At 35.8% G+C, this 72089-nt stretch overlaps 5 protein-coding genes across 6 annotated transcripts; 2 read left to right on the top strand and 3 right to left on the bottom strand.

The window, feature by feature from the left end:
- Positions 1 to 10596: 10596 nt before the first annotated feature.
- On the bottom strand, positions 10597 to 11205 carry LOC115951801 (protein FAR-RED IMPAIRED RESPONSE 1-like). Its single transcript, XM_031068944.1, has one exon. The coding sequence runs from the start codon at positions 11203 to 11205 to the stop codon at positions 10597 to 10599; it is 609 nt and encodes a 202-aa protein (XP_030924804.1).
- Positions 11206 to 12878: 1673 nt separating this feature from the next.
- Positions 12879 to 15999, bottom strand: LOC115954080 (probable E3 ubiquitin-protein ligase BAH1-like). Its single transcript, XM_031071940.1, has 6 exons — positions 15819 to 15999; positions 15019 to 15263; positions 14666 to 14914; positions 14437 to 14574; positions 13384 to 13442; positions 12879 to 13311 (listed from the first exon to the last, which is right to left on the bottom strand). The coding sequence occupies exons 1-6, from the start codon at positions 15997 to 15999 to the stop codon at positions 13215 to 13217; spliced, it is 969 nt and encodes a 322-aa protein (XP_030927800.1). The 3' UTR covers positions 12879 to 13214.
- A 5793-nt stretch (positions 16000 to 21792) lies between these two features.
- Positions 21793 to 24651, bottom strand: LOC115952308 (probable E3 ubiquitin-protein ligase BAH1-like). 2 transcript variants are annotated; one of them, XM_031069413.1, is made up of 6 exons: positions 24471 to 24651; positions 23628 to 23872; positions 23276 to 23524; positions 23048 to 23185; positions 21972 to 22030; positions 21793 to 21899 (listed from the first exon to the last, which is right to left on the bottom strand). In XM_031069413.1, exons 1-6 carry the CDS (start codon positions 24649 to 24651, stop codon positions 21794 to 21796), a joined length of 978 nt encoding a protein of 325 aa, XP_030925273.1. In that variant the 3' UTR covers position 21793. The 2 variants fall into 2 exon arrangements, with proteins under 2 accessions (XP_030925273.1, XP_030925272.1); XM_031069412.1 differs by having other exon boundaries at positions 23048 to 23524.
- A 7315-nt stretch (positions 24652 to 31966) lies between these two features.
- Positions 31967 to 40078, top strand: LOC115953918. The gene is made up of 2 exons (XM_031071747.1): positions 31967 to 32071; positions 38999 to 40078. Exon 2 carries the CDS (start codon positions 39010 to 39012, stop codon positions 39793 to 39795), a length of 786 nt encoding a protein of 261 aa, XP_030927607.1. The 5' UTR covers positions 31967 to 32071; positions 38999 to 39009; the 3' UTR covers positions 39796 to 40078.
- A 1027-nt stretch (positions 40079 to 41105) lies between these two features.
- Positions 41106 to 45112, top strand: LOC115954156 (amino acid transporter ANT1). Its single transcript, XM_031072060.1, has 3 exons — positions 41106 to 41650; positions 42183 to 42830; positions 44281 to 45112. The coding sequence occupies exons 1-3, from the start codon at positions 41387 to 41389 to the stop codon at positions 44683 to 44685; spliced, it is 1317 nt and encodes a 438-aa protein (XP_030927920.1). The 5' UTR covers positions 41106 to 41386; the 3' UTR covers positions 44686 to 45112.
- Positions 45113 to 72089: the final 26977 nt, after the last annotated feature.

Here is a 72089-nt window from a genome sequence, read left to right as displayed (position 1 = left end):
TGTTTGGAAACAAGATTCTGAACATCTTTCTGTAAAACTTCTTTAGCACTTTTACAATCAACTCTAATTAAAAACTTTTGATTAAAAAGATCATTTTGGAATTTTGAAATACATAGTATGATAGATAAAATTTCTTTCTTAATAGTGCTGTAATTCTGCTGGGTAGCTGACCAAGAGCCAGAATGAAATCTAACAATTTGTTCTTTAGCATCATTTGTTGCTACCTGTTTTAGGATTCCACCATAACCTATGTCAGAAGCATCTGTCTCAACAATTTTAAAAGTATTAGGAGAGGGAATAACAATACAAGGAAGTTGCTTAACATATTTTTTAATCTGTCTGACTATCATAGTATGTCTGTCTGTCCAAGGTGGAGGATTCTTTTCTAATCTTTTATACAAGGGTCTGCATATTTTTCTTAATCCTTGAAAATAATCTGAAACATAATTTAAACTGCCAAGAAATCTCTGTAATTGATTTTTATCTTTTATCTCATCTGGGAATTTATCTGCAAATTGAATAGCTCTGTCAATAGGGCTTAAAGTTCCCTTATAAATATTATGGCCTAAAAATCGAATTTTATCTTGAAAAAGACTTATTTTAGAGGCTGAAACAACTAAACCATTTTGTTTGATTACTCTAACAAATATATTCAAATGTTTCCAATGGTCATCTATTGTTTTAGAAAAGATTAGCACATCATCTATATAAACAATGGAAAAGTCTGTGAAAGGTGTAAATATGTCATTCATTATATTTTGAAATTCACTGGGTGCATTCTTCAAACCAAAAGGCATAACATTCCATTCATAATGACCAAAAGGAACTGTAAAAGCAGTTTTATATCTATCTATCTCATCTATCTGTATCTGCCAAAATCCACTTTTCATGTCAAATTTAGAAAATATGGTTGCTTCATGAAGTCTGTCAAGAAGATCTTTCTTATTGGGAATAGGATATCTTATCCATTGTAATGCTTTATTTAAAGGTTTATAGTTTATGACTAATCTTGGAACTCCTCGCTCCAATTCTGCCTGTTTATTAACATAAAAAGCAGCACAACTCCAAGGAGACTTGCTCTTTCTGATTAATCCTTTAGTTAAGAGATCTTCAATTTCTTTCTTACAATGTTCTAATAATTCATTATTCATTTGTATTGGCCTAGCTTTAGTAGGTATCTGTCTTTCATTAAAATCTTTCTCATAAGGTAACTGTACTATATGTCGATGCCTGTGCCAAAAGGCAGTGGGTAGACTAGAACAAATCTCTGTCTCAATCTGTTGTCTAAATAAATTTATTTTATTATTTAGTATAGGGTCAGTTAATTGATCAGTTATTCTTTTATATTTTATTTCTGTCTTTAAAGATTCCAAATGTCTATTCTTTCTGTCAATTCTTTCTCTATCAATTTCCTTTACTATGTTATTAAGTGAATAAATATCTTTTGGAATTGGTGGCAAGATAAATTTAAAAAGTATATCTTTCCCTAGCACATTAGTTTTAATACCTTCTTCTGTCGTTAAAAAGGGGTAAAGTAAAGTCATAAAGGGGTTTCCTAGAATGATTTTAGAAGAAAGGTCTTTAATTAAAACAAAAACTGTTTCAAAGCAAACTCCATCATTACATATGTGAACACTAGGTATTTTATAATTAATTATTAATTTTTCTCCATTAGCTTGAGCTAGTCTTTCAGATGATTTTTCATAATACTTTAAAGGTATTAATCCTTCTTGTATACAGTTCATGTCAGCACCTGAATCTATTAAAGCAATTTCTGTCAAAGAAAACTCTTTATTAATTACCAAGGTAATTTCTGTATGCCATTTTTGGAAAATTACTCTGTCAATTAAACTTAAGAAATTCTGTCTATTGTTATTATCATCAAATTTTCTGTCTGAGGGATTAGAAAATTCTTTTAAGTTAATTAATTCTGCAATATTTCGCTCATTTATGTCTGTGGAATTTTCTTCCTTAATTTCTTTAATTTCCTCTTTTACCATTTTTGCTTCTGTCATTAAGTCTTGTAGATTTACTTGTTTTATTTTCATTTTCATCTTTTCTTTCTTGTCTTTTTCTTTCTTTCTATAATCCGTAACTTGGTGTCCATATTTTTTAGATTTATGACAAATAGTATTATTACTAACATGTCTGTCAATTTTTTCATTATCTGATGACATAGTTGTATTTAGAACTGTTATATTTCTATTTCTGTCTGTCTGTAAGGGTGTATTTAAAATTTTCATTTTTTTACTTAATTCTGTCAAACTATCATTTTGGGTTCCTATTATAGATCTTTCAATTAATTTTAGTCTTTCATCTACCATTTCTTTTAAACCATTACACTTTTTGTCTACTTTCACTTTTACTATACTATCATTATTTTCTTGTAAATTACCATAACTATTTTTCCCACCATTGTTGACTTTTTCTTTTTGTCTTTCATGTTTCATCTTTTCCTCTATTTCTATCTTCCTACGTAGTGATTCCTTACCACTATTTTCTTTTGGCATGTCTTTCTTTACATCTTTACTGTTTTGTCTTTCTATGTTTTCTATCATTTCCTTTACTATACCTTTCCTTATCTTACTTCTTTCTTTATCTTCGTTTATTATTTCTCTGACATACTTTCTATCTTTTATACGTGTCACCATTTCCTTAATAGGGCTAATTATACTACACACAACACACTCTCTTAAGCAATGTGGGACAATTACCCTTTTTTTTTCTTTTTTTTTTGAGAAACAAACATACACACACACACCAGAGAAAGGGAAAGGGGTTTTAACACAAAGGCACATCACAACTCCACTCAAAAGTCATGATAACTTTTAAGGGTTAAAAGTTAGTTTATATAATATACCATGACTATGTACAGTCCATTACTAACTAGATAGTATATATTTGTTTTTCTAAACCAAAGTTTAGAGAAAATTCAATTAGAATCAAAATTGGATTTTGCTTTTATTAGATTTCTATATAAATTAAAGTGTTTAAATTTTTGCTGTTATTTTTTCTCTGAACTAATGAGCATTTTTTTTTTTTTTATATTGTTTTTATTCAGATATTTTGTATGCGAAGATATTGAACGTAACAAACTGTAATTGAGCTAAACGATCCCATGCACCTATCCTTATTCAATTTAGAAGATACCATTTGACAAACTTATTATTTTATTTTATGTTGTATTTAGTATAATTTTACAGACAATAATTGTGAATTGATATTATATATGTAATATCCAATAGTGATTTTCAAAATAATATACGTAATAGCAATGTAATGAGAAACTTGGTGTAACCAATATCACGAAAATTATAAGGAAAAATTATATTAGTACCTCCCAATGTCATAGTCAAATTATGTCCTATATGTTTAATAACCTAAATTAACATCAATAGCACTACTACAATTTAAGCACCGGTTACATACTAGTACTCTAATAATACAATACAATAGTGTGATCTATTATTATGTAAGAGAATAGAGTAAATCATTATTGTACTTTTTAGAGTATTGTATAATTACCGACATTCCCTCATCCCTAAAATATTGAAGTCCAAATATCCTATTTCTTTCTTCTCAAAAAAAGAAAAAAGAAAAAAAGAAAGAAATCTCATATTTGTAACCTAAATATATTGATGTCACTTAAGTTAAGCTCTGTTGGAGCATTTTAATATTAATTAATTAAAATGAATAAATATTACAACATAATTGCAAAGATGTGAGAGTAAATATGAAAAATAAAGAATTAGTGAAAATGTTTAATCTCGCATTGAAAAGGAGAGAGCCTATTTTATTCCTTTTAATTGTGGTGATTAATAGGTTAATATGAATTGACTTAGATATTAGGCTAGATATGTGCACAAGGAGGAGGTGAAGGGTGGAGGTGCGCCTCAGTCTAAATAATGTTATGTAATTTTTCTCTTTAAATTAATAATATTCAAAAGTATTATTCAGTTTTTCTTTGTGTTATTTCCATTATTATTGTGTTTGCACCAACAAGCTCAAAGTCAATGCTTTTACTTGTTTGTTATATCTCCTCTCGTGTGCATCCCCTTGATTGTCAAATGTTGAAATTCAAATTCCTTTCTAATGAGGAGAACTTGAATCCAAATCTTCCTTCCCACACTAGTTATAAGAAAAATAAAACACATTTTCATCCTCAAAATTTTCTCTAACTAGTTGCTCTTTCCAATTATTAACGTTTTCATCTTTTTAGCTTCTTGAACCATGCTAGATGTGATGTACATTTGGGTGTGCTAATGGATTTGGAAGTATGTAGTTGTGGCGGCCAAGTATCTTTCCAAAGTCCAAATTCTAAATTGAACTTTTGTTTCCAACTCTACCACAAATGCCTTTCTCAAGAATTTTCCTACCTACTAGCAAAGCTTCTTCAATGACCATGAAGAACTATACCCGAACTTCACTTCCTTAGTTAAGCTAAACAGTCATGTGTTTAGTCTTCAATCCTTCCTTGTTTATCATGACAAGGCTAAAGCCAATATTATATTTGCCTTTTCTTCTGTGAGTAAATAGAGTATCCCCCTTTTCAACTAATGCAGCTTTACTTGTTTCACTTTTGGTCCCCATAAAATGATATTTATGTTTTATTATAAGAGTATAGTTCTGGAGTTGATTATAAAATTCAAAATTGCTCCCATTGCCTTTAAATAAGGACAAAACTTAGGTACAGTATCTTAGGTGCTGTTTGTTAGGTTTCCCTCTTAAAATTTAGTCATGTGGCTATTTAATTAAAAAATACACTTCCATCTTGAAAGCTTGGATTTGTGCTAAAACACAAGAGCTTATTCAGACCCTCAAATAAGGGTGTTCTTTCTGGTGGAGCTTTGGGCTTGAACACTTTGTGCAGAGGTTGTTCTAGCCATACGACATTTATTGGGATGTTGTATCCTAAGAGAGACAAGTCAGAGAAGGTTTACACCGGTTACAAAATTTAGCCAACCAAGGGCTTGAATCTCCTTAAAGAGAGAGAGTGTCGTACCTCAGTCCAAATAGCGTTGTGTAATTTTTCTCTTTAAATTAATAATATTCAGAAGTATTATTCAGTTTCTCTTTGTGTTATTTCCAGTATTAACGTTTTCATCTTTTAGCTTCTTGAACTATGCTAGATGTGATGTACATTTGGGTGTGCTAATGGGTTTGGAAGTATGTAGTTGTGGTGGCCAAGTATCTTTCCAAAATCCAAATTCTAAATTGAACTTTCGTTTCCAACTCTACCACAAATGCCTTTCTCAAGAATTTTCCTACCTACTAGCAAAGCTTCTTCAAAGATCATGAAGAACTATACCCGAACTTCACTTCCTTGGTTAAGCTGAACGGTCATGTGTTTAGTCTTCAATCCTTCCTTGTTTATCATGACAACGCTAAAGCCAATATTATATTTGCCTTTTCTTCTGTGAGTAAATAGAGTATCCCCTTTTTCAATTAATGCAACTTTACTTTTTCACTTTTGGTCCCATCATAAAACTGATATTTTTGTTTTAATATAAGAGTATAGTTTTGGAGTTGATTATAAAATTCAGAATTACTCCCACTGTCTTTAAATAAGGACAAAATTTAGGCACAGTATTTTAAGTGCTGTTTCTTAGGTTTCTCTCTTAAAATTCAGTTATGTGGCTACTTAATTAAAAAATACACTTTCATCCTGAAAGCTTGGATTTGTGCTAAAATACAAGAGCTTGTTCAGACCCTCAAATAAAAATTACGGCTAGATTGTTTTTATTCTAAATTAGACTAAGTGCAGAACAAGAGTAAATAAGCGCAATGAACCGATAACACTACTCTAAGCCATATTCATCCATCATCAGCAATAAAATGAAAGCTTAAAGAGTAAGGAAGAGAGATGCAAACACAAGATAACACCGAGACGTATTATTGAAGAGGAGACCGAAGAACTCGGCGAAAAACCTCTCCGCGACCCTTCAAGTCGAAATCAATCCACTAGAGAATAAAGTTGAAGTACACAAATAACAAAAGACCCTTTAAGCCTGCTTTACCCCATGTACTTAAGCCCTCCAAGCTCCTACTACCAACAAACTTCTTGAAATCTTATCTTCTCTAGTTTTTCGAATCCCACAATTCAGCCCGATTGCATCCACCAATGAATGGCTTCTTACAATGCTTCCCGGCAGCACCAAAATCTCACTTTACACTCAGAATGGATGTGGTAAGTGTTTGGGCTAGCAACCTGTGTAGATGATTGTGGGTATAATAATCTCTAACTCTCAAGTATTTTTTCTAGGGTTTTTTCTTTGAAAAGCACTCCTTACACTTTGTGGATAAATAGGGTATATATAGTGTGGGTAAAGACTTAGAAAAGCAAAACACAACTTTTTGCCAAACAGAGACTTTCACGGGTCCTTCACTTGTAGGCTCTTCCCACGAGACAGTCTTGAAATTGACAGCTTGGCACGATTCTTCATCTTCCAATCATGTGCTCTACATGTGGCTTTTTCGCAGGTTGCTTCTCGTGAAATACTCGTGAGCCAATCGTGAAATCTTTTAACTTTTGAAGCTTGATTCTTCACCAATCTCTCACACTCATACCTTACAATTAAACCCACATACATACAGGGAAAATTATTGAAGAAATTATAATCAAATTTGGCATGGAATTAAGCCAACACAATATAGTTGGAAATCACAACTTTACACATCCCATGAGAAAAAATCCACATGGCAAAATCTTAAGAGAGGAACCTAAGCTAAGTGTTGTACTTAAGTCTTGCCTTTTAAATAAAAGGGTCTAGCTTACCTCCAATAAAAATTTAACAGGATATCTTTTTTTGTTTTAAACAGAAGGTGTTACATCACTCACTAATAAACCAACGATGGAGATTAAAACTCAATGCCACCTCATTAAATTTTAAGCAAAAACTAACAGAGCCCACCAAGACTAATGCTGCTGCTTTTGCTCACGCTAACAATGTTGCTTCTGCTCACATTAACAGAGCTCGCCCAAGTTCTCCCTCTCTTTTTATTTATTTTTCTTTTTTCCAGCCTACCAAATCAAATTTTAGAACTGGGCTAAAGCATATGTGAAGATGTCATTTTCTGCAGGAATTACTACAACTCAATTGAGTGAGAGTATAAACTCTAATTTGAAGGATTATTTACATAAATTTTGAACTTTTCACCTATATAAAAAAAAGGATTATTTACAGTAATTTTGAATGGATAGTCTTGTAATTTTTTAGTTTTTCATGATGACTACCTTAATTGTTTGTAATGAGGAGGCATGCTCTTTGAATGGATAGTTTTTATTTTGGGTTTAAAAAAATACATGCCAAGTGCTTGAGAAAAGTTTCCAAAGAATTTCAAATAGGGCCAGGGCCAACTAGCATATACTATGAAGGAAGCATTGTATTTGAAGGAATAATGCTAGGGCCAACTAGCAAACTGAAGCAACTACAACATTGCATCAGTTATGCAATAGCTATAGCATTGCACCAAGCACCTATTAGCATGGTTGTCAAAATCGCGATCCGGATCGTAAAATCATGCGATTTTACGATCCCACCTCACCAAAAAGTTTAAAATCGTAGCAGGATCGCAAAAATGGTAGGATCGTGTAGGATCACATAGGATCGTAGGATCGTATGGGATCCTACCGATCTTAACGATCCTACCATTTGGATTGAATTTTTTTTTTTTTTTTTTAAGTGAGATTCATTTGGGTAAGATAATCCACCTAAACCCATAAGCCCAACGGGTTATCAAAAGCCCAATAATGAATTGAAGTTCCAAATTTACCATTATGTCAACATAAAATCTCAAAAAAACCTATAGTACTTAAGTTTAACATTTTCAAAAACAAAACCTAAAATATTTAGATGATGAAATGAGATATGATAATGACAGTGATTAGATTAAAAGAACCTTAGAATGAGAATTCTCTTTTGGATTTCATATTTGTAATTTAGCTAGTTTACTTTAGATTGAGAATTCTCTTTTGGATTACATACTGTAAATTTGTAGTTAACTAGTTTTTATATGCTAACTAGCCTAACTTATTTTGGATTTGGAACTTAGAGTTTGGAAAACATTTTCCATATGTGTAGATAATATTTTGATACTTAGTTTCTACTTAAACATGTACTGAATTTTTTAGATATATTATGTCAAAAGTTAAATATATTTTGTTTTGTTAGAATGACATAAGAATGATGTAATGCGTGCAAATTGCATTTTATGATGCAATTTTTTTTTTTAATGGATGGATTCATATTTTAAGTGATTATATAACATACAAAGTCACTATCAATAGGTTTTTTGCTTAAAATCTGAAAATAGGTAGGATCTTACGATCCACGATCCGATCCTACGATCCACAATCCTACCTACCTCCCACGATCCTACGTAGGATCCCGATTTTGACAACCTTGCCTATTAGAGATTTTATAACAGCAACAACATAGATTAATATATATATATATATATATATATATGTATATATATACTCTTCCTCCAAGCCAATAGCATAGCAACATACTATTCTTCTAATTTGCATAAATTGTTTGCTAAAAGAGTACAAAGTAGCATTAAAGATAAAAAGAACTTAGACCATTACAAACTTTGAGCTGCAAAAAAATAGCATAAACTGTGAGTTCCACAATTATAATCTTCAAGCTCCAAAAAAAAGAAAAAAAAAAAGTAGCATAAGTTGTTAGCTCCAACAATTAAAAACAGTGGTTATTTACAATCATTCAAAACTAAGAATTTGTTGCATCCATTCAGAGATAGGTAAAAAAAAGCTTCAATTTTACCAGTTGTAAACTTTGTAAGAAATGAACTAATATCATCCCCTTCAAGATCACTAGGATTCTTAGAACATGGAAGAGGAACATGAGGATTTGTCATTCCTGCTTGACACATTACAACTATTAGCCAAATATTTACTATTAGAAAATCCACATAAGTCTCTTAAAAATTCTTCATATCTTTTCTTACCATAAAAATTTACTAAATTCTCAAAAGTTCCAAATGAACTTTGTTCTTGATCATTTCTAATACTCTTTCCCTGTATATAGTAGAAACATAATAGTTAAAAATTATGATTAATCTTATGGTATAAAACTAGTCGTTATCAAATAAAATTCAAGTAATTCTTAATTTATGCACTCAAAGTAAACTCTAATACAATGGTACCTGAGATAATGACGAAGGATTACAAGGTTCACCAACACTTGAAAAAAGAGGAATGTACAAATCCTATATAAATTAGTGATCAATAATAGTGTACAATTTATGAAAACAAAATCACCTAAAATGAAGGGGGAAAAAACATTAAACAACATAGATGAAGTTACCTGAACTGAATGATCTGTGTATGGCAGGGGATTATAACTACTGGCCCTATTAACTTGCATAGATGAAGATAAATGCTTATCCTATGTAATGTGTAATGTTTAGTAAATTAACATGTCATTAAATAAAGAACCTAGAATATTTGTGAAGCAGTATAAATGTTAAAAATTATAATGGCGAGACTAGTACCTATAAACACTGATTTGTTTGTATGGGTTGATGAATGCTTCCTTTTTCTCTTCTTTTTGGGCTTTTTAAGACAACTTTTAATCCAGCATCTTCCTTTACGACCTTGCTTCTTCTTCTTGAGCCCTTAGTAAAAATGGTCGTCATCTCGTCTGATGAATTTTCTTGGTTAATATCAACTTGACAGGGATTAGATTTTTTTCTAAGGATATCATCAATTTTTTTGCTCAACTCATTATAGCTTCCCAATGCTAGCTCGTATGCTTCCTCACATTCACTTGCTCGAGTGATAAACTTGACATACATTGGACCCCAAAACTTATATTAAGTTGTAACTTCCAAATTGATGTCAGCTTTGATATCACGTCCATTAAAGTTTTGCACAATCTCATTTTTTTCATATTTTGTCCATCTCTTAAGGATGTATTTCTCTGGAAGAACCTTAATATCCATAACATCAAGAATTATTAAAGCATGACTACACAAAATTCCACCTCTTTCAAACTTTCTACAACTACATGAAACAATCTTTTCAAAAGGATTCCAAATTACTCAACGATCTTTTGGTTTACCATATATTGAAACTATATACTCATGAGTTGCATTTCTTTCAACATGCTCCTTCACAAAAGCTAATTGGAACTCTTCATATTGCTCTTGAAACTTCAAAAATAATTTAGGTGTATAAATATGTGCTGCTTGAATCAACATTGGTGATGCAATCTTAACTTTTGGCAACTTTTGCCTTAAATTGTACTCAACCTTCAACTCCTTGTAACGTTTAGCATTAAGAAGTCTCTCAAAATGTATGAAGAATTTTATGATATCATAGTCTGACTGTAAATAATCCTTCAAATCAAAGTTTATACTCCCACTTAATTGAGTTGTAATCATTCTTGCAAAAAATGACATCTTGACATATGCTTTAGCCCATTCCTCTTTCACTTCAAACGTACTTTGAAGCCAAGAATTGTCAAAAGCATTGTACTTATGAAATATAGCATCCCAAACACTAAAAAAATCTTCCTCCTCTTCCCAAATTTTTAAACATGCATCGAGATCACTTCTAAATTCTTTCTCACCTCATAATAAATGGTTGACACGCTTCAGAGCATTTTGCATTAAATGCCATTTACATAATCGATGATAAGTATTTGGCATCACCAATGAGACGGCTTTTGCCTTTGCCGGATCTTGATCGGTAAAAATTGTATTTGGTTTCTTCCCAGACATTGCTTCAAACAGCCACTGAAATGTATCAATAGTTTCATCATATAAAAGGGCAGCCCCAAATATCGCAGACTCTCTATGATGATTAAACCCAACAAACATTGCAAGGGTTCGATACGCCTTATTAATTCTGTACGTTGTATCAAAAGAAACTACATCTCCAAATAACTTATAATCAACAATCATTTGTGCATCTGCCCAAAAAATATTTGTTATTAGTTTTGAAGCATCTAACTGTACTGCATAATAATAGGAAGGATTCTCTTTCCTTTGTTTCTGAAAGTATTTAAATAAACTCCCTGCCTTACCACATTTCTGTTCTTTTTTCCATTTACTATAATGGTAATTCTTTTGATCTTGCTTGGTGTAACCAAGAGCATCTCTACCACCAACTTGCCTGGCCATGAACTCATATGAATCCTTCAATTTTATACCACTATCATAAGCCAAATCAATTTCCATTGCTTGTGCTTTTGAGGCCTTTCATTGGGATGGCATCATGTGAGCACTTTGTGGAATATGGAGAATATGATTCTGGTTGAGCTCAAGCCTATGTATAAAATATTTCCCCTTCTTTTTATCAAGCCGAATTATCATATGAGCATTGCAACCTGTCCTTGTTTCAGCTCGTTCATACTTATTTTCACCATCTCTCTCCCATGGGGCTTTATTTCCCTCTTTACAACAAGTAAACTTTCTTGAAGTCACCACACCATCTTTTTTTCTTTTCTTGCACCATTCTTTACGAATACTAAATCCAATCATTCTTCCACACTCATTATAGAAGCCCTATGCCTCTTGTTCAGAACCAAATTTAATGCCAAGTTTTGGAATATAATCAGTATCCAACTTTTGACTATCATCATTGTTTTCTTCTTCCATGTAACTATTAAATATAAATCAAAATGTACAAGAAATGTGAATTACCACTGAAAAATGAAAATAAATGAATGAATGGTGGCAAAACTTTTGTAATCTTATACATTATTTGCCTAAATTTATTAATAATGACAGAAAAACCCACAAATTTAATAACATTTAGCCTAAACTTAATCTTTTAATTATTTTGACATCTCATAAACATAGGATTGAATAAGAAATCAAAAGTAAAGATGGAAATACCTTTTCTGATACTCTGACACTCTGACAATTTGCAAAGAAATTTCTTCTTCTTCTTCACTCTTTTTTCTAAATATTATACCAAATAGTTCTAAAATCTGATTTGGCCGACAGGCTGGAAAAAGGAAAAATAAATAAAAATAGAGGGAGAACTTGGGCAAAAAAACATATTTTTCTTATTGCTATTTATGTATTTTGGCGCTGAGTTTTGCTACTAAAGAGTCAATGATGTTAAAAAAAAAAAAAAAAAGGTTATCGCGAGTGTGAGCAGAAGCAGCAACGTTAGTCTTGGGTGGGCTCTGTTAGTTTTTGCTTAAAATTTTAATGAGGTGGCATTGAGTTTTAATCTCCACCGTTGGTTTATTAGTGAGTGATGTGACAGCTTCTATTTAAAACAAAAGGAGATATCTTGTTAAATTTTTATTGGAAGTAAGCCAAACCCTAAATAAAAAGCAAAAAGGACCCCCACCCAGATTCAAACTTTATGAGTTATGATCCATGTCGCGAAGAAAAGAAAGAATTCCAACAAGAAATTAATGATAAGATTATAAGGTTACACTCCTCTTGATCAAACATACCTCAAATCTCGTACCATGAAAAAAATGCACAATTTTTGCTTCAACTCTTCCATGTGATTGATTATGATTGGTGAATAAAAAGTAATGGGTATCGTCTTAGTTTGTCAAGTTGTAGCAAAAATTGTGAATTTGTTTACGGTGGTAGAAGAATTCTACATACCTACTCATGTCAAGCACCAAAATCTGCAATGGCATGTTGATCACAGCACATTGCACTCTTTTTTTTAAGAAACAAACACATACACACCTTAAGGAGAGGGAATGAGGTTCTAACAGCGTATTGGACTATGATAGCATATTAAATAAGCATAATTCTTTGAAAGGACCGATGGGAAACAAACCAAGAAAACCATGCTCACACCAAATCTTTTTATTTATTTCTTTTTAATTTTTTTATGAATAACTGAAATATTTGTATTAAGAACTTAAGGAACAGAGTAAGATGAAGAAGCCCCTTCTCCTCCAGTAGGATTCAAAACAAAATCTGGGATGGTGGAGATGGAGTGTCTTCCTCAGATTACACCAAATCATTATTACATGTCAGATGCACTCAAAATCATATATCAAGCAACCATCCATTGCAGTGTTTTCATACCATATCAATTTGGTAACCAGGAAAAAATAGATGTCTTCCTCAAATGTTAAAGTAAAGCATTTTCACAAGCTGCTCACAAGTAAACCTGACTGAAGATGCTGCTAGGCTCCAAGCTACAGCCATATCCACAATTGTTTAGTACTACATGAATTTTCTTGTTTTATCAGATAAACACACAGTCAATACCCATATGCATACTTGGCCCAATGCAACTTAGATTGAGCCAACATCTCAGCACGTTCCGCAGTTAGTCTCTCCTTCCAATAGTCTTTGCACCTGTAAGAACTTTCGAGGGTCAATAATGATAACGTTTTCTTATACAAAGAGAGGAGGCTTACATCTCTTTACCTTCTTTTTAAGAGGATATCCAGTTCTAACATGTGCACTGCTTTTGCATATACTCCAACCTGCACCAGAGCATTTTAAGAAAGAGATCAAGTAAATGACTCAAACGTTAAATCTTCGTTTTGTTTAGATCTAACAATTTGCATATCAAAATAAACATTAGAGGTTAACAGTGACATAAATTTTATATTTTTTCAAGAGAGAGAGAGAGACATTCAAAAGCAAATTTAGCATCAGAACTTTCAACTAGTTTTCTAAAGAAGATAAACTCAAGAAAGATTGTAAGGATGATATTTTATCAAATCCATGGAAGTTAAACTTCAGCATGTTTTAAGTACAGAATATAAACATGCACCACAAAGAAAAATCCACCACATAATTCAAAATTCACAACTCACTTTTGGAGATCTTTAATAAATTTTCACATGTAGGCTATTCAACACCCGCTCTAGAACTCTGCTCCTTTACTAGAAATATACTTTTTTTTAAAAAGAGAGGAAATCATGAATTATAGGTAGGAAAGCATCCAATGATTAAAAAAGCGGCAGAAAGATAGGAGAAAGTTAAAGGACAAGGCTCTATCAATTTGTATAACAAAGTGATTATGTTTATTAACATGTTTTTCAAAACACAAACTTGCACCAGCCAGCTGGAATGTCTGAGCATACCGGAATTACCTAACTACAATTTCGTATTTCAATTTGTTATTAGCTAGAAAAAAACTAGAAACCAATTGTTTAAATTTAAACATGTGCTATGGAACTTTGCTCATTTACTACAAATGTACTTTTTAAGAAAGTAAATCGCGAACTTTAACTGAGAAAGCATCTGTTATTAAAATGGAGAAAGCAAGTGAGAAGGCCCTACCAATTGTATAATAAGATCAAGTTTATATGTTTGCATAAAGTGGAATGCCAAATTGTAATTTAAAATATCAATTTTTTTCATATCTTAGATAAAATAAATAAATACAAGACAAGACATAAATGACATAGAAAGGGGTGTTTTTTTATATCAATTAGTGCTGCCCAATTTCCTCATATACTAAATACAAACCTCTCTGCATATTGGACACTTCGACTTTGGACTTGCTGCTCTAAGGCCTTCCAAGAGAAACACAGAAGCAGATGAACAAGCACAGGACTTACAGAAAAGATGACCACAACTCAAAGCATACGGATTAAAAACAATATCCTGTAACAGTGTAATTAAATAGACATAAGAGAACACATACAAAATCCAAAATTTTGTTTTCTTTGCAGTATGACTGAAAGTAAGATCTCACCAAGCAAATAGCACAAGTCAGATCAAATTCTAGCTTTATCAGATGTGGAAGCATCAATGTCATTACAGGTGGGTTCACATTGAAATCACAGGAAAATTTACTAGCAAACTCCTTTAAGTCTCCATCATCTGATCCATTAGAATTCAAGTAAAAGGCACCCAATTCTATAAGCCAAGGTGATTGCAAAAGCTCAACATGTTCAGCCCGCAACTTGGATTTGAAATTCCTTCCGTTTACAGATCCATGAATCTAAAATAGAACATTAAAATCACCGAAATCATTGTTTGATACAGAAAAAATATCAACAAAATCAGTAAGTCTAATTAGTAGATAAAGACGAATTGGGGGCATACTTTGTCATACTTCTTAAGAATCTTTCTGATTGCAATCGCATTCATGAGAGCATATTCAATCAGCATCCATCCTTCTAGTACCATGGCTTGCTGATCATTCCTGAAACAACGACGCAAGTTCAATACATATCTTTGCATTCCAGTAGCAACATGAAGATGAAGGAGATGCCTGACTCTCGAGCTAAAGCATCCAGCTATTTGTGAAGCTTCCTTCATCAACTCAGAAAAGAACTTCTGATCACACACTACAAATTCCACAAAGCTTCATAACTTTTAGAGTATGTCAAAGAAGCAAAAAAATCAATCATGGCACAAACAAAAATTATATAAATATATATATATATATATATTTATATATTATAGGTCTCGATTAAGCCTTATGCAGAATTCTCACAAATTGGAATGTAATAATCCTACAAAAAATTCCTCTTCCTTCATCCTTTAGATACTCTTAACCAGAAATTATTTCACATTTAGTACAATTAAAAAAAATTAATTAAATAAGACAATAATATAAACTTTTCAAATACTTAAGAAATGTCCTATGACAGTTTGACTCCATTTAAAACTAACATTTCTTAGTCCTTTTCTCAAAAACTAAAAACTCAACTTGGATTGGAGTGAACCCATGATTCTTATAATTATTTAGAAATTAGAATACAGAATTGACCTTTCACTGTTATTTGCTTCATCAAAAACAACTTTTCATCACCATTTCCCTATCGCTTAGATTGGAGAGCTAACCCATTATTGAACAAGGATTTTTCTATAAGGAAAAAAAAAAAAAAAAAAAACCTTACCTGGGCAAGATTGGCATTGGCAGCCAGAAGAATCAGAAGTGCAAGAGTGACGTAAAGCGTTGCAGCTCCGACAGGTGTTGAGTACTTTCTTGAGAGTGTTATATTCGACATGCCCACATTTTTCCAAGAACCTGTCCTGTTCTCCATGCAGGTACTCCGTGAACGCCTCTCCAAATTCCATTTTTTTTTTTCCCAACTTTTTCTCTTTTTTTCAATAATTAGATTTTGTACAGCTTGAATGATTTTAATACTTTTCACCAGTATTTGGTTTTCTTTTTTCTTTTTCTTTTTTAAAACCAGTTGGTTGATGAAGAAGGGCGAAATTTTTTTGAAAACTTCTTTTTTACCTTCCTCAGTTCTTTCTTTTTTTTTCAATGAACCTTCCTCAGTTCTCTCAACAATCGAAAACGCGGTTCGAATGTGAATTAATATATATATATATATATAAAATCAACTCAACCACGCGTTTACATATATATATATATAGTGCCCGTTTGGGTAGAGCTGAAACTTGCGTTTCAGCTCTACGTTTTCCTACCTTTTTTTTTTTTTTTTTTTTTTTCCTCTGCACGTGAACAGTAAAAGCACTGTGCAGGGGACAAAAAATACTATTCATGCACTGTTTACGCACTGTTCATGCACTATTCATGGGTCTCACGACACTATTTACACATTTAAAAATTATTTTGCTACAGTATTTTCAGTTTTCGGTTTTCAGTTTTCAGTTTCAGCAACAATAAGCTCAATCCAAACGGACCCATAGTCAACTCAAGTGGCGATTTTTTTAATTTTTAGGACCTTTTGGATATCGCTTATTGTTGAAAATTGAAAACATTATAGCAAAATAAATTTTAAATAGGTGAATAATACTGTAAGACCCAATTTTAACTTAACATTTGCGTTTTTCTGTACTTACGGGTCTCGTAAATAGTGCACAAAACTCACAAATAAACGCTAAATGCTCTCTCTTTCAGTTTTCGGTGCAATCCAAACTCATCCTTAGAGTATTCGCTTGCTCTTCTTTCTTCCAAAAAAAAAAAGTATTCGCTTGCTTGTGCAATTTTTTTTTTCCTTTTTTTAGAATGGACAAAGATTAGTTCCAAACATACTTAGAAATATCTTTTCCAACTCATTACATGATACTTTATAAAACTATTCATGTATATATATTATTTAAACTATCTTCATCATACACGCTTTACCCTTACAATGAGGCTTTTTTAGTGTCTGTTGGGCATGATTAATTTTGTCAACTTATTTTACCATTCAGCTTATTTTTGCTACTATTCATGGGTTTCACTACACTTTTTGGTATTATTTATAGGTCTCACTGTATTATTTCAGCTAACTTTTACATTTACTTATAGTACTTTCAGCAAAAAGTTTTCAGTTCCAGCAAAATAAGCGAATCTCAAACAGACCCTTAATGTTGTTTTCATTGGGCAAATTACAACTTAGCTGTTGGATATTTTTATTCAAATATCATATTTTATTTTAATTCTTGTTTAAGTAAATTGAAGAAATCTATTTTTCACATAATGACAACTTAGCCGTTGGATAGATGGAAGGTTTCAACAACTCAAGTGTATAGCTCTTTTCTAAATTATTTATATGCTATAATAAGTTACCATATATATAAACATTTACTATTTGGTTTAATGAAAAGTCAACGGCCTAAGTAACTCAATCCAAGTCTCTATGGTCAATATTTTGAAATAGTGAGCTCTCGTGAGAGGTTTTGTTTAGGGAGAGTGTTTGATTCGTTTTATGTTTTGTTTTTGGTTTAAAAGGTGTTAGTCTTATGACAAATGTGGAGCTAGGTTACGGACCCCTAACGAAAACGACATTAGGTAAGTAAAGTGTCAAAATTCAAAAAACAGGTAAGTAAGTTGAATTTCGGGCAAACCACAGGTGGATAAATTGTAATTTTTCCCTTTCCATTTATCCAAATTTGAAGTTTACATAGTTGCTCACTTAGGAGTGTCATGAGGCTACCTTAAAAAATGAACAAATTAAGATTACAGAAATTTATAATATGAGAGATTTAAAGATGCAGTGCCTACTTTTATGAAGGCGATAGAGTAATTAGAGAAATAAAGACAAAGAGAAAGCAAAAGAAATATAATGAAATTTCTTAAAAACAAATGATATGTTCATACATTCTCAATTGAGTTTTGAGTGATTGACTTCCTTTGAAATTAGTGAGAACGTGGGAATAGATATGCAATATTAAATTTGTTTTGTAGAAATTGAAGAAGAAATAAAAAGGGTGATAAAGATGGAGAGACATGTAGAATGATGTAAGTGCATGTTATTGGGAGTATAAAGTTAGTGTGAATATGGGAGTAGATATGTTCAAGAGAACAAAGAAAATGTATGTAACTTTTTTTAAAAGAAAATTTTTTTATTGGTATTCTATTTTTAAAAATTTATATAAAATTTAGGAGTTTAAAATTAGAAATTTTACATGTCTAAATTATTTAAATTTTCTAAACATGTGAATTTGAGAGTATTGAGGGTATCAAAAAGTAGGAATCCAAACAAGAAAAACCTCTTAAATAGTAGTATAGACAAGTCACATAATTTGTTAAAAAAAGTCATATGACCAAATAAGCAAATATACACATGAGTTGTCTTTTCGATTGCTACATAATGGGTTGAAAGAAGATAGCTTCAAATATATTTGGAACCAAACTTTTTTCTTTTAGTATAAGAACCTACTTTTTTCTATTTTATATGACCACTTTTTAAAAACACCCACATTAGATTATCTATTATATTGTCTATTGAATAAAAATATCAATTTTCCTTGAGGTTTTAATTGTTTCTCTCTCTTCATGCATCATAATCACCATCCATTCTCTTCATTCATGCTCGAGAAACGCAAAAAATGAATAAAAATGCATATACATAGCTATAGTAGTTAGAGAACTCACATCAGTGGGTGCATAGTAGAAAAAAGATGTTTACACAATTTTCCTTAAAATTGACCCATATCAGCTTGTTTATAGTTGTGTAATTTACAAAAGAGCTATGATAATTGTGTATATGCACGATTATTGTAGTTGTGTATACATCATTTAATTAATTTCCTTTTTTTTTTTTTATCACTCTTCTTACCAAAGTCCTCCTATCTCTTGGTTAGTTGGTCTCTTTCCCTTTTCTTTTTTTTTTTTTCTTTTTTTTCATACCAAACTTCTCGTCCCTTGGTTTCTTAAAAAAATTTCTCTCTTCATACGAGACTCCTCTTCTCCTTTGATCCCTTTTTATCTCAATCTTTGTTTTCCTTCCTTATTTATTTCTCTTCCCCTTTTTTCTAGACCACCACCCTAAACCAACCATAAAACCACTGCTTGACCCAGCCTCTTTTATTGTCTGACTAAAAAAAAAAAAAAAACAAACAAACAAATAGGTCACGTAGTCAATCAAGGGTGTGTTGATGGAGGCTAGTTACTTGAGGAAGGGTAGGTTTATGATGGTTACTTGATGATGGGTGGGTTAATAATAGGTGTGGGGTTGATCAGTTGATGGTGGCCGGGTGGACTAATTGTGGCTAGTTGCTTGATGATGGTGGGTTGATAATGGGTGTGGGTTAATCTGTTGATGGTGGCTGGTTGCTTAGTGATTTTGGTTGTGTTAGATCTCTAAGAAAGAAGGAGCAATGAGAGGATTCTAGAAAGGAGAGTGTGAAGGAAATAATAAAAAATGGAGAATAATGAATATTTTATTGAAATAAATTTTTAGAATAGATAATCTATTATGGGTGTTTTTTAAAAGTAATTTTATAAAATAGAAAAGTATGTTCTTTTTGTTAAATAGATAGAAATTTTTAGAAGAGCTAATGCGAATGCTCTTAAAATGAAAAATGAACCATAAATGCATGACTTTACACGAACTGAAATGGGTGATTTTTAAGGTTGATTGGCCAAAATTTTGCATTTAGGCCATTTTGCATGGACTGATGCAAGTTCTCTCTTACTTGTCTAGCACATGTAATTCTTTTCTTTTTTTATTACTTAAAAAAAAAGTTTATGTTCAAACTTTAGAGTTATTTTCCTCCAAAACATTATGTGACAATTAAAGAGATTATCCATGTGTAGTTTAGTCACATAACTTTTTAAAATAATACACATAAATAGTCTTATAAATGGGCACGTATTGGGTTGGAGGAAATCCTCCAAAAACCGAGAACACCAACCAAATTGACAGATCTACACTTGATTGATAGCTTTTGATGGCTTTTGACTACCTTGATAGTGTTGGGTTATCGATTGCCCTTTATATGGACAAAGTTTTCCTCCAACTCAATTTGAAATAATCTCCTTTAACCTGCTATGTGGCGATTTTATAAGATTATCCACGTGTATTATTTAAACAAGTTACATGGCTTCTTAAAAATGTTATGTGACTAAAAATACATATGGATAGTTTTTTTTAACCGTCACGTAGTGGGTTGGAGGAAAATTCCTTCAAATCAATTTAGAGGTAAACTTTTTTCTTTTATTTATTCCCCTCTCCCTAAATCAATTTGTCAAAATGTTTATTTTCCCTTTGTTGGTTGTTCTCAACGTTTGGGGTTTTGGCCAATTTGTCAAAACATTACTCAGATCTAATACCAAAAAACATGCACAATATTTTCTACAACTCTTCCACTTGATTGATTATAATTGGTGAATAAAAAGTGATGGGCCTATATAAAAGTGCTAGACAACCATCACAATTTGCCACGTAGGAGAGTTGTAGTAAAAGTGGTGAATTTGTTTGTGGTGGTAGAAGAACTCTACATATCTACTCATGTCAAGCACCAAAATCTACAAAGGCATGTTGATCAATGATCACAGCATATTGCACACTTTTTTTTTAGGGTAAATCTTAGGTACAATATGTAAGTGTTGTTTATTAGATTCCCCTCTTAAGATTCTGCCATGTGAATTTTTTCTTATGAGATTCAAGTATATTTTTTAATTAAGTAGCCACATAGTTGAATCTTAAAAGGGGATCCTAAGTAAAAGCACCTAAGGTACTTTACTTAAGTTTTGTCATTTTTTAAAAAAAAAGCAAACACATATACACATAAGGGAGAGGGAAAGAGACTTAATAGCGTATTGCACTATAATCGCATGTTAAATAGGCATATTTCTTTGAAAGGACCGATGGGAAACAAACCAAGAAAACCATGCTCACACCAAATCTTATTTATTTATGAATGCCTGAAATATTTGTATTAAGAAGAACAACTTAAAGGAAACAGAGTGAGAGGAAGAAGCCCCTTCTCCTCCAGGAGGATTCAAAACAAAATCCAGGATGGTGGACAGGGGCGGAGCTATAAAATTTTAAAAAATTATTTTATATTATGTATAAGTATTAAAAAATTTAAATATTTAGCTACAAAAATAGAAGTTGGCCCCCCCAAATGTTTGAGTTAGTCCAATGATACTCTTAAAAATCAATAGAAATTTTCAATTGATCTAGTAGTTATAGAGATAAGGTAGTTTTTGTTTTCTCTAATTCGTTTTTTTGTACATGTTTAATATCAAACTAGACAGCTTTTGTATAGTATTAAAGTTTAAAAAATGATAAATTCCCCTAAAAAATTGTCATGCGAATATACAAATGTGTGATGGTTTATCTTGACTCGAGACTAATATATTAGTAACAAAAGTTGGCCTCCCCAAACAAAAAATTCTAGCTCTGCCCCTGATGGTGGAGATGGAGTGTCTTCCTCTTAGATTACACCAAATCATTATTACATGTCAAATACACACAAAATCATGTATCGAACACCAAATCATTATTACTTGTCAGATACACACAAAATAGATATCTTCCTCAAATGTTAAAGCAAGGCATTTTCACGAGCTGCTCACAAGTAAATCTGTCTCAAGATGCCGCCAGGCTCCAAAGCTAGAGCCAAATCCACCACAATTGTTTAGTTACTACTTGAATTTTATTGTTTTATCAGATAAACCACACAGTCAATACCCAATTGCATTCCTGGCATGTGTACCCCAATACAACTTAGATTGAGTCAACATGTCAGCACGTTCTTCAGTTAGTCTCTCCTTCCAATAGTCTTTGCACCTGTAAGAACTTTCAAGGGTCAATAATGATAACGTTTTCTTATACAAAGAAAGGAGGCTTATAGTTCTTTACCTTCTTTTCAAGAGCATATCCAGTTCTAACATGTGCACTGCTCTTGTATATACTCCAACCTGCACCAGAGCATTTTAAGAAAGAGACCAAGTAAATAACTTAAATGTTAAATCTCCATTCTGTTTAGATCTTACAATTTGCATAGCAAAATAAGCATTAGAGGTTAACAGCGACATAATTTTTTTTTAAATCTTTATTTTTTTTCAAAAGTGAGAGAGAGATATTCAAAAGCAAATTTGCCATCAGAAGAACTTTCAACTAGTATGCTAAAGAAGATAAACTCAAAAAAGATTGTAAGGAATATATTTAATCAAATCCATGTAAGTTAAACTTAAGCATGTTTAAGTATTGAATATAAACTTGCACCACTAAGAAAAATCCACCACTTATAATGCAAAATTCACAACTCACTTTGGGATATCTTCAATAAATTTTCGCATGTAGGTTATTCAACACCTGTTTTAGAACTCTGCTTCTTAACTAAAAAATATACTCTTTTTTAAAATAAAAAAAAGGAAATCACGAATTGTTGGTAGGAAAGCATCCAATGATTAAATCGGAGGCAGAAAGATAGAAGAAAGTTAAAGGACAAGGCTCTATCAATTTGTATGACAAGGTGATTATGTTTATTAATATGTTTTTTAAAACAGAAACTTGCACCAGCCAACTGGCATGTCTGAGCATACCGGGATTACCTAACTACAATTTCATATTTCAATTGGTTATTAGCTAGAAAAAAATTAGAAACCAATTGTTTAAATTTCAACATGTGCTATGGAACTTTGCTCATTTACTACAAATGTACTTCTTAAGAAAGGAAATCGCAAATTTTAATTGAGAAAGCATCTGTTATTAAAATGGAGAAAGCAAGTGAGAAGGCCCTAACAATTGTATAATAATAAGATCAAGTTTATATGTTTGTATAAAGTGGAATGTCAAATTGTATTTAAAATATCAATTTGTTTCATTTCCTAAAATAAATAAATAAATACAAGACAAGACAAGAATGATATAGAAAGGGGTGTTTTTTTATATCAATTACTGATTCCCAATTTCTTCATATACTAAATACAAACCTCTCTGCATATTGGACACTTCGACTCTGGACTTGCTGCTCTAAGGCCTTCCAAGAGAAACACAGAAGCAGATGAACAAGCACAGGACTTACAGAAAAGATGACCACAACTCAAAGCATACGGATTAAAAACAGTATCCTGCGAAAGCATAATGAGATAGGCATAAGAGAACGCATACAAAATCCAAATTTTCATTTTCTTTGCAGTATACTGAAAGTAAGATCTCACCAAGCAAACAGCACAAGTCAGATCAAGTTCTAGCTTTATCAGATGTGGAAGCATCAATGTCATTACAGGTGGGTTCACATTGAAATCACAGGAAAAGTTACTAGAAGCCTCCTTAAAGCCTCCATCATCTGATCCATTAGAATTCAAGTAAAAGGCACCCAATTCTATAAGCCAAGGTGATTGCAAAAGCTCAACATGTTCAGCCTGCAACTTGGATTCGAATTTCCTCCCTTTTACAGAGCCATGAATCTAAAATAGAACATTAAAATCACCAAAATCATTGTTTGATACAGAACAATATCAACAAAATCAGTAAGTCTAATTAGTAGATATAGACGAATTGGGGGCATACTTTGTCATACTTCTTAAGAATTTTTCTGATTGCAATTGCATTCATGAGAGCATATTCAATCAGCATCCATCCTTCTAGTACCCTGGCTTTCTGATCATCCTTGAAACAATGACGCAAGCTCAATACATATCTTTGCATTCCAGTAGCAACATGAAGATGAAGGAGATGCCTGACTCTCGAGCTAAAGCATCCAGCTATTTGTGAAGCTTCCTTCATCAACTCAGAAAAGAACTTCTGATCACACACTACAAATTCCACAAGACTAAATAAGAGGAACTGCAAACTACCCACATATAAATATACACAAACAAACACATAAAGAATGTATAGTATGGCAAAGAAGCAAAATCAATCATCGCACAAACCAAAATGATTTGTGTTTGACAGACATCAAGCTTAAATTTTTTTTTTTTAACCTAACCATAGAAAGCCTTATGCTGAATTCTCACATAAATGGGAATGATAATGATCCTACAAACATTCCTCTTCCTTCATCCTTCAGATACTCTTACACAGAAATTTAACATTCACATTTAGTACAATTTAAAATAAATTAATTAAATACAAAAGTCAATTGAAAAAAAAGAGACAATACTATTAACTTTTCAAATACTAGAGTGTCTTATCACAGTTGACTCCATTTGCAAGGCCACAACTCTTGTGGCCAACATTCATAGTCCTTTCCTCAAAAATAAAAACTCAACTTAGATTGGAGGTAACCCATGATTCTTATAATTATTTAGAATACATAATTGACCGTTTCTTTAATTTTTTTTTTAAAAACTAAACTGTTGTTAATATCATCAGCTCCATATATAGCTGAAAAAACTAAAAAACACTTACATGGGCAAGAATGGCATTGGCATTCAGAAGAATCAGAGGAGCAAGAGTGACGTAAAGTGTTGCAGCTCCGACAGGTGTTGAGTACTTTCTTGAGAGTCTTATAATCGACGTGCCCACAGTTTTCCAAGAACTTGTCCAGTTCTCCATGCAGGTACTCCGTGAACGCCTCTCCAAATTTCATTTTTCCCAACTTTTCCTTCTTTTTTTTTTTGGTTTTAAATAATTAGATTTTGTACAGGTTGAATGGTATTTATATGAGAAATTTTTTGAAAACTCTTTTACCTTCCTCAATTCTCTCAACGATCAAGAATGTGAATATTCTTGTTCTTTTAAAAAAAAGAAAAAAAGAAACCGATCGAATCGGATACGAAGGAATAAAAAATCAACATTTTCAGACTTGGGGTTGTAACTTGTAACTTGTAACTTGTTGACTAAACAGGCGATTTCTTTGGGGTAAATAAAACTCTGTGCCACTTGAAAATTGTAAGCCGGGATACTTACAGAGTTACAGTAGTTTTAGCCTTTTAGAGTATCTGCCTCATGCATATTTTATTATTATTATTATTTTTTTTTTTTTAATTTTAGGTGGATAAAGTTTGGTTTCAAACATTTGTAGAAATATTTTTTCTTATGAGCCTGGCTCTGTACTTTCTTTTTTGGTATCCCACATCGAAGAAATCTCTCTCCCCCTCAAGCCTTATGAGTCGAAGAAGTGAGGGTAACACTAGTTATTTGAAGAATGTGGGTACTTTTTTGGAGTTACTAAGAACTGATGGTATTCTTTTCTCTTCAGCTCATGCTTATAAGGCCTGAGGGGGAGGGAGATTTCTTCGATGTGGGAGACCAAAAAGGAGAGTACAGAAAGCCAAAGGCTGCTAAGTAACTCCAAAAAGTACCCACAGATAACTGATGGTACTCATTTCTCTTTAACTCATGCTTATAAGGAAATGCCAGGGAGTACATGAGTACAGAATGCCAAAGGCTACTAAGTAACTCCAAAAAAGTACCCACAATAACTAGTGGTACCCTCACTTTTTCAACTCATGCTTATAAGGCCTGAGAGGGAGGGAGATTTATTCGATGTGAGATACCAAAAAGGAGGGTACAAAAAGCCAAAGGCTATTAAGTAACTCCAAAAAAGTACCCACAAGGCTAGTTAAAAAAAATGGAATCTTTTTTTTGAGAAAGATGTAATGCCTAAGGCGGTGTAACAATTAGAGAAAAATAAAGAAAGAGAAAGAGAAAGCAATATAATAAAATTTATTAAAAACAAATGATATGTTCATCTTTATATATTATCTCTATATATTAATATGATTTGTCTCTATATATTAAGAGGATTCCAAGAGTTAGTTACTTCTAACTCTATTGACTAAAACACCCTTAATATATAATATATATATAATATATAATATTATCATTACAGTTAAGAAATAAAAAAAATGGGGCATATAAGGAAATTCAATAGCTAAATTCAAAAATAATTTTAAAAACAAAAAAACAAAAAGCAAATCTCACGTACAACCCCACTATCAAGTAGTTACACAATCTCATGATAAGAGAGAAGGTAATAAGGTTGTTCACAGTCTAACTAAATTTGCTGTTAATGTTCTAAACTTTCTTGTGTGAATGGAGGATATTCCACCACAGTTTATTTCTTTACTTCAGGCTAATTTAGTCGGTTTTATAAAACAATTACACAATGTTTTAGCAAAACTTTAGGATTTTGTTTTTTAAACTCATCCATAACGTAGACATCATTATCTTTTCCTTAAAAATTAAAAAAAAAAAAAAAAAAAAAAAAAAAAAAAAAAACTCTTATCAGGATCCTTATCCGCAAAGACATGCTCAACACTTCCCATATATACTACTAATAATAGGATTTTCCGTTTGGGTTTCATCATGTGTGCCTAAATATTCTTATAGAACTATCTAAAAAACTCTTATCTACTAAAATAATTTCAAATTTAAAAATAAAAACAGTTAAAAAAGTAATTTATTATTTTTTAAAAAGTTCTTAAGTTTTAGAATTAAAAAAAAGGCGAAAAACACATTTTGGTCCCTACATTTTCAGTCGATTCCCGTTTTAGTCCCTAAGTTTTTTTTTTTACCGCTTTTAGTCCCTCTCCTGAAAAACGGTTCCATTTTAGTCCCTACCGTTACATCATAAACGGATATTGCTGATGTGGCAAACGGCATGCACTGTTGGCCTGACGTGGTCATTAAAATAATAATAAAAAATACCACGTCAGCATTTAAATTAAAAAAATTAATTTATTAATTTTAACTAAATAAAAAAAATTAAAAACAGAATTAAAAACTAAAAATCATATGAACTAAGATCTAAGTGTGTCTTGAACAAGAACACCAAGAACACAAACTCAAATTCAAGAACACAAACCCAGAAATTAAAAAAAAAAAAAAAAAAAAAAAAAAAAAACCATCAAAGCATGATAATGTGATCTGTGCTAAAAGAACAAACATAGCCTTGAATTTCCTCACAAATTAAGTTCTGTACATTTAAGTAGAATTAAAAGCATCTGATCTGAAATGTGGAATTACAGAGCCTAAGAAAAGGCCACCTCGTCCTTGAACCACGCCTTGTAGAGGCACTATAACTCTCATGCCTGTGCTTGTTGTGATATTGTGCTTGCTGTAATGTTGTTCTTCTTCTTCTTCTTTTTCTTCGGAGCTCCGAGAACGGAACAAACGGGTCCGGGTCATTATTACAGTATAGACATGTGGGAGCTCGATGAAAAACGCTGCAGTTTTTTGTGTGTGGTATTGGTGGTCGGAGAGTTCGAAGAAGAAGGAAAGTGGATTGTGTGTTTGTGTTTTTGTTTGCGTTTGCGTTTGCGTGTGTGTGTTGGAGAGGGAAGTGTGCGTTTTTTGGACTTTTGTTTAAATTTTGATTTTGGATTTTTGAAATTTTATAATGTTGTTGTGCGGCGTTCTTTGTTTGAGGCCCAGGATAGATGATGGATCTAGGATCTAGTTGCTGGGATTTTTTTTTTTCTTTCTACTTGGCTTTTTACTTTCTTAGCCTAAAATAAAACAAATTGTGACTTATTAACAAACTTTGTCATCATCTACTTTTTTTTTTTTTTTTTTTTTTTAATTTCTGGGTTTGTGTTCTTGGATTTGAGTTTGTGTTCTTGGTGTTCTTGTTCAAGACACATTTAGATCTTAGTTCATATGATTTTTAGTTTTTAATTCTGTTTTTAATTTTTTTTATTTAGTTAAAATTAATAAATTAATTTTTTTAATTTAAATGCTGACGTGGCATTTTTTATTATTATTTTAATGACCACGTCAGGCCAACAGTGCATGCCGTTTGCCACATCAGCAATATCCGTTTATGATGTAACGGTAGGGACTAAAATGGAACCGTTTTTCAGGAGAGGGACTAAAAGCGGTAAAAAAAAAAACTTAGGAACTAAAACGGGAATCGACTGAAAATATAGGGACCAAAATGTGTTTTTCGCCTAAAAAAAATTACCAATTTTTATTTTAAATTCAAAATTTCAAACCTTTTCCTATAAAAAAAATTCAAATTTTTATCGATTCTAGAAAGATGTTAAAAATTAGGTGTGTGTTTGGATACTCAGTGGCGACTCCAAGAATTTTTCTCAGAATGTTCTTGGGTGGGCTTGCTTTGTTACATTTTTTTTTCTTCAGATTCTCTGTTACAATTTTTTTCTTTTTAGACTTTAGTTCAATTTTTTTTTTTTTTTTAGCTTTTTCTTTTTGCTTGAAAGCAATGTTATGAATACCATTTTGGAACTTGTTTCAGTTTGTTTAGTGGAACGGAATATTTCGGTACCGATCTATTTCGACGTACCATTTCAGGGTGTTTCGGAGTTTCTAAAAAAAATTAAAAATAATATATATTTATATTTTCTTATACAACATAAAATTATTGATCCAAATAAGTAAACCTCAAATAAAACAAATCATTTAGTTTTTTCTTTTTTGACACTCAAATCATTTAGTTATTACACAACAATTACTATTTTAGAATATTAAAACATAAATATGTAATTAAATAATATTACACTGCAAAATTGCTTAACATAGTTTTTTTTTTTTTTTTTTTTTTGTCTTTTATAATGTATATTCACTTACTTTTAAGGGACCACAGACCACTACCCCAATTCAATGCCACGACCCCATCCACCCTACACTAAGAGACAATTCAGACAAGAGAAGATCGGCAATTTCAACACAATTACATATTTTTATATTTACATACACTTACACAAAAAGTCAAAAGCTAAATGTTGCTGTTGCTGCCTTGCTGAGTCTTTTTTTTTTTTTTTTTTTTAAATTTTAAGAATCGTTGCCTTCAATGCCTTGCTGAGTCGCTGCTGCTACTGAGAAGTGATTCAAGTGAGGACATGAGGTTCTTATTAGGTTATGAATTGTTTTAGTTTAAAATATGATTGGGTATTATTATTATACTAGCCGCGAACCCGCGCATTGTGCGTGATAATTATTTTTATAGTGGTTTTATTAAATTTTTTTTTTTACAATTTAAACTAATCTAATAATGAGTAATGTATTTCGTAAATATATTTTTATTTATTATAGGAACAATCATAAATGTAATATAGGAACAATCCAAAACACCAAAAAAACGTAAACTAAAAAAAATTAATAAAACTTAACAATGATTAATTGAACCAATATTAGGATAATTTTTTTTTTTTTTTGATAATCTATTAAGGTTATTTTCTTTGTAGAAATTATAATTTTGGCCACCCAAAACATATTATCAAATAAACAATTATTAGCAAAATCTAAGAATTAAATTTCTATACATGCATTGTTATAAAATAATAATAACAAAAATAAAATTGCAAAAATTAAAATTTGTCACCTATCCGATTATTTTCGTTTGGCTAACCTTTACTTTTCTTTAAATAAATGACATTATAGAGTACTTCTAATACAACTATTAAGAGTACTTCGTCCACCACAAAGGATTAGAAAATAAATAAAAATTAGTAAAGTCTCATAATTTAACATCTAAATTGATCACTGTGGGGACCGTTCGATCAATAGGCCCATAAAATTTAGAATTGATTCAGGATTGTTGGGCCCGTGGCCCATCCGAGGATGCATGTTCGTCTGAGGATACCATACTCCTCGGCAGTATGCGTCTGAGGACGATCAGGACGTGGTCTTATTGCAACCAGATCTCAGAATTAGGTCACCGTAAAGGATAGAATAACCGACCAAGGATGAAAGAGATAAGGCAAACAAATATCTATAACTACAGCTGCCTCCGCATTAATGACTTCTCAACCAACTCTCTGGCCGCATTAATGTGAAGGTGATACCTGAACAGTAAGAAAGCAGCCTTACAGCTGCCCATAGGAAGTTCCAGGAGGTGCGAGAGGAGACAGAAAGAAATCCTCCGGACCCAACCTACACGTGTGTGGTGAGGATGGAACACAAAGGGAGGTATATAAACTAAAAGAAGAGCATGAAGAGGGGGATCAGAAAAAAACAAAAAAAGAAAAGGGAGAAGAACACAGACAAAAAGGAAGAGAGAAAAAGTAGAGAAAAGGAATTGTACTGATTGCAAGAGAAAACGATCGTTGTACCAACTTTAGACCTTTAATCTATGTGAGAGTGAATCTTTTTAAGAGAGAACACAGTTAACCTAGTTCTTTACACCCACGCTCTACAAATCATATTGTCTTAGCCTTTTTACGTGCGAACCCAACACTGTTCAAGTTCGTTGCAAATCGCGTCCTTACAATCACTATAAAAAATCATGTTATGTAATAGAATAAATACCAAATTATCCAAATCATGCTATGTAATAGAATAATATTATATTTTTATATGCTATATTTAATTCTTTAGAACGCAATAGGATAACATTTAACAATCAAAGAGACAGAGAGGAAAAAAAAAAAAAACAACAACAACAACAATTTAAAAAACAAAACTAAATCGCATTAACCCAAAATATAGTTTTAAAGAATATAAAAAATTATTAACCTAAAGTAGAGATGTAAGAAAAATAATAAAATCCATCAAAAAATTTAGAGAGAGAGAGAGAGAGGAACCTTTTTTTTTTTTTTTTTTTTTTTTTTGTGAGGGAAAACTATGCATAGAATAGAAGAGATAGTGATAAATTTATAGTAAGAGAGTATAAATAAGAAGAGACAAAAATAAAGGAAGATAAAGGGAAAGAGGAGGAATAATATTAATGTAGAGGGTAGTGGGAAGATGAAAAAGTAAAGGAGGGAGAAAGATTGAAGAAGTAGTGGGGAGATGAAATGGTAAGAGAGAGAGAAAGGTTGGAGAAGTGTAAATGTTAAAAAAAATTATAAGAAAATTGAAAAAAAAAAAAAAAAAACCCTAAAGCTTGAAAGGCTTCAACGTTTTGTTTTTTTTTTTTTTTTCCTTTAAGCTGAAAAAACTTTGGGTTGGGCTTGATAGTAAAACTAAATAAATAAGAGGTGTGTTGGATTAATTATATAGATTTATTATAGGGTGATAGTAGAAGTAAATAAATAAGTAGTGGGTTAGATTTATTATAGGGTGATAGTGGAAGTAAATAAATAAGTAGTGGGCTGCATTTATAGGGCTGAAAATTGTAAAAACCATTTTAAAATTGTAGGACAAATTATATTTTAAAAAAGAAAAGAAAAAAGAGAATGACGTGGCAGCTGATGTGGCACAACGTGAGAGCAATAACATTAAACGCTACGCGTCAACTTTTAGTAATATATAGATTTGTTGAGAATCTGTGGCCTGGGTTTGCTCTTTGCTGGGCTTGCACCGATCAGTTTTTTTTTTTTTTTTTTTTGAGAATCTGTGGTTTCTGTTTTCAGTATATTGGGTTTTTTTTTTTTCCTGGTGGGCTGCCTGTTAAATATTTTTTATTCAGATTTTAGTTCAAATATTTTTTTGTTTTTTTTTTTTTTTTTTTTTTAGTGGGCTTGCTTGAAATTTTTTTGAGGGTGTTCCTAATTTTTTTTAGAGGGTAAACAAATAAAAAATAATTTTAATTATTATATATAATTTTTTTTTCAAGTCAAGGTGTTCCTGGGAACACCCTAACATGAACGTGGCATCGCCACTTTAGATACTAATGAAAAATTAAAATTATTTTACTATTTAATTTATTTTTACTACTATTTATGAGCTCATTATATTTTTTAATACTATTTATAAATTATGTTGTATTATTTTAATTAACTTTTACTTTTATTTACGTTTCTTTAAAAAATAAACTTTCAGTTGAGAAACAAAGAGACTCAAGTCCTCTCTTCTATCTCATTTTTAAAGGATACAGGTATACGCTCAAAACAAAAGGCAAAAGTGGAAAACTATAAAATATGAAAGGGCATATTTAGAAGAAGGAGAAGAGAAGAAAAAAAAAAAAAAAAAAAAAGAGAAGGAAGAAGATCGGCTAATCAGCTCTCCCAAAGAAGAAGAAGAAGAAGAGATCGCCTGAGAAAAAGAAGAAGAAGAAGAGACAGAGGAGATAGGCGTGAGAGAGTGAGACTGAGAGAAGGAGAGATCGATAGAGAGAGGAAACTCAAGGTGCCAAGGGATACTCTCAAAACGCAGCGTTTCAGGTTAGGATTTTTACCTTTTTATTTTTTTATTTTTTTTATTCTCCTCTCCTCGCCGTGTCCGATTATTAAAAAAAAGGGAAGGACAAGCTTGCAGCCGTGTCCCGTACGCGTACGACACGGGCACGGCAGGCAAATTGCCGTGTCCGCGCTTTCTTGGCTACTAATGCCATGTTCAAGTTCAACCAAGCAGATTGCCAAGCTAGATAGGTTGGAAAGGCAAGAATTGCTAATATCTAATATCTGTACTCCAAATTGATTTAGGAAGCCTTTATACTATTGGAATCATATCGTAAACCGCTTAGCCCGGTAAGGGTGAATGCCCATGGATTACCTGGCAACTGGTTCTGGCAGGTGGGTTCAGTTCCTTATATGTTTCACTGGCTATTGATGAGTCCAAATGGCTCTTCTTTAGAAATGTTCCCTAAATTATCATAATAATAATAATAATAACAATTACCCAATATGGCTCTTCTTTAGAACTGAACCCACCTGGTTTTGGCAGGTGGGTTCAGTTCCTAATATGTTTCACTGGCTAGAGACGAGTCCAAATGGCTCTTCTTTAGGAGACAATTTTTTTTTTTTTTTTTTTTTTTTTAAATTTAAATTACTGATCTTTAGTGGAGTCAAAAGTCAGCTATTTGTCTACAAAATGATCCTGTTTTTAAAATTAAAAATGCGGAGCGTATTCATGGTTGTGTCTTCCATTGTCTTGTTTGTTGTGTGACTACTGACTAAGCAATGTATTTACTTAAGCTGAATAATTAACTATGTAAAGATGGTTTTAAAAAAGGCAGTATGACCCACAACTTTATGTTAGGAAGAGTTTGCTTTTCTTTGGATGAGTTGATTGTAGGGATGCTGGCATTTTTTAATTCAGCTAAGAGCAAGTTTATCAGGAAGGCATTGTCTTCACAAATTCTTTTAGGGTGCAATACAAATGGTTTATGCAAAGTAGATCATGAGCAGTCACTGGTCATATTTCAGATCTACTCATATCTTAGATGAAGTCTCTTCCATCCAAACAACATTATTTATTTTTTGTGAAATTCACAGAAGCAAAAGGAGGATTCCAGTTTTAGTTTAGGACCATTTGATTTTTGGGCAAAGCAAATCACAATAACAGAATACACCTTCTATTGTTGTGTTTGAAACATAAGAGTATACATAATTTGGTAATCAAGCGTTGGGAATATAAGAATACTACTACAAGAAGAGGTAGGGTTCTTTTTTTGCAATCATCATGAAAATTAAAATACTATCCTGGAATGTATGTGGTTTGCACAATGGGGAAAAGTGGCAGAGGATCAGAAATTTTTTGAGGGTTTGGAAGGTAGACATTGTGTGTTTCTAGGAAACCAAGATGGAGTGCATAACTAGGGAAATTGTGAGGAGTTTAAAAGGTAAACATTTTGTAGACTGGACCTGTTTGCACTTTGTGAGGTGGTTTTCTGGTGCTCCAGGACAAAAGAATGGTTAATATTTGGGAATTGGCAGTGGCAACTACTCTGTTACCTGTAAATTCAGAGACATTGACGATGGCTTCATTTGGGTTTTTCTGGGGTATACGGCCCCAGTTGTGGTTGGAAATGGCAGAGGTTTATAGTTGGAGCCTTGGAGGGGAGTCCCATGGTGCATGGGGGAACTTTAACGTCACTCGTTTCACTAGTGAAAGAGTGGGAGCAGAAAGGGTTGCCACTGCCATGTGGGATTTTTCTTTAAATAATTTTAAGATCTTGGTTTTTTATTTTTTATTTTTTAAATTTATAAGTAACGAAAATTAAAAAAAAAAAAAAAAAAAAACTGCAAATAAGTACAGCGGGGGGGGTACAAGGTTTATAGAGATAAAGCTCCAAGTCTAGATGGTTTCTCTATGGCCTTCATTCAATCATGTTGGCATATTCTAAAGCTGGAAATTATGGAGTTCTTTCAAAATTTTCATGCCCAAGCTATTTTCGAGAATTGCCTTAATGCTTCTTTTCTGGCTCTTATTCTAAAAAAAGTGGATGCTATGGATGCAAGAGATTTTAGGCCCATTATTCTGGTGGGGTGAGTTTACAAAATAATTTCTAAGGTTTTGGCTAATAGGCTTAAAAGGGTCTTGTATAGAATTATTTTGGAATTGCAGAATGCCTTTGTCATAGATAGGCACATCTTGGATTCCGTTTTAATTGCTAACAAGTGCTTTGATAGTAGATTGAAGGCAGAGATTCCAGGAGGGTTGTGTGAATTGGATTTGGAGAAAGCTTTCAATCACGTGTCTTGGGACTTTCTTATGTATATGCTACAGAGATGCGGGATTTCAGAAAGATGGAGGAAGTGGATTATATTTTCTGTATTTCTATTGTTCAATTTTCCATTTTGATAAATGGCATTCGTTGTGATTTTTTCAGGAGCTCTAGAGGTTTACAGCAAGTAGATTTCCTTGATGTTGTTTGGCATTGTGATGGAGGCTTTGAGGTGTTTGTTGGCGGTAGCAATTAATGATGGGCTTATCTCGGGCTTCACAATTGGTACCACAGACTATAGGTCCTCGATGGTGTCTCATCTACTAATTGTAGATGACACCTTGATCTTTTGTGATGCTGCTTTGAGTCAAATAGAAAAATTATGGGATATTCTCTTGTTGTTTGAAGTGGTATTGGGTCTAAAGATTAACTTGGGAAAATCATAGTTGGTCCAGGTAGGGGAAGTGATCAATTTGGAAGAAATTGTGGCTTAGTTAGGATGTAGACAGTCCTCTTTTCCAATGAAATATTTGAGTCTTCCTTTGGGTGATAAATTCAAGGAGAGGACAGTTTGGAATTCAATTCTTGAGAGTTTGGAAAGGAGGTTAGTGGGGTGGAAGTGGCTTTATTTATAGTAGGGTTACTCTGATTAAAAGCACATTCTCAAGTCTACATACCTACTTTCTTTCTCTCTTCCGTAGCCAAACGTATTGAAAAACTTCAGAGAGATTTTTTATGGAGTGGGATTGGTGAGGAGCATAAATTTCACCTAGTTAATTGGACTCAGATTTGTAAACCAGTTCAAAATGGGGGATTGGGTATAATTAACTCTTGGCTTAATGAACATACCCTTATAAGGTGGATCTTTATGTGGTCTAACAATCACAAGTACATTTCTATGTCCAGATTGGACAGGTTCTTTATCACACCAGATTAGGAGGAGCATTTCTACAATCTAACTTAGTGTCTACTCCAACATATGTTATAAGACCACTTTCTTTTATTGCTTGATGTGAATGGGATTAGCAGAGGGAAAGGATCCTTAAAATTTGAAATATGTGGCTTAAATAGGAGGAGGGGTTTGTGGAGCAAGTGAAACAATGGTGGAGTTAGTTTTGTGGGATACCTAGTGAAGCCTTAAAAAATGATTGAGGAATCTAGATCAAGCAAGCTTTAAAAGATGTGAGTAAAAGGAATTAGATATTACTGGAAGATAAACAGGATTTATTGTCTAGAAGAAGAGAGAATATTGTCCTTGAAGGAAAAAATCAGATGGGAAAATGCCAAAGCTTTTTTAATAGGTAAGAATTCAATTTTATTGACAAAGAAAGAAAAACCTCGTGCTCACGATGATGAACACAAAGGATCATAAGAATACAAGTAAATCAAATGCCAAATCTAAGAGAATCTAGAAACTCAGAAAAAGCATAACAATGTGTAGAACCCCAAGCCCTGAACCAATCAAAAAGAGTACGAACAAACAAAGATTTTAATTGATTTAGGTTTTTCCATAATTTTGTAGGAGACTAGCTTTAGATGGAACTCTCAGGCATAATTTTTGAAGGAAGAAGATAGAAATACAGTATTTTTCCACAGGTTGGCTAATTCTCATAGGTGCAACAATTTCGTTGGGGGGTTAAAAAATAGGTGATGCAGTAACCTCCAGTCAAGAAGAAGTCTGGGATAACATTGTACAACTTATTGGCAGTTTACTTTTGCCTAGCTTGGAAGCTACAGATGCTGCACTGTTGGAGTAGCCAAATACCCTACCTCGACACGACACACTAACCTGAATTGACATCCTAGCTCAACTATCAACAGGCTCCATCCATGAGGTCATATGTTGGGCCGTTTTCTCTATAGATCTACATGATTGGAAGCCTGTATCTTGTATCCGCACTAAGATGACTTTTCGATTTCTTTTTAACCAAGTCTGTAGGGACATGATGCAAACTGAGGTGAGGAAATTCTTCCAGTACTTCCACAAAAAAGAGCAAAACTTAGGTACAGTACTTAGATGCTGTTCTTTAGGTTCCCCTTTTAAGATTTTGTTATGTGGATTTTTTTTCATGGGTTGAAAGTATATTTTTTAATTAAGTAACCATATGGCTGAATTTCAAGAGGGGAACCTAAGGAACAACACTTAAGGTACTGTATCTAAGTTTTTTCCCACGAAAAATATGTAGCTCAATTATGCTATTTATAAAAAATTAAGCTATTTGCGATGCATTCTCATCTATTTCGAAGCAGTCTTGGGGCTTAGAGTGAATCTGAAATGGTTCCTGTAATGGATGTGGTAATTTGTTGGGCTGTGCAATAGCACACATTCCAATGAAATATTTGGTGCTTCCAAAGGGAGCACATTTGAGGCAAGGAATTCATGGGATAGCATTTTAGGAAGAATCGAGAATTGACTGGCTGGTTGTAAGAAAATCTATTTATCAAAAGGAGGGCAACTCACTCTGATCAAGAACAAGCTCTTCAATTGTCCCACTTACTTTGTCTTTATTCCCTTTGCCTACTAGAGTCTGTACAAGGATGAACAATTTTTAGAGAGACTTTCTTTGGGATGGCATAGAAGATGATCACAAAAATCCATCTAGTAAATTGGCGAACAATTTGTCCCCTGCTTTAAACTGGAGGTTTGGGGATTAAAAAGCTTTTGCTTTTTAACTAAGTGTGCGTTTGGGAAGTGCGTTTGCGCTTCCTAAATGCACGTTTTGCGTTTCAGCTGTTTTTTTTTTTTTTTGGAGCCGAAATGTTTGACTTTTTCTGTGAACAGTGCATGGTGTGCACTGTTTACGGACCCACAAATTTCGCTTTTCAGCAACTTTTTCATTAAAAATGGGTCCCACAGTACTATTCACACATTTAAAAATTATTTTGCTACAGTGTTTTTTAGTTTTCAACTGTATTCAAACGGATCCTAAGTTCTACTTGGCAAATGGCTGTGGAGGTATGTGGTAGGGAGGGATGTTCATGCTCTTTGGAGGCAGGTAATAGAAAAAAAATATGGCTCCACTTGGGGCTCTCAAAAGTTGTGAGGGGCTCTCATGGAATGCTCTTATGGAAACACATTAGAGGGGGTTGGAATAAATTTGCTAGTTTTATGAGATTTGATGTGGGAGATGGTACTAGGGTTCGTTGTTGGCACGGAGATTCTTCATTCTTGGAGAACTATCCTGAGCTTTTCTAATTCCTAGAGACAGATGCAAGAGTGGTATATAATATATTACATATAAAGGGCAAATGTAAGTTTTCATTGGAATCCTTTTTTCCTAAGAGCGGTTCAAGATTAGGAGGTTAAATCTTTAGATAATTTCTCGGAGGACTTATATTCTATCAAACTCAGACAAGTGGGAGAAGATAGAATGGTTTGGCTTCCTTCAAAAACAAAGGGTTTTCATGTCAAAAGCTATAGTTTTTGCAATCAGGGGATGACCATTCATTTCCCTGGAAAAGTACATGGAAGGTAAAAGTTCTGTCTTGGGTTGTATTCTTCACTTCGGCCATGGCTCCGGGGAAAATTCTAAAAAACAGATAATTTTCAGAAACACAGCATATTTTTGATGGATTGGTATCGTATGTGTAAATCTGATGGGGGAGTCTGTGAACCATCTGTTTCTTCATTATTCAACGGCTTGAGAGATGCAAACGCTAGTGCTAAGCCTACTTGGGGTAAGCCGGGTAATGCCAGGCTTTGTAGTGGATTAATTTTCATGTTGAAAGTGGAGTTTTATTAATCATATTTGTACTGTAATTTTGGGGTCAATTCCTTTGTGCTTTATGTAGACTATTTGGAGAGAGCAGAATAGATGAACAATTGTAGGAAACGAGACATTGACAGTTTAATTGAAAATTTATTTCTTTAATCTCTGTATGAGTGGACATCAACTTCGACTACTTTTTCCATCTAGAACCTGGTGGATTTTTTTTGGATAGGTAGAACCTGGTTGATTATCTAGTCGACATGAATTTAGATGATATTCTTAAACCTTCTCTTATCTTTCTTCTTTTTTCTTTCTTTTTGGCTCTTCCTTTTGTATACTTACTGTGTACTAGAGTTGCGCCCTTTTCTGCACCTTTTAATGGAATGCTTTAAAAAAAAAAAAAAAAAATTGGAGCCTCTGTAGCAGTTCTGGGTGCAAAACCTCAGACATAAAAACTTGATAACACCTTTGTAGTTCACAGGAACTCTCACTTGGATTGACTCTTCTCATGTTTAGTCAAACTTTGTTATATTTGTGCCTTAAGATTAAGTAGATGGAGTGGACCGCTCAATCTGGTTCCTAGATAATACAAGGATTTTGGAAAAGATCTTGTTTCCTCCCCAGTATGTTTTGCATGTATTTAAATTGTTATATTTTGAACAAAGCAATTCTTGTTTGGTCCATCAGCTACTATGTCAAAGTTGTACTTGTTGATTTGTTTTCAAATAAGAGAATATCTAAGACCACAAGTTTTTGTGCCACAACTTTGATGTGGCAGACTATGAGGGTGGAGAAAAAATGGTGGGTCCATGTGAAAGTAATAGACAACTACTCACAGTCTCTCCACCGCTCATAGTCCGTCACATTAGAGTTGTGGCAAAAGTTGTGATCCTAGAAGAACTCTTCAGATAATGTCATCATTATGGATATCATTGCTTGTAATCAAATGATGTATTGAATTCTAAGTCTATTGCACAATTTATGACTAGCAGATTCTCTACCGATGGTGAGATCAAAGCAAAGACAGCTTACGGCAATCCGTAAAAACAAGAATAACACTCCAAATGGCCACATTGATTCATCAAACTTTATTAATGATCTGGACTGGCTGGGAGAAGAGAGTTGGGTGATCGTGAAAAGGCAGAGAATCACCATTTTGGTGCCTCCTCTACCGGCTGCTAAAAATTTGACAACTCAAAACCAGGGACCAAGTCAGCTACAAGCTGTACCCAGAAAAACAGTGAGTAACCAAATACAATCTCCAATTGATATATGTCCCAGAATGCCATCAGTTGACGAACGTGAGAAATTCATACATAAAAAGGGTACTCGGTTTGCAAGAAAAGCTCCTGCCCAAGGCATGCCAACATTAGCCAAGGCACCAAGGCTAGATTTAAGAAGGGATCCAGAAAATCCAGATCAAGCTGATACTCCAATGATTTATAAAAGATTTGGGGTATCTAACACCCCAGGAGCTATTAAGCGGCAAAGATTATTACATTGCCCCATTAGCTTTCTTGATGGGGGAAAGTTGCTAAATCAAAGGCTGAGGGCGTCAAATCTTGAGAGGAATCTTCAAAAAGCAGGTGGGTTGAGCAGGTGGTTAGCCTCACTTGGACTAGGTCAGTTTGTGAGGATTTTTCAGAGGAAGAGTGTGAATAAATTTCAGTTAGTGAATTTGACAATGAAGAAGCTCAAGGATATGGGTGCAAATGCTGTAGGTCCTAGGAGGAAACTGATTCATGCTATTGACTGTGTTTGCCAGCCCAGTAGTTTTCAGATGATCTGAAAATAGGGAAGAAAGAAATTGTAAAAATGCAGCAGCGTAATTGTGTTAGCCCGAGACATGTCTCAACAATTATGTATGTTATGACTTATGACAAACTAGTTGGGAGAGAATAGAAAGCACGCTTTGCTGTCAGGGAAAAAATTGGTAATGGGCATGACCATTCTTGCCGTGTAACTTATGAAAAATGTATGCAAAATCATGACAGTTTTTCATACATTAGTATGATCTGTGTTCTTGGTATAATTGATCAATGAAGCAGAATCCTTTATGCATTGAGTTATAATCTGGCTATTACTGAGCATTATATTGCGAGATGCTGAAATGCAGTCATTTCAGTTGTTTTTTACCCCAGCTGAAATTTCTAAAACCTCAAACCCAAGACGGAAGTCTTGTTGGTCCAAGGCCTGTCCGCTAGACCACCTGACATATTAGTGAAAGTTATGAATATTGTAAAGAGAATTGGTTGCCTTAATATGTACATGTGGTAACAACAATTTTACGTTTGCACTAATAACCTAGAACCAAGAACCTATTATGAGGTGTAAAAAAGCAAGCCTTGCCTTTAGACTAATAAGATATCCTTTCCCCCTTTCTCAGAATTTGTGGGTCTTTATTCGTCGGTGGAGTCTACACACTATAAGAGAGATGATACATGTATGTATATGATAGATAAGATCTTTTTTCTCTTGTGGAACTTGCAATTCCGGCATCTTCGGAATGTGTTGTGAGATGAGATCCAATTAATCTAATATTTCACAATTATTGGGGTGAAAAATTGTTAATGATAGCTAATAAATTGATATCAATGGTAGTCCAATAGTCTGATAAGAATTAATAAAAATTTGTCAAAAAAATGTTTTGAAAATTTTTCATCTATCTATTTTATTATTATTATTTTTTTCCCTGAATGGTTACATGGTAATATGGTATCTATCACGTAACTTTCTGGGGGCGGTTTTCATGCTTCCACCAACCATCCAAAATTGGAATCTTCTTTGCTAAAACGTAAACGCCTTCCTAAAGTGGGCCATACCTGAATAGAGAGACTAGAGGGTCACTTTAGGAAGAATTCAATCTCATTCCAAACTTACTTTGGCCGACGTGGGATGATAGGGATCTATATTCTATCAAAATTCCTTCAAACACATAAAACACCACAATTTTTATTACAATTATCTGGTAAAGTAAATTATAAATGATAGTGAAAAATGACTGGTCCATAAAAAGGCCACATAACCAATTACAGTTTGCCAAGTAATAAATAGTAAATTATAGTTTTTTTTTTCATATGATTACTCACATGAGTCAAATATTCCATACACACCAAACAAAACAACCACAGAAAAAGGCTAATTGGTTCATGACTCAAACAGAGGATCCAATTCCCAGAACAACCTTTTCGCAAAAAAAAAAAAAAAATCCCACAACAACCAAAATCAGATCCCTCCTACCAAAACGAGTACAACACTAATGAAACTACCTTTGATGCCTTAGCAGAAGTCGAGTAGTCCTATAAAACACAAGTAGATAGAGTGAGCAAAGCATAGCAGTTGGGTTTTTCTTTTTTTTGTTTTATTTTTTATTTTTGACTATGGATTACGAGCAACAAAGAAAGGCCGGATCTTCTTCCTCTTCTTCTTCTTCTTCTTCTTCTTCTCCTTGTTCGGTTCCTTTGCTTGAATCTTCTTCGAAAGGAACAGCTTCAATAGCTCAAACACTTGGAAATATTATAGTGTCTGTTATTGGGACCGGTGTGTTGGGCCTCCCTTTCGCTTTCAGAATTGCTGGTTGGCTTGCTGGATTGTTTGGTGTTATCATTGTTGGGCTCTGCAGCTACTATTGCATGCTCCTCCTTGTCAGTTCATTCATCACTCTCTCTCTCTTTTTTTTTTTTTTTTTTTTTTTTTTGAACCAACTTTTTCTTCCTTTCAATCTTTCTTTCTTTTGCTAATCATAGATAGATTGAGATTTGGACTACAGGCTCTTGAAATTGACTCATTGATGATTATTCTGTGAAAGACTATGTTTTTACTCCTGAAGTTATTTCTTTAAATCTTTTATCTTTTGTTGTTTGTTGAGCAAAAAGATTTTCATATATAAGTTATTTGATTTTCAAAGTTGGAATATAACGGGGCCGAATTATCATTGTACATCATTATTAATGTTGATCTTGTCTTTTTTGCTACAAGTTCTTTAATTAATAAGTTGAATGAATTTACAACACTCTTTTATGTCTTAAAAGCCAGAATCAAGAAGTTAGGTGGTGAGTTTAGATGCAACTTTTCGCTAAAAACTTATTTGCTTATTTGTTGAAAATCTCTTAAAAGTGCTATGAAAAGCTGCAACTTTTGGAACTTCTTATTCACATGTTACATTTACTTCAACAGGTTCAATGCAGACGAAAGTTGTCATCAGAAGAAGAATCAATGGATCTGAAGAGCTATGGCGACTTGGGTTATAAATGTTTAGGAAGGACAGGTCGATATGTAGCAGAATTCCTTATTTTGATTGCCCAATGTGGAGGTTCAGTGGCATATCTGGTATTCATTGGACAAAACCTTTCATCAATATTCAAAGGCTATGGCCTCAACTTGGCGTCTTACATATTTTTGTTAGTCCCAATTGAAATTGGCTTGTCATGGATAAGCAGTCTATCAGCTCTATCACCTTTCAGCATCTTTGCCAATATTTGTAATTTGTTAGCTATGGCAATTGTGGTGAAGCAGGATATACAAAAAGTGGTAGGAGGTGAATTTTCATTTAGAGATAGGACGGCGATCACATCCAACATAGGAGGATTGCCATTTGCAGGAGGGATGGCAGTGTTCTGCTTTGAGGGGTTTGGGATGACATTGGCATTGGAAGCCTCTATGAAAGACAAATCCAGTTTCCCAAAGTTGCTAGCTACGGTTTTCACAGGGATAACCCTTTTGTATGCTTCCTTCGGATTCTTTGGTTACATGGCTTATGGTGATCAAACTAAAGACATCATAACTCTTAATCTCCCCCATAATTGGACATCTATAGCAGTTCAGGTAATGTGTTAGCACCTTGTATATTGTGTATACGAGTCCTCATTCTACATGCTTTTATTTTTCTCGACATATATTCTATATCTTTGGAATTAAGGTAATTCTTATTTTAGAATTAAGAATTCCCAAATCCCAATTCTTTCAGTTATGCACTCCATGCTTTATGTTTAAGCAGAATGCTTACCTTATAGTTGGAATGAATAAGTGAAAGATGGTGTGAACATAGGACTAACTTTGAAGAGTAAGATCCAATTTCATTCACCTACTACTGCAATGATTAAATATATGTATGCAGTGACTAGATGTATATCTTTTTTCTAGTGATGTCTTGTCGTTTGCATATAATTTCTATATGCATTAAAGTTGTCTTATAAAAATTTATTGGACACGTGCACATGCTTGGCTAAGTAAAGACAATTTTTTTAATTTTATAAATAATGCACCTAACTCTGTAATTTATATTAATAGATTTTTTTTTCTTTTTTCATAATTTATTTTTTAAATGGGTTATTAACCATTATACTAAGAGTATTCGTTAGCATCTTCCATTAATTAATAATAAAAAATGTGCCTACCCATGTGCCAATAAAAAAAAAATTTGTGTCTACCCATGTGCTCATTATACTGTGTTTTATCGAAATAAATGACTTTTCAAAGTATTGCTAAAAGGATCTCCTAGTATCATTTTCCTATACAACATTAATAGTTTGGTAAATTACAGATATCCATTTAAACATCACTTCAGATATGTTTTCCTCTCTGAAATTAAATTTGAGTAATCAACTTCTTAGTTCTTATTATCACTCAAAATTTCAAATGACTATCATTTTAGGAGCAAATTACTGGACAACGATGCTACCAAAACAACCCCCCCCAAAAAAAAAAGAAATCTTCAATTTCTCCTTTTTGTGCAGTTGTTTTTTTCTTAATTTAATGGCTATTGGAGTGTTAGGGGGGTATTTAGAATATTTAGCGACATTAGGTGGTTGATTGCTCAATTAAAGGTGGATATTTGCAATTTAATCTATTATCTTCATCCATATATGTATAATGCCATGGTTCAAACACTATATGTGATTAAGGTTTGGTTTGCTGGGTTATAATTTATTGATTTAGTGAATTTTGTATTATGGACTTGTCAAGGATTCAAGTTCATTTAATCTTAATGAGCTTGTCATATGTGACCGTTGGTGCAACATGTTCCTTTGTCTAATATTCATCACTGTAGCTTTTAAGATAGCCGGTGTTTTGTAGCTTAAATAATTTTATTGATATAGTGAATTTTGTACTATGGACTTGTCCAGGATTCAAGTTCATTTAATCTTAATGAGTTTGTCATATCATATGTGACTGTTGATGCAACACATGTTCCTGTCTTATAAATATTCGCCACTGTAGTTTTTTATATAACTTTGTCTTGTAGCTGAAATGATTTTATGATGTCTGCTAACAGGTTGGCTTGTGCTTGGGAATAATCTTCACATTCCCAATCATGGTACATCCAATTAACGAGATTGTGGAAAGGAATTTAGGGAAGGGAAAATGGTTTCGGAAGCTCCACCATAACAGTGAGTATTCAACAACAAGAATAGGAAAGTATGCAATGTATATGACTCGTGCAATTTTGGTGGTGGTTTTGGCGGTCTTGGCCTCGTACGTGCCAGGGTTTGGTGTATTTGTGTCGCTTGTGGGGAGTACTGTTTGTGCACTGATCTCGTTTGTTTTGCCAGCCACATTTCACTTGGTATTATTTGGTTCTTCTCTACATTTCTGGCAAAGAGCCTTGGATATTTGCATATTTTCATGTGGATTGCTTTTTGCTGCTTATGGTACTTATAACTCTGTAGTTGGAGTTTGAAGGGTATTTGGACCCAATTCATAATTGATTGCAGCCCTGAATTTTTTTTTTTTTTTTTTACTGAAAAAAAAATGGATAGAAGGTCTCCAAATTAGTCTTTTTTCTGGGTTTGAAATGGCAATGTGTACAATTGTAATTTCCTTCTTAGTGGCTATCAGCTTTTTGTAACCAAATTGGGCTTTGGAAGCAACCCAATTAGATGCACCATTTGGTGAGGAACGTATTTGGGAATACGCAGAAATACGAAGAAAAGATTTCTACGTCCACAGTTTTGTTATTTTGTACACACATTGATGTGTTACAAAATCCCTACGGCCCTGCGCATGTAATTTATATTGATGAATATAGCTGTTGGCTGTTGCTAGCAGTTGCCTTTCTTGAATGTTTGATTGAGATGGTCATAGGGAATAAAAACGGTATTTCTGTTTGTTGAAATGTAATAAAAGCTCTCGGTCCACCTATGGACGCCCAATCGCACACCCAATTTTACAACTTGTTGACTTGTGTGATTATGAGTAGTGGACACTTTTTGCCAACTGATTATATGAATTATGGACAATCCCCGAGAAGGACTTAGTGGGTGAGGGGTTTTCTAAATCCAACTTACCATGGGTGAATTGAAAACATCCCAACTCATCATAGGGGTCCAACCCAACCCACATGGGTCAAGTTGGATCCACATGTTGGAATTAAAAAAAGAAAAAAGAAAAAAAGAATAACAACAATATTACAATTATTTGCTGCCTTTGCCATCTAAAAACTCTAAATTGTAGCACCACCAAATACAAATTATCATATCAATAAAATATCCAACCAAATGACATTTAATTAGTATGAAATCAAATAGTTCTATCCCATCTCAGTTAAGAAACAAAATAAATTTGAACCAGTTCAATAATTAACACGACATACCAAATAACTATCCCAGTTCAATTGAGAAATAAAATAAACATAAACATAAACTAGTATTTCTGTTTTATTAAATTAGGGAGAGGGGCAAAGAAGCTAACAAAAACATATGATATATATTTAAAATCTATCAATATATATATATATATATATATATATAAGTAGAGACCTCATGTGGGAAAGTATGAGGTTCTGCTGTGTGGCGCACTTTATGAAGAGAATTGAAATATTCTTAAGCCACATTAGAAATAAGAACAAATTTAAAAATAAGGACTCTTTATTTCCTTTGGTTCAATGTTTCAAGACTACTTTTTGTTACATTTTTTATTTAATGTTTTAAGACTACTATTTCTTTTATTTGGTTCAATGTTTCAAGATTTTTCTTCTCTCTCACACATAAAAAACTTTTTGCATTTCTATTCACCAGCTTCACTTCTACTCCTTTATATACACATGCCTACAACCGTTCATGCCATCTCATCTCAAATACACTCATACAAAAACAATGTCATTTACCTTTAGCCTTTCAAAGACATGTACAAGACTTCAACATTGTGGTACCATTTGATTCTAACCCGTGTGAGTACGTAGATTATGACCAAGGAAGGGGGATTGCATTTTTTTATTCAAATGATGGAAGCTTATGGTTTTTATGTTGAAGTCAGACGTTGTTGATTTTGCGAAGGTTGTGATTCACTTTGAGTCTTTGGGTGTATGAGATTTTGGTTTGGGAAAGTCATAAATATATTTTGTTTTAGAACTAAAGAAAAAGAAAAAGAAACATTCTAATTGATTATATATGAAGTTAACTTTTTTTTTAATGTTGTATGAGCCATAGTAATAAAAATAAAAATTGATGATGATTTCAAAATATTTTTTTCTTTTTTTTAAAGGATACAAAAACCCAATTAAAAACAATTAAATTTTGATAAATTGATGTGTTTTTAGCCAATTTCTCTTTGTTTAATTAGATTCTTTTTATGTTGATACTTAATAAAAATAAAAATTGATGATGATTTCAAAATATTTTTTGCTTTTTTTTAAAGGATACAAAAACCCAATTAAAAACAATTAAATTTTGATAAATTGATGTGCTTTTTGTCAATTTCTCTTAGTTTAATTAGATTCTTTAATTTCATTGAGATAGTGAATTGGGTGTTTGCGATTGAGGTCTCCATATTGGGTTGTGAGAATAGAGTGGTTGAGGAAGTGTTTGATAGGTTGCTTAAATTTATATAATTTTAGAATATAAAAATATTTTATGCTTTAAATTCTTATTTATAAATTTCAAAATCAGTTAATTAGTTTAAAAAATAAAATCTACTTAATTTTAACAGTAAATATTATAATATGTTATAGTCTTATGGTGTTATACAAATTTTTTAATAAAATATGGATTAAGAAAATCAAGTTTCAAAGTATTCAATAATATTGTGGACAAACATAAATATTATATAACAAAATAAGTAATATATGTAGGTCTTAATATATATAAAAATGATTTCAAAAGAAATTATAAAATAGTTCGTGTATCGCATGAGACATCATCTAATATATATTAAACATAGATGGGTTAGGTTGGATCAGATTATGTGGATTTATAAATCTACTAATCTGAACCCAACCTAAGCTATAGCCAAAAAATGGCAATTTGACCCAACTCATTAGATTGGGTCAGTTTTGACAAATCAACTGATTGGCTGTATACCTCTAAGTGGGGTAATGATCCAATCTAGGAGTATGGTAACACACTTTCTACCCACTATAGTCTACGGATTATGAACTTATCACTTTTCATCGATTATTCACAATTATGTAATTTAATAAGTTATAAAAATTAGGTATGGAATTGAGTGCTAGAACAATTTGAAAACTTTTAGGAGATCAGTCCCAACGAGCAGAAACCGACTGCTTCATTCTATAGGCAGTTAGGCACATCTAAAACGTCAACTCAAACAAGGCTAACCGGCCTAACCCAATCTTTAATTGTCTTCATATGCGAGTTGGGCTGATTGGCCTTTACACGTTATCATCATGTCGTTTTAGTATACTTTTTGCTAAATGTCAAGCAATGACGATTAAGGTTTAAGGACTTGGGACCACTAAACATCAGATTATACAAGAAGCCATATATCAAAATCAATCACAACAAAGCAATTTGTTATGGATTCTGGGTTGGGTCTATAATTGAAATCATTTTTTTTACCTACCATTAACAAATTGATAGGTGATAAGGGTAATTTTTTAGAAAGATGTCAATCTTGGACCCGTCAACTTTACTATACAGAAGACAATGACTTTGCCCTCAAGTCAACAACTTTTTGTTAGACGACCAGACCGCCTTGACGTTATGGAATACTGACGGAAAGAAGCTGACGAGAGTAAAAGGTCTGTTGACGGTTCCAGCATGGTGTTTGCTTGGGCTCCACAAATAAATACATAAAAAAATTTCTTACGCCTCACAGTTAACCCTAATCGAGAATCCTTATAAAGAAAGGATCCCGCAAAATACACGCATTAATAAGGATCTTTCCTACAAGGAAAGACCTCCGCCAAGAAACGAATGTCAACTCTATACTACTATAAAAACCCCAAAGCCCTCACAAATCAAGGTACGCATAATTTCCCTAGCTCTGGCACTTTAGAGTTGTGAAAGTTCTCTAACTTGACATTCAGAGGGTATTTGGTCGGTACCACACTGGTACTCTCTACAAGGTCTTCTTTGTTTTTGTTTCCCAGTTGTTGTCTCGAGCATGTGAGGACTGTGTGATTTACTGATAATTTTTGGCATTATCAGTTGATGCCGTCTGTGGGAAGTGAGACTTGTAAGCCATACTTGTGCTTCCTGGATAAAGAGTTGCATGGTACTTACTCGCTTGATAGCGACCACTAACAATGTTCAAGGAGACGAACCATGCACAATCGCCCTTGAGAGATAGGTTCAAACTCTTGCCGCTGCCATAGAAGGCCTCACCAAGCAAAACCATGATTTGGAAAAGCAACTACGCCAAAAGAGTGCGGGGCTTAACACTCAAGAGAAGGACCAATAAGGCATTAGCGCTGAGAAAAGGGACCAAGAAGGGTCGAAAGGTAGTAACAACCCAAGCAGACCAGAGCGACAAGACATGAGCCGTCCATCCGTTATAGATACGGCTCCACCTCACATAGTCATAGAGATGCAGATGATGAAGGAATGGATGGACTTCATGATGAACGCCTTCAAAGGACATGTGTCTAGCGACCTCGATGACCTAGTCCATTGAACTGACTCGCCATTCACGACATCCGTCACTTTGTTTCACCTTCCACCAAAGTTCCGTATGCTACAATTGGAGACCTACGACGGATCTAAGGATCTCCTGGACCACCTGGAGTCTTTCAAGACCTTGATACACCTGCAAGGAGTGGCGGACAAGATCATGTGCAGAGCCTTCTCCACTACACTGAAAGGACCCATAAGGATTTGGTTCAATATGTTGACACCTAACTCCACTAGTACCTTCAAGGAGTTAAGCACCCAATTTGCCTCACACTTTATCGGGGGACATAGGTATAAGAAGTCCACTACATGCTTGATGAGCATTAAGCTTCAGGAGGATGAGACGCTGAGGTCTTACATAACCCATTTCAACAAAGAGGCCCTCTCAATCGATGAAGTTGACGACAAGATACTCGTGGCTGTATTCACGAATGGGCTACGGAAGGGTAAGTTTCTATTTTCTTTATATAAAAACGACCCAAAGACTATGTTGGATATGCTTTACAGGGCTACTAAATACATGAACGTGGAAGACGCATTGCTAGCTCGAGAAGAAAAGCCCACGAAGAGGGAAAGACAGGAGGACGTATAGCAGGATAGGGGGAGGAAGATGGCTAGGACTGGAGAACATTGAGAAGTTAGGCACTCCAAGCCCCTCACGGGAGGTTCACAATCTTCAGCCCGCTGACGACCCCGATTGACCAAGTCTTGATGCAGATAAAAGACGAAGGATCCTTGACATTTCCCAGCTAGCTGAAGGGAGATCCCAATAAGAGGTCTAGAGACAAGTATTACCACTTCCATCATGACCACGGTCATGACACAGCCGATTGTTACGACCTGAAGCAACAAATAGAAGCTCTTATTAGACAAGGGAAGTTGCAAAGGTTCGTCAACAAGGAAAGGATGGACCCACCACAAGAACAGGTTCCCCGACGAGAGAACGAGCATCCTAGGCCGCCCGTAAGAGATATAAGAATGATTGTGGGAGGCACTGCGGCTTCTAGTTCGTCTAAAAAGGCTTGTAAGACTTACCTTAGGATGGTTTAGAACATCTAGCTAACGGGCTTCATCCCAAAGATAGTGTAGTTTAACAACCCCATCATTGAATTCTCAGAAGAAGATGCTTGACGTCTCCACCACTCGCATGATGATGCACTTGTCGTTAGCATACGGGTAGGAGACTACAACACACACCGGTTTGGGCGACAACAGAAGCTCTATTGACATCCTTTACTACTCGGCATTCTAGCAAATGAGGATTGACAGAGAACGGCTGGTCTCGACCAACTCCCCGCTCGTCGGGTTTGGAGGGACTAAAGTATACCCCCTTGGCGTAGTCACGCTACATGTTATAGTTGGCAATCATCCTCAAAAAATCACTAAAGATGTTATATTCCTTGTTGTCGACTGCTCGTCCGCCTATAATGCCATTCTTCGACGACTTACCCTCAACTCGTGGAAGGCCGTAACTTCAACCTACCATCTGATGATCAAGTTTCCCACCGATTACGAAGTAGGAGAACTATGTGAAGATCAAGTGGCTACATGCGAGTTTTATATAGCAATGTTGAAGATGGATGATCATATGCAAAAAATGAACATAGAAAAGTAGTGAACGGTGGCAAAGCCCGTTGAAAGACTTGAAGAGGTACGTCTTGACAACTCTAGGCCAGATCAAACAACAAAGATCGGCACCCTCGCTGACCTAATGGTCCACCAAGCATTCATGACTTTTCTCAAAGAGAACTATGATGTATTTGCCTGGAGCCATGAAGACATGCTAGGAATCGACCCTTTGGTCATGGTGCACAGGTTGAATGTGTTGCCCTCCTTTCTGCCCATCCGTCAGAAGAAGCGAGTGTTTGCCCAAGAACGAGACTGAGATATAGTAGAAGAAATCCTCAAGTTACAGGAGACAGGCTTCATCAGGGAAGTTTACTACCCCGACTGGCTAGTGAATATGGTGATGGTCAAGAAAGCCAGCGGGAAATAGAGAATGTGCGTGGACTTCATTGACCTGAACAAAGCATGTCCCAAAGATAGCTACCCCCTCCCACGAGTTAACGTCTTGGTCAGCTCTACAACTCAACACCAGTTACTGAGTTTCATGGATGCTTTTTTAGGTTATAACCAGATCAAAATGAATGAAGCGGATCAGGAGAAGATTTTGTTTTTTACCAGCCAGGGCCTCTTCTGTTACAAAGTGATGCCATTCAACCTCAAGAACGTAGGCGCGACATATCAGAGGCTCATGAACAAGTTTTTTACACATCAGATTAGAAGAAATGTCCAAGTCTACGTTGACGACATGCTAGTAAAAAGCCGAAAAGAGGACAATCATTTGGATGATCTTAGGGAAACCTTCGACACCCTTCGCTCTTACAACATAAAGCTTAATCCAGGCAAGTGTGCATTCAGGATGACGACAAGAAAGTTCCTAGGGTTCATGGTGTTTTAGAGAGGTATTGAGGCCAACCCGGACAAGATCTGGGCCATAATGGAGATGGCATCCCCAAAGAACATGAAGGAAGTACATAGCCTCAACAGCAAGGTAGTCGCGTTGAATAGGTTCGTGTTGAGGGCGACAAATAACTGTCTACCTTTCTTTCGCACGTTGAAGAAATCTTTTGAGTGGACGGCCGAGTGTCACAGGCATTCAAGGATTTGAAGGCCTACCTCTCTTCCCCACTGTTGTTGAGTCCCTCAAAACTAGGGGAAGAATTGTTCCTCTACTTTGCTGTATCCCCGACCGCCATCAATGCGACCTTGATCAGAGAAGAAGACCAGGTGGTGGAGCGGATCGTCCAACAAACAGGCTGGTGGAGCGGGCATTGTACTTCGTTCTCCAGAAGGGGACGAAATTGAATGTATGGTTCATCTAGACTTCCCTGCGACCAACAATAAAGCAGAGTATGAAGCTCTAGTAGCAGGACTATATCTCGCTAAAGTGGCAGGGGCTGAGAGTGTGATTATTCATTGCGATTAGTAGGTCATCACAAACCAAGTAAACGGTAATTACGAATGTAAGGGTGAAAGGATAAAGAAGTACCTGGAGCAAGTAAAGAGAAGGGTGGACGACCTACAAGCCAAGATTGTTCAAATCCCTAGAGGAGAGAACGAGCAAGCCGACTGTCTTGCCAAGGCCACATCAGCAAAACACATGGTCATCCCCGACAAGGTACTCTCCTTTATTCAGTTTTTACCATTGATAGATGCCATCGATGTGCAGGAAATAAGTTCCAAAAGCAACTAGACCACCCCCGTAATCTCCTACTTGAAAGACGTCACACTACCAGACAGTAAGGAGGCCGCAAGAAAGTTGAAGGTCTAGGCAGCACGATTCGTCCTAATAAATGAAATCTTATACAAAAGAGGCTTCTTCCACCCTTTCCTAAGATGTTTGAGCCCTAAAGAAGTGGACTATGTTTTGAGAGAAGTCCATGAAGGGACTTACAGGAACCACTAGGGGTCGCGATCATTGTTACACAAACTAATTTGAATAGGATACTACTGGCCCACTATGCAGAGGGATGCCCAGGCATATGTCAAAACCTGCGATAGATGTCAAAGGTTTAGCAACGTCATCAGACAGCTGACAGAAGAGCTCACCCCAATGACAGCCCCATGGCCTTTCGCTCAATGGGGACTGGACATCATGGGCCCGTTCCCTATACTAATATGACAACTGAAGTTCCTCATAGTCGGCATAGAATATTTCACCAATTAGGTCAAAGCTAAAGCTCTAGCTACCATCACAGAGAAGAACGTAAGAAGCTTTGTCTAGAGAAATATTGTCTGCAGGTATGGGATCCCCAGGGTCTTGGTCTCAGATAACAGGAGACAGTTCGATAACGACTCATTCAGGGATTTTTGCTGACAATTAGGAATCAAGAACCATTACTCCTCCCCTGCACACCTATAAGCCAACAGACAGGTTAAGGTCACGAACCCATCCTTGCTTAAAATCATTAAGACTCGGCTTGAGGAGGCAAAGGGTATATGGCTAAAGGAGCTGCCAAGCGTACTATGTGCTTATCGAACGACAGCCAAAACACCTACGGGGGAGAGACCGTTCCGACTAGCATACGGAAGCAAGGCAGTTATTCCAACTGAGATAGGACTTACAAGTTACAGAGTGGACAATCATGATGAAAGAAGAAATGACGAGGCCATGCGTCTATAGCTTGACCTAGTAGACGAAGTCAAGATGACAACTAGACAAAGGCTCGCACAATACCAGGATTGTATAGCCAAGCATTACAACTCTAGAGTCGGACATAAAGACTTTAAGGTTGGAGACCTCGTCTTGAGAAAAAAGTCGAGCGCCACTAGAGATCCTACCAAAGGAAAGCTAGGTCCTAACTAAGAGGGACCCTATATAATCATTGCATGCCAAAGGAAAGGCACCTACCACCTGGAGACACTAGGCAGACAGAAGTTGCACCATCCATGGAACGCCAAGCATCTCAGGAAATATTACCAGTAGATGACAGCAGGAAGAGTGACATTCATCATTCCCAGTTTATTTCTTTTAGTTAAATTTTACTTATAGTACTTTCTAAGCCTAAAGGGTAGTTTTTTTTATCCTTTTTATGAACAATTTTTGCTTATGCACGCACTTATCATAAAAAGAGGAGTTATTCAAATATGGCTTGCGCATATATTCATCTTTACAAAACTACTTTTGACCACAGATAGGCTAGTTTATTATCAAAGTCCACAAAATGGACGAATTAAAATTACAAAGTCCATAGGTGGACGAGTTCATGGTTAAATTTACAAGTGGACCAGCTCATTACCAAAGCCCACAAGTGGGCTAGTTTATTATCAAAGTCCACAAAGTGGATGGACTAAAATTACAAGGTCCATAAGTGGATGAGTTCATGGTTAATCCCATAAGTGGACGAGCTCATTACCAAAGCCAATAGGTGGGCTAGTTTATTGTCAAAGTCCACAATATGGACGAATTAAAATTATAAAGTCCATTAGTGGACGAGTTCATGGTTAAGTCCACAAGTGGACGAGATCACTACCAAAGCCTACAGGTGGGCTAGTGTATTATCAAAGTCCACAAAGTGGACGAATTAAAATTACAAAGTACATAAGTGGACGAGCTCAACCTTGAAAGTACTAAGTACACAAATAAACAGGTTCATTATTAAGTCCAAAAGAGGATGAATTCACCAAATTAGGATGCCCTAAAATTGTTAAGTCCACAAGTGGATGGGTTTGTTACAAGTGGGACGGGTTTGTTACAAGTGGATGAGTTTATTATTTGATCCTCAGATCGGACGGATTCACTATTATGTCTATAAAAGGACGAGTCCACCAAAGTAGACAAATTCACACATAATACCACCAGACATACGCATATCAACTAATAAAGCACACATGCTAAAAGCGATGAGTGTAAAATAAGAAATACATAAATAAAAGTAGAGTTTTTACAAACAAGGCCCAAAAAACAAAAGGGCGCTTAATGCTATCTAGAAAATGGACAAAATACATTACAAAATTGCCGATAAAAATAAAAGAAACTACACTAAGGGGTCCTGGGTGTCTAGAGTTGGAGGGTTCCTGTCGTCTTCAAAAGGATCCTGGACATTTTAAGTTGGGAGGTTGTTAGCAACTTGAGCTTCAGTAGACAAGATCACAGGAGTGACGAGCTTCTCCACGGTAGGCTGAGCAAGAACGACACCATCATTTTTTGGATCTTGCTTTGATTGGGTGGAGTCGTTGGTCTCCTCATAAATGGTGTCACCAGCTGGAGTTGATGGCATGGGGTCATCCATAGAGACCGTAGATAAATCCTAGTAGGGGTAAATGGACTTAACCTATTTCAAGCAGTCCTCAAACTTGTCCCCATATTAGACGGCGCAAGAGTCTATGAAAGGTTGTGATGCCTTAAACTCTGTCACGGCATCTGCCCTAGCCGTCTCCACTTACTCGAGGGGAGCCGTCAGCTCCTTTTCCAAGGATGCCTTCGCCTCTTGCTCCTTCTCTTGCTAACAGGTCTATTCCTTCAACTTCTCATTTAACTCTGTCACCTCCTTATTGAGAGTACGAAGGGCATCCTTGTATTGATCCTGTTCATTGGTCAACGTCTCATTGCGTTTCCTGAGATGACTAATCACCCCCTCCTCAGCAACGCACCTATCTTGGAGCGCCTTCATGTGCACCAGTGCCTGAAAATGGAACCAACTGTCAGCCAACCAAATAAACAATAAAGAAAAATTGATCATGTAAAAAACTTACCCTAGAGAGATCAAAAAGACCCGATGCCACTAAGTCCTCCGTCTCCTACTCGGCTCAAGGATCCACATCCATCTCCTTGATGATTGATTCAACCATCTCGATGGTGTATCCTTTATGTGTAAAAAGGCGACGGGTTCCCCAGGTGATGAGGCTTGTCGACGTCATCAAGCCTTTGCCAGCTCCATGGCTCGGCTTGGGAGGAGGCGGCTTCTTCTCCCTAATTGTGACTGAAGGCTTCCTAGAAGGGCAGTCATCCTTCCCATCAGCCTTTCTTTTAGGCACCCCTTTCCCGATGGCCATGCGGGCTAATGAGGATGCCCCTTCCATCCCCTTCTCCATTTTCTTCATCTCCTTTTTGCACGTCGCAGTTGCCCTCACCAATGCCCTTTGTTTGGTTGCCTTCATTTCTGCTAAGGACAAGTGACGGGTGTTAGACATAAAGATGACCAAAAAAAAAAAAAAAAAAAAAAAACAACGGAAAGAAATTGTAATAACTTACGCCGATGAGAGTAAGTGTTTAATCTATGTGCTGTAAGCGTTAGCTCTGGACCACCACAATAGGCTTGCAGTGTATCAAGGGTGATCAAATCCCTACACTTCCGTTGCTTAAACGGGATTTCAAGAACCCAACGAATGAAAGCCTCTTGCTCGTCAGTTATGTGGGGACGAACATTGGCTGAAAAAGTAAAACGACAACATTAAAACACTTAACAAATAAATAGAAAAAGTAAAAGTAAAAATTGACGGTGCTAAACATAAATCTTTGACAATACCCCAAATATTGTCGAAACCATGGGGTATTGTAGCCCACTCCTCTGGACGGCATACCCAATCCGTCTGAACAAAGAAATATCTACCCTTCCAGTTCCTATTAGAGTCGGGTATATCTGACAATGAGCCTAAGCCCTTTCTTCCATGCAACAAAGTGGTATATTCCTTAGGACGAGACAATGTGCTGAGGTCTATAGCACCAAAAGAACTCATCCAACGAAAGCTGATGGTTCCCACCACCAAGACAACCCCACAAAATCTCAGCTCCAATGAATATCCTCCAAGCATTTGGAGCAATCTAGTTGACGAAAAATCCAAGAAAGTTGGCCAATTGACAGTGCAATGCCGTTAGTGACAATCTCAATCCTATAGTGAACATGGTGTCGTACACGCCAACATCTATAGTCTTCCCCGAGTAACACTTCTCAAATTTCACAGGGAGATGGATTGGGATGTGGTCAGGAATTTGGAAACGATCCCTCAAATTCTTAAAGATGTTGGCCATCATTGTTAGCATAAAGTCATTAACGGTCCACATTTTGGGGAGGATGAATGGACGGGTATGCCCATCCCCAGGGCTTCCTGAACTTCCACCTTCGGGGTTCTCCTGTCAACTTCACTCTTGTCCCCATCATCCTTTCCCTCCTCTCCTCTCTCATCACCTTCATCCTCACCCTCATCTACCTCACCTTCCTCTCCATCACAACTTTCCACTTCCTCTTCAAGAGAATAGGTTGATGTTTCCCTCTCTAACGACTAGGAAAGGCCCTTCTCGGGCTCATGACCTAAATGGAAGACTTCGTCATAACCCGTTCCCTCATGGATTGACGACTACTCATTTGTCGCTTCTCTAGACATCTATTCACCTATAAGCGACGGAGGTATTCTAAGAACCTAAGTTGACGACTTCTCTAAAAGAGTTAAACGATCAACTAGAAAAATGAAAGTAAAAGACAGAATGAATTAAAAGAAAATGTGACTTACGAAGTTAGTAGATGGTTCCTTGAGAGGTGACGGCCTCAGCAGAAGGACGACAACAAAGGCAATGAGGTCAGCAAGATAACGGAAGCAAAGTTCCCAAAGTGACGAGCTCTCTCTCTGAAGATCAGTAATGATGAAATAGGAGGAATTAGGAAGAAAGTGAGATATATATATAGGAAGAAGAATGCACGGGAGACAAAACGAGCCCTTATCGAGAAACGAGGCCAATTGGCTTATGCCACGTGTTCTGACATTTAATATTGGCTGCTCGAAGAATCATCAATAAATACCCCCTTCCTTTTTCCTGTAAATAAAAATTAAAAATTAAAAAAGAAAAAGAAAAAAAGAAGGGCTACAACTCAAACTCCATAACCCGTCATCTTCCATGGAGTAAAGGGCAGTTGATAAGGGTAATTTTTAGAAAGATATTAGTCTTGGACCCATCAGCTTTACTATACAGAAGACGATGACTTTGCCCTCAAGCCGACGACTTTTTGTTGGATGACCAGACCACCTTGACGTGATGGGAAACTAACGGGAAAGAAGCTGACAAGAGTAAAAGGTCTCTTGACGGTTCCAGCATGGTTTTTTCTTGGGCTCCACGAATAAATACATAAGGAAATATCTTACGCCTCATGGTTAACCCTAATTGAGAAAATCCTTATAAGGAAAGGATCCCACAAAATATGCGCATTAACAAGGATCTTTCCCACAAGGAAAGACCTTCTCCGCCAAGAAACAAATGTCAACTCTACACTACTATAAAAACCCCAAAGCCCTCACAAACCAAGGTACGCATAATTTCCCCAACTCTGACACTCTAGAGTTGTGAAAGTTCTCTAACTTGATGTTCAGAGTGTATTTGGCCGGTACCATATTGGCACTCTCTACAAGGTCTTCTTTATTTTTATTTCGTAGGTGTTGTCTCGAGCAAGTGAGGACTGTATGACTTACTGACGATTTTTGGCATTATCAATAGGAACCAACAATTTCAATAGGAATTGGAAGAAGAATCCAAGAAAACTAAAAAGAAGGGAAGGAGCAGAGGATAAGAAGATAATGAGGGAGAGAAGGAGAGAGAATAACAAGAATGGAGTTGTCTTATTCCATATATGAATTGTACAATTGATATTCCCCTCAATAAAAGCACCCTTGCTCTAGTTAACTAACTGACAGCTTGGCATAACTAACTGAACTGACAGCTAGCCAATTCAACTCAGCACTAACTATTAACTGTTATAACTCCCTCAACTAGTAACTAACAACTAACTCACTCACCATCTCACTCTCAGCAACACCACAACACACTTCTCAACAATCACTCACTCACTACAAGCACAAGCCAAGCACTCTCAACAGTAGCCATTGCCTTCCAAGTAGTAGCAATGCCTATTAATACCCCCCCTAATCAAAGCACCTTGGCCACAATGTGAGGGAATTGGTTTTGCAAGGCATAGAGAGACTCCCAGGTAGCATGTTCCTAAGCCTGAGTTGCTTAGTCTTGCGTTGCAAGATGACAATAGGTTCTAGTTACTAGGAACCATTAGAAGCAATAGGTGAAAGGGTAGGAATAGGAGTGATTTGAGTACCCAACTTTTTCTTAAGGCAAGAAACATGGAAGACTGGATGGATAAGGCAATCAGAGGGAAGGGCTAACTTATAAGCAACAAGTCCTAACTTCTACAAAATCTAAAATGGACCATAAAATCTAGGTGAAAGCTTGTTGAATCCCTTGGACCTCAAAGTAAGCTGCCTATAGGGCTGGAGCCTCAAATAAACCCATTCCTTAACATCAAAGCTCTTATCAATCCTATGTTGATCAGCTTGGAGTTTCATCCTTGACTGAGCTGCCAATAGATTGTGCTTAAGCAATGACAAAATCTTAGACCTTGTCTTGAGAAGTTGATCCACTACTTCAACCTTGGTGGTGCTAGGAACATAATCCAATATCCATGGAGGAGGGAAACTAAACAGGGCTTCATAAGGTGTTTGTTTGGTAGAAGTATGGTAATTAGTATTGAACCAAAATTCTGCCAAATGCAACCAATCCACCTAAGTGTAAGCCTTGTCATTGACAAAAGCTCGAAGGTACTGCTCTAAACTCCTGTTGACCACCTTAGTTTGGCCATCAATTTGAGGGTGATAGCTTGAAGACATGGCCAAATCACTCCCTTAAAGCCTGAAGAGCTCTGCCCAAAACTTAGAAGTGAAAATAGCATCTCTGTTGCTAATGATGGACTGAGGCATACCATGAAGCCTGAATATGTCCTTCACGAACACAGCAGCTACCTTAGCAACTGTATATGGATAAGAGAGAGGCAAGAAATGTACATACTTAGTCAATCTATCTGCTACCACAAAATGACCTCAAAGCCATAAGACTTAGGAAGGCTGTCCACAAAGCCTAAATTGATATCAATCCAAGGCTTGGAAGGAATTGGTAAGGGTTGCAACAATCCCCCTGGTCTGGTAGTCTCCACTTTAATTCTTTAGCATACCTCACATTGCTTCACATGTTCCCTGACATGAGATTTCATGCCCCACCAAAAGAAATCTTGCTTCACTACATACAAGGTCTTCAAGTAACCAGAGTGACCACCCAAGGGACTATTATGCACATGTTGAAGAACCAGGGACTTCAATGGAGAAGAAGATCTCAAAAACACTTTATCTTTATAAAGGCTCAGGCCATTCTGCAAAGAAAAATTAGTGGAACTGGAGGTCCTGCTAGAGATAGAAGAGAAAAATTGCTGATATTCCTCATCCACCTTGTAACTATCCTTCAAGATTGTTAGCCAAGTAGGACAAGGAAAGGAAATAAGGAATAGAGATCCTCGTTAAGCATGAGCATCCTTTGAATGCAGACCTAAGCTTTCCTCCCTTCTAGATAAGACATCAGCTACCTTATTCTCTTTGCCCTTCTTGTACTTAACTAGAAAAGAGTAACCAAGTAGTTTGGTGAACCATTTCTATTGAGCAGGTGTCCCAATCCGTTGCTCTAAAAGGAATTTAAGACTTTGTTGATCAATCTTGATCACAAATGGCTTTCCTACAAGGTATGGTCTCCACTTCTTCGCTACTGTGACCATGGCTAATAACTCGTTCTCCTATGTAGACAAATGCAAACTCCTACCCTTAAGAGATTGACTATGAAAACCCAAAGTTCTATGGTTCTGCACAAGGATAGCTCCCAATCCAATGCTTGAAGCATCACACTTAATAACAAATGGCTTAGTGAAATTAGGTAAAGCCAACATAGGTGGTTCAGACATAGCCTACTTAAGAGAGTTGAAAGCCAATTCAGCTTAAGCAGACCAATGAAATGAAGCCTTCTTGAGTAAGGCTGTCAATGGGGCTGTAATAAACCCATAATCTTTAACAAACTTCCTGTAGTAACCTGTCAAGCCTAAAAAACCTCTCAAGGCCTTAACAAAAGTGGGAATAGGCCATTGCAGCATGGCCTCAGTCTTCTTAGGGTCAGTTCTAACACCCTGACCAGAAATCAAATGTCCTAAGTACTCCATTTCTACACAGCCAAAAACACATTTACTTCTTTTAGTATACAATTTGTTCTCAAGCAATATAGTGAGTACCACCCTTAAATGACTTAAATGAGATAACAAGTCCTTACTAAATACTAGAATATCATCAAAGAAAACAAGTATAAATTTCTGTAAGTAAGGTTTAAAAATGATTCATGAGAGATTGGAATGTTGATGAAGTATTCATCAAACCAAATGGCATGACTAGAAATTCATAATGGCCTTTATGTGTTCTAAAGGCAGTCTTTTCTATGTCCTTCTCTCTCATTCTAATTTGGTGGTAACTAACCTAAGATCCAACTTAGAAAAAATAGAAGAACCATGGAGTTCATCCAATAGTTCATCTACCACAGGAATAGGGTACCTATCCTTGATAGTAGCCTTGTTAAGGGATCTATAATCAATGCACATGTGCTAACTACTATTTGCCATTCTAACTAACAACACAGGTGAAAAGAAAGGACTTTGGTTGGCCCTGATGGAACCAGCTTCTAATAGTTCATGCACAATTTTCTCAATTTCAGACTTCTGATGGCTTGGGTACCCTCCTTAAGCAAAATTTGATGCTCATGCCCTCTTGATGGTGGTAAGCCAAATGGTACTGCAAAGATTGAGCGGACTTCAGTCAAAAGGTCCTCAATCTCTAGTTAGATCTGCACTGGAACTGAGGTAGGTGTTGGTGAAAGGACTTGTAGGCATAACCCCCTTTTTACTACTAGTTTGAAGAAATTCACAGGTTCTTAGAAGTCATGGCCAGAAGGTTGTAATCCCTTGAGCAATATTGGCTTGCCACTAAGAACAAATTCGATAGTAAGGTGTTGCAAAACCTACTGTATTAATCCTAATGTGAACAACCATTGATTCCTTAACACAAAATCACATCCACCTAAAGATAATACATTAAGATCCATGGTGAATTCCTGACCTTAAATCTTGAGACTCACTTCATGGAAAGCTCCCTTAGTCTTCACCATTGTACCATTTGCAATCTTGAACGCAAAATTGGCCTCAATAGACAGAGGCAGTTTCAACAACATCCAAATTGATGTATCCAAGAAGTTGTGAGTACTGCCTATATCTATTAGGATCACCAATTCTTGATGATTGATCCTCCCTAGCACCGTCATTGTGCCTGGAGATGGGCTACCCAATAGTGCATACAAGGTTATCTCAGCATGCTGGTTGATCAATTCAGATGATGATTCAATAGGACCGCACTCCTCTTCTTAGACTTCCTTAAAACTGACCTCCACTTCAGGTAAAGAAGACTGCTGTGGACACAAGGAGGAGTCACCATCTAGTTTTTACAATGGTTTAGGAACCATATATATAGCATCCTTATGAGGAAGGACCTTTGATCTTACTATCAAAGTATGGGTTTGGAGTTTAGGTATGTTCTTGGGAAGGTGTTAGGCACCCAAGACCGCCCAATCCTAAGGTTGGCCTCCCATCGTTGTGTCTTATGTCTTAACCTTATTAAAAACAAATTCAACACTTGTATTCTAACTCACACACACACTAGCATGCAGCTAACATACAACTTGGCATCATTCATCCCAAAACACATATCTATCCATAAAGTAATAAAGAGCCAAACACATATGGGAAACCCTAGCATGTGAAACCCTATTATACATCTCAAGGCAAGATAGCAACCCAAACACGGTAGCAAAGCAAGTCATATCATGAATAAAAAATGAGGCATAAACTTCGTACACATATACCAAGAGAGGATTAAATAGACAATATGCATGTACATGTGAATGAATGACCTACCTTACTTACCTTGCAGCATCTCATCACCTTTGGAATAGTGCATGAACATGTGAATGAATGATCATGATATTTAAATGAGATATAAACATGAAACCCTAATCTAAACACATTAAAGATAAGCAATCATACAATATAGAGACTCAGGTATGTATAAACATAAGAAAAAGGGCTTAAACAAAGACAAACATATGGAAAAAGCGAACCAAACAACATAAGAAATCTAAATTAGGGTTTCTGGGCAAGTACTTGTACTCGCAGCCAGAGGCCTGCGTATGCATGCTTATGGCATGTATGCGTGGGACTTGTTTAAAACCTTGACCCGGAAACACGAAATAGAAAAAAATGCATAAAAAAAAACCCTAATTCTAACAACCTAACATGCTTATAAACACTAAACAAGCATAAAACTAAACTACATAGGCATATAAAAACATAAACTAAGCAAAGAATCGAGATTAAAACCGAAAGAAAAAACTAAAAATAAAAAGGAAGAGTTGAAGCTTGATACCTCAAAAAAAAGTTCCCAAGCTTTGATTTTGACTGTTCCCTTCAGTCAAATCTGTCACAAGTCATTAAACAAGCGATTAGCAATGTAAACTAAAATATTGTGAAAAACTCCCTTTTGATTCACTATTTTTGTTGAACCTTAGGTTTTTCCCTTGAGATTTCTTTGTGTTTTGAAAATGTACCATGTAAGGCTTTTTATAGTGAAAAAATGGGGTTTGGAGCAGCTCCTAAACGACATGGAATTCTTCCAAACCTCAGCCATTATTGCAGAAAACTTGCATTTTCCATGCTTCTGAAACCCCCGCTGTGTACGTATGCTTTGGCCAACGTACGCAAGCTATCGCCCACATACGTGGGTCGAGGGCCACTTTGGTCTTTTATTTCCAAAAAAGGTTTTTGCTCATTTAAAAAGTCATATTTTCAATTTTAACACTCCTCAAGTTAATTTGATATTTGATTGGGCTCTAAACTAGCCTTCGGCCTTAGAGTTCGAGCATCATTGGGGAACAGGGGCCTGAGTTGTAAAGGGTACAGAATGTGATGCCTACAGATGCCCCTCTTTTAATTTATGAGCTTCACTAATGGAATCAAAAGAATAAGAGACAAAACATTTTTTTTCAACATACGGCTTGGGCCCAACCTATGCACACGACACACATCACGCATACATGGGGCAGAGTGCAACTCCGAAGAGTTGCATGGGATTCGTATGTCCGAAGTCCCACCTTTGTTACTCAAGAAACGAGCAACGACAGGTTCACTATTCTAGAACCTGTTTTGCCACTTTCAAGCAAATGGCGAGTGACTCACTATCCTAGAGTCACTAAAAAAGAAAAAAAAGAAAATCAAATAAGGGTGCTCTTACGAGCTAACCCAATAAACAACAAAAGGATATAGTCTTTGTGGTGTCCATCCGAGGCTCTTGCCTCAAACTTCTCCATGAGACTTGTTTCTCTTGTTTTCTTCACTTGTTTCTCTACCTTTTCTGGTGAGGCTCTTGCCTTGGGTTGACCTTGGTCTCTTTCTCTATCACTATCTCTACCATTTTCTACCATGCCTGCATGTTCAACTCTTGGTGGATATATGCATGAGAAATCTTGATTGTTGGATCCACTAGGAATGGTGAAAACTCGCTGAGGAGTAGATGTGCATGAAGAGGAATCTTTTGCCTCTCATGATTGGCTTAGGGATGAGAAACTCGTTGAGGAGTAGTAGGAATGGACTCTCTGAGGAGTAGTGTAGATGTGTGATCCATTGGGGAAGAATCTTCTGCTTCCTTTATGGTTTGCTGAGGATTTTGAGGAAGAATCTCCTGCTTCCTCGCTAGGATTTTTTTTTTAGGTGTATTGGACTCACTGGGGAAGAATCTTTTGCTTCCTCACAAGGGACACATTAGGTATACTTGATTCACCAGGGATACTTTGGGGAAGAATCTTTTGCCTCCTCCATGGGGATGATGCTTGATGTGCTTGAACCATTAAGGAAGAGTCTTCTGCTTCCTTACTGAGGGTAGTATTCTTGATATGCTTGATCCACTGGGGAAGAATCTTCTGCTTCCTTACTAGGAATAGTGTTCTTGATATGCTTAATCCACTGGGTAAGAATCTTTTGCTTCCTTTACCGCTCACTAGGAAGTCCTTTGACGATTTTGTGCCTAATTAGGGCAATCTTAAGATGTTTTCCCCCTTTTTTTTGAAAGAATGATTTTTTTTTTTTTAACTATTCATGACTAAACTACATGTAGTTTAGTGGTGAGGCCTAAACTACACGTAGTTTAGCCATCAGGTGTGTTCCCGCCTTTTCATTTTTTTCTCCAACGGTTACCAACCGTTTCTTTTTCTTCTTCATTCTCTTCATCTCCCTTACCTTTTCACATTCCTTATAACTCTTTTTTCTTTTTTTTTTCTCTCTACAAAAACATCCATCTCCTCTTTCTTTCTCTCACTTCTTGACTCTCTCATTCTCTTAAACTCTCTCATTCTCTCATTTTCTCTTTTCATCTTCTCCAATGGCACCCAAGACCAAGAATTCCTCCTACGTCCTTTCTTCTGATGCATTCCACCTCACCCATTGGAATGGAGCAATGAGGTTGATGGGGCCTCCACTATTGACATACCAGCCAAAAAATCGCATCCTCATGGCTAAATCTATAAGTTTTCAAACTTTTTCTCATTTTCAAGTTTCTCTTTGATCTTCCATCTTAATGTATTTTTGGCTATGTAAATGGTTAGGTTTTGTTGTGGGATGGATTTAGATGAAAACCTGACATCTTAGGAGGGATAAGAACATGTTTAGGATTGATTTTGGATGATGTATGCTTGAAAATGTCGAAGAATTGCTTCTGTCTGTGTTTTTGCGTACGTGGGCTTAGACCTGTGTACACAGCTTGGATTCATATGTACACAACTCTATTCTTGCATAAAAGCTCTGTTCTGGAGACTCTGCATATGTGGGAATGGGCCTGCATACACGGGGTCTTGCCTACCTATGTGGGCTTTAATCTACATACATGAGACACTTGGCAGAAGTCCTACTCTACCAATTTTCACTTCTTTTTTATCTATTTCACTTCTATTTGCAATCTTAACACACTTTTATATCATTTTTGCACCTAAATATCACCCTATCCTTCTCTTTATCTTCATTCTTGTATCGAAAACATCATTTTTCATCAATTATGCTTGAATCAAGAATTTAATGTCATCTTCTTCTTTTTTGCAGTCATTATCCCCTTATGCTAATAGAGGAAGCACTAATAAGGTGGTAGAGTGGTACAACCTTTTTGTCCTCGAAACCAGGGCCTACATCTGGGAAGCAGGCTTCGAACCCATCATTGGCCTTCTTTCAAAGAAGTCCACGAGTGCTACCTTGGTGCAGTGCCTCATTGAAAGGTGGTGGGATACTACCTAAACCTTTTATATTGCTGAGCGGGAGATGACAGTGACTCTTTACGACTTCTACTGCATGATCGATCTTAGCTTCGAAGGGACCATCATCAACTTGGATGGTGTGTCGGGCATCCAATTGGGTCTCGACATGTTAGGGAGGAAATACTCCATTGAGACCATCTGCCATTTCGACTTGGTGTCGAATTACATGCTTCTCCCACAGAAGACTACGAAGGAGCATGTCTGTATGGCTAAGGCTTTCCTCCTTCACTTGTTGGGGGCTTACCTCTTTGCCAATGGTGGAAAAATGGTATCTTTGAGGTGGTTGACCCTCTTTCAATACTTTGGAGAGGCACGAAAGGCCAACTAGGGGTAGGCATGTCTTGTCTATCTTTACTCCACCCTCGACACTCTCAACCAGGGCTCCTTGTGGCAGCTTGTAGGGCGTTGGATGCTTCTTGAGGTTAGTTTTCTTCCATTCCTTGCATTTTCCTTTGTAGTCTTATAAACTGTATTGTCTTGCATCTTGCAAATTGTCATCTTATAAATTGTCATCTTGCAAACTATCATCTTGCATCTAACTTGTAGCTTGTGCTTCTTTTTGCAGTGATGGTTGGTTAAGTATGGCCTCATAACCTTGGGCACCGATCTAATTCTGAGGGAGCTCCCTCGAGTAAGGGCCCACCTTGCTGGGTTAACTTCAAATGAGGCAAGTTTAAGAGTTCTAGTTGTTCATGCTTCTTCATGCATTTCCCTTAGGATACCCTTCTTCTAACCTCATGTCATTATAGGTTAATTGGACTTAATAGGCTAGCCAACCCCTTCCCACTTCTCGAGACTTGGAGCATGCCGCCCTTATTACTAAGGAGATTATTCATCCATTTGAAAGAGCAAGCTTGAGGGCGTTATACCTAGCAGAGAGGGTGCGGTGCTAGTTGGTGGGTAAGGATGACCCACAGATTCCAATGGACTCTCCTAAGTTCATGTTTGCCCCACACTCCATAACTGACACTGAGTACAACTCATGGGGGAGTGGCGTTCCCTATGCCGGGTGGCTTCTTAAAGGGTTGGACTATGAGGAGTTCAACATCACCTGCCTTATGCCTTCCCTCACTGTTTGGGTATATGCTCAATCTCTTCTTCTTTTCTTCTTTTCCTTTACCTTGTTTGTTATGACTTCTAATGTGGAAATTGTAATAGGAAGAACTTACTATCGGTAAGCTCAATGACCTTCCACATCTCCCTTGGATAGTTTATGCTTATGGCCCTGATGGCTTTGCTCGAGAGCATGCTGTACCCCGTAATCCCAATGTCATGGTCTATCCTTTTCCTCCCAACATCTAGGTAGTGAGTTCTTTATTCCCTTTATTCTTTATTTTTTTGCGATTTCTCTCTTTCTAGTTTGGTCACTAACCCTTCTCTCTTTGAATTGCAACCCACTATCCAAGAGCATGAGGAGTTGGTATGGCTGGCTAAGAATCTCAAGCTAAAGGTGATCAACTATTCAAGGAACTTGTATGGTCATAGAGGGGCAGCCTACCTAGGCAATGGTGGTGATGATGATGATGATGATGGAGGTGATGAGAAGGATTTAGAGGTGACTCCTAGCTATCAGTCAAGGAAAAGGCGGCACTATTGATTACCTGCAGTCAAGACATATAGGCATACAACACACAACGTTTTCTTTTATGCTTTTATGTTTTTTTTATTTCCCTTAGCAAACATTTGGATTTAGTTTAAGACAAAAGATTGTATTTAAGAACATCTTTTTACATTTATGCTTTTAATTGGGACTTAGCACTTAATTTTACAAGATATATAACTAATTGTATGTTTCTATACAATTTTGCCTCTTGGATGCTCAAAATCTCATGCTTGGAATATGTCTTGGATGATCCTTTAGGTTGTAGGAATCTTAGGAATGCCTTGAAGTGAAAACTATGCTCAAAACAAGGGAGAATGGGCTTCTACCAAGCACCATGCGTATGTGGGGATGGGCTTGCGTACGTAGCTTTGACTTTGCATACATGAGCCGTGGAAAAAAAAAAAAAAAAAAACCTAATCAACTTACTTAAGTATAAAAGTAGTCATTTGAGTCTAAAACCCTGACTAACGTATTTTCAACCAGAGAACCATTTTTTAAGGTTCCCCAATGGCAGAAAACTCTCAACTTGATGCCTCGGCTTGGTTTAGGTGGCTTGGTCCTGATTTCAAGGATTCCATCACCCCCTATGGTTTTTCTTATGTCTTTCCATACCATCAAATTAGGGTGGATGAGCCCCTTCTTCATGCTATTGCCAATTATTAGGTTCCTTCTTGGCATTTTTTCCGTTTCAATGGAATAGAACTATGCCCCATTATCAAAGAGTTTTGTGCCATCATGGATGAACTGGAGATTGATAATCTCATCTTCCCTACCATGAGCGGGAATCTCCCCTCCTTGGTGCAAGTCGTGTTGGGCATCCCTTCCACCATGGCAAATAGGTTATGTCTTTGGCAAGCTCAACCTTAGGTTGGTTTTTGAGTACTTCTCCAATATGGCGTTTCTTGTGGGTGAGAGGCCACATTCATACTTTCTTCGTGTCTTTTGCTTATGTGCCCTTGCAAGATATTTCTTGATTCAAAAGTCATATTGTGTGGACCTTCAGATGTGCATGGTTGCTTATGAGCTAAAGAGAGGTAACCTGATGGGCTTGATCTTCGCGGAAACCCTCAGTGGTTTAGATGCCTTTCATAGGAAGGAAGCAAACTTCTTTATGGGTAGTCCTCTTCTCCTTCAAGTATAATCCCTAACTATTGCCTAGGTTCTCAACCTAGCAGAATCCCTCTAATTTTTGCATGGGTTACCTTTCGGTTTTCAACCTATCGAGACACCTTATATTGTCTTTCATCATTATTTTATTTTCTTTTTATTTTCTTTTTTTTTTCACTCATGCTCTCTTTTCTTTTTTGCCTTTCTCTCCCTTTTCTTTTTACTCCCTTCTCTCCTCTCCTTTTATTTATTTATTTTAGATATGGCTACAAGAGAGGTTTCGGTTGCTTCAACCTCCCACCATACCCCTCAGCACATACCTCCCTAGGCATCTTAGGGACCGTTGGCTTCATCAAATGACATGAGCTTCGACGCATACATGGAGTTTATGGGTTACCTCAAGGAGACCAACATTCAGTGGGTTGTGGAGTGGTGGCACATCTCAAGCATGGTCCACAATCGCTGCAAGGATTGCTGTGTGACTTTAGTTGGACTTCATTGCTGTTCATACTACTTCACTTGTCATATCTCAAGGCAATTTGGGGAACATTAAGGAGCCCCTGATGATGAAGGTGCCTTCCACACTGAGGTGTTTACCAATAGGATCATGGGCAAGATTAGTGAGGCTTGGCCATGCCATAGGGTGACAAAAGGCATTGTTCCTCCTCGATACCTTTATCCTATTGCGGGGTACAAGCAATGGTTGGAGCATGATATGAAGTGGATTCTGAAGGATGAAAAAGCTTACATGAAGACTAGTAAGAAAGCAAGGAGGACTGAGTGACCACCTTGATGTGTCCCATATTTTACTTTTCTGCACTTTTATGATTCTCATATTTTTGTTTTTGAATTTAATAAAGGATTAGAATGTTACAAACCCCCTATGAAAACAGTCTTATCATCTTTTAATTTGAGCAATAAGAGAATCACCTTTTTATTATCTTTGCTTATTGTCATTTATTCCTTTTTTTTTTTCTTTTTTCCTTTGCCATGTAATTTTTGCCCATAACGTCCTTTCGGGAATTTTCACCATGGCCATGGTTTTTCCCCCCTAACTTTTTCTTAGACCGCCCTTTTGAGTTTTCAATCTAACGGGGTTTTTTTGCCTTAACTTTTGCCTAGGCCACCCTTTCGGGTTTTCAACCTAGCAGGCTTTTTTCTCCTTTTTTGTTTAGATGTTGTATTTCCAGAGTCTATCCATGTTAATTGGGCAAAGCATCTCTTTTCCATCCAAATCTGTAATCCTTGTAGCACCTCCGGACATGATCTTCTTAATGATAAAAGGCCCAAACCACCTTGGCTTTATCTTTCCCCTTGGGTCAAAAGTCTCATCTCTAAGCACCTTTAGGATCAAGTCCCCTTCTTTAGGGTTTCTCGATTTCACTTTCTTGTTAAATGCTCTAGAAATCCTTTTTTGGTACCTTTGTGCATGATATTGTGACCTGGCCCTTTTCTCATTTATCAAAGCCAATTGTTCGTATCTTGCCTTAGCCCAATCCTCTTCCAAGACTTTGGCCTCCACCAATACCCTCAAAGATTGTATCTCCACCTCAATAGGAAGCACCGCCTCACAACCATAAACCAAAGAGTAAGGTGTTGCCCCAGTTGACACACGGATAGAAGTTCTATAACCCTATAAGGCAAACAGAAGCTTCTCGACCCAATCTTTGTATGTCACTACCATCTTGGCTAGGATGTTCTTCACATTCTGATTAGCTACTTCTACAGCACCATTAGCTTGTGGTTGATACGACGAAGACTTATGATGCTTAATGTTATACAACTCCATGATCCTTTGAACCTCCCCATCAAAGTGGGAATCGTTATCAGAGATGATCTCTTGGGGCACCCCAAACCAGCATATGATGTTGTTTTCTAAAAACCGAGCCATATGCTTAGACTTTAATACGGAGTAGGAAGCTGCCTCCACCCACTTAATGAAATAGTCAATTGCCACTACAAAGTATTCATGCCCATTTAAAGCCTTAAAAGCTATCCTTCCAATCACATTTATGCCTTGAATCGAGAATGGCCATGGAGAAGTCATGCTATACAATTCACTAGGCTGTACATGGTTCAAGTTGGCGTGCGTTTGACAATCATGGCAACTCTTCACATAGTCCACACAATTAGTTTCCATTGTATTCCAATAGTACCCTATCCTTAGGATTCTTTGGGCTAACATTCTTCCATCATATGAGGGCCACAAATCTCTTGATGAACTTCCTCCATTACCCTCTTGGCTTCTTCCTTCCTCAAGTAACGAAGATGTATACCATCGTGGGACCTTCCATGGAGTTATCCTCCACATAGGATATATTGCATTGTCATCACCCTAATGGAATGTCATTCTCTCTTATCAGCACCTTCTGAATATGCCCTTAGTTCCAAGAACCTCATGATGTCATAGTACCATGAAACTTCCTCTTCCTCTATGATCATTACTAAAGCTTCAGTTTTCTTTTTGTGCACTTCTTCATAATTTTGCTCAATCTCCAAGGGTCATGTCCACACTCCCTCAGATATTTCAACTATGAAGGCTAAGGTAGCTAAGGCATCCGCAAATTGATTTTGAGCTCTAGGGATGATTGTGTACTCAATCTTGTCAAAGGTCTTGGTCAAGTCCTCCAATTATTTTTGATAAGGCTTCAAGTGTTCCTTCTTCACCTTCTACAACTTTTGTGCTTGGGCTATAACTAAAGTTGAATCTCCAAAGACTTAGGCCTCCTTTACCCTCAACTCTCGAAGAGCTTCCATTCTAGCAATACAAGCCTAATATTCAGCCATGTTATAAGTTGCTTCAAAGTTCAACTTGATTGTCAAAGGTATGTGAGATCCATTAGGAGAGATCAAGAGTATTCCTATCCCATCCCATATTGGTTTACAGCTCCGTCAAAGTATATCTTCCATGTCCCTAACTCAACATCCAAAATGTCCTCATCTGGAAAGTCTTCTTTACCATCTTCTCCCTCTATAGGATTCTCAGCATAGAAATCTGACATGACGCTTCTTTTGATAGTTTTCCTAGCCACATATTTCAAATCGAATTCTGTCAATAAGATAAACCATCTTGACAATCTTCCACTCAAAGCGGGTTTCTCAAAGAGATACTTCAATAGGTCGATTCTTGCTACCACCCATATTTGGAAAGGCAAGATGATATGTCTCAATTTTTGTACGACCCAAATAAGTGCAAAGCGTGACTTTTCTATGGGAGTGTACCTAGACTCATAATCATGGAACCTTTTGCTCAAATAGTATATGACCCTCTCATTCTTGTCATCATCTTCTTGTGCAAGCATACTTCCGACCGCATCCCCTATGATAGAAAGGTATAAGAGTAAGGGTTTTCCATGTTGTGGAGGCACTAGGATAGGTGGGTGGAGGAGATATTCCTTGATAAGCTCAAAGGCCTTTTGGCACTCATCATTCCATATATGTGGTTCATTCTTCCTTTGGAGTTTGAATATGGGCTCACAAGTAAAGGTAAGCTTGGCAATGAATTGACTAATGTATTGTAATCGACCCAAGAAACCCCTTATCTCTTTCTTACTTCTAGGTGGTGGCATCTCCAATATGGCTTTGATCTTAGATGGGTCAACTTCTATCCCTTTATCACTCACTAAGAAGCCTAGTAATTTTTCGGCTATTACTCTGAAAGTACACTTTTGTGGGTTCAATCTTAGTCTATACTCTTTAATCCTCTGGAAGAACTTCCTCAAGTTTATAGTGTGGCTTCCTCTATCCTTGGATTTCACTAT

This window comes from Quercus lobata, chromosome 7 (genome assembly GCF_001633185.2).
Source record: "Quercus lobata isolate SW786 chromosome 7, ValleyOak3.0 Primary Assembly, whole genome shotgun sequence".
NCBI lineage: Eukaryota > Viridiplantae > Streptophyta > Magnoliopsida > Fagales > Fagaceae > Quercus > Quercus lobata.
This window is presented reverse-complemented; position numbering and strand designations above follow the sequence as displayed.

What these genes read in the sequence shown, in the direction of transcription:
- LOC115951801 (XM_031068944.1), bottom strand. Translation starts at nt 11,205, where the DNA reads ATGGAAATTGATTTGGCTTATGATAGTGGTATAAAATTGAAGGATTCA.
- LOC115952308 (XM_031069412.1), bottom strand. Translation starts at nt 24,651, where the DNA reads ATGAAATTTGGAGAGGCGTTCACGGAGTACCTGCATGGAGAACTGGAC. An exon ending in TTCTTAAGAAGTATGACAAA is followed by an intron (nt 23,525 to 23,627) that starts GTATGCCCCCAA and finishes GTTCTATTTTAG; the next exon opens with ATTCATGGCTCTGTAAAAGG. An exon ending in AGTGTCCAATATGCAGAGAG is followed by an intron (nt 22,031 to 23,047) that starts GTTTGTATTTAG and finishes GCTCTGGTGCAG; the next exon opens with GTTGGAGTATATACAAGAGC.
- LOC115954080 (XM_031071940.1), bottom strand. Translation starts at nt 15,999, where the DNA reads ATGGAATTTGGAGAGGCGTTCACGGAGTACCTGCATGGAGAACAGGAC. An exon ending in TTCTTAAGAAGTATGACAAA is followed by an intron (nt 14,915 to 15,018) that starts GTATGCCCCCAA and finishes GTTCTATTTTAG; the next exon opens with ATTCATGGATCTGTAAACGG. An exon ending in GATATCCTCTTAAAAAGAAG is followed by an intron (nt 13,312 to 13,383) that starts GTAAAGAGATGT and finishes AAGTTCTTACAG; the next exon opens with GTGCAAAGACTATTGGAAGG.
- LOC115953918 (XM_031071747.1), top strand. Translation starts at nt 39,010, where the DNA reads ATGGTGAGATCAAAGCAAAGACAGCTTACGGCAATCCGTAAAAACAAG.
- LOC115954156 (XM_031072060.1), top strand. Translation starts at nt 41,387, where the DNA reads ATGGATTACGAGCAACAAAGAAAGGCCGGATCTTCTTCCTCTTCTTCT. An exon ending in ACTATTGCATGCTCCTCCTT is followed by an intron (nt 41,651 to 42,182) that starts GTCAGTTCATTC and finishes TTACTTCAACAG; the next exon opens with GTTCAATGCAGACGAAAGTT. An exon ending in GGACATCTATAGCAGTTCAG is followed by an intron (nt 42,831 to 44,280) that starts GTAATGTGTTAG and finishes GTCTGCTAACAG; the next exon opens with GTTGGCTTGTGCTTGGGAAT.